General features: G+C 32.8%; 3 protein-coding genes across 9 annotated transcripts; 2 read left to right on the forward strand and 1 right to left on the reverse strand.

The window, feature by feature from the left end:
• Positions 1-16,322: 16,322 nt before the first annotated feature.
• On the forward strand, positions 16,323-20,295 carry LOC112284063 (chromatin remodeling protein EBS). 2 transcript variants are annotated; one of them, XM_024523573.3, is made up of 5 exons: positions 16,323-16,899; positions 18,084-18,426; positions 18,758-18,826; positions 19,215-19,362; positions 19,729-20,295. In XM_024523573.3, the coding sequence occupies exons 1-5, from the start codon at positions 16,827-16,829 to the stop codon at positions 19,753-19,755; spliced, it is 660 nt and encodes a 219-aa protein (XP_024379341.1). In that variant the 5' UTR covers positions 16,323-16,826; the 3' UTR covers positions 19,756-20,295. The 2 variants fall into 2 exon arrangements, with proteins under 2 accessions (XP_024379341.1, XP_073390985.1); XM_073534884.2 differs by lacking the exon at positions 16,323-16,899 and adding an exon at positions 17,407-17,581.
• Positions 20,296-32,182: 11,887 nt separating this feature from the next.
• Positions 32,183-35,897, forward strand: LOC112283455 (putative serine/threonine-protein kinase PBL7). 2 transcript variants are annotated; one of them, XM_024522111.3, is made up of 5 exons: positions 32,183-32,887; positions 33,528-33,724; positions 33,936-34,125; positions 34,225-34,616; positions 35,093-35,897. In XM_024522111.3, exons 1-5 carry the CDS (start codon positions 32,755-32,757, stop codon positions 35,717-35,719), a joined length of 1,539 nt encoding a protein of 512 aa, XP_024377879.1. In that variant the 5' UTR covers positions 32,183-32,754; the 3' UTR covers positions 35,720-35,897. The 2 variants fall into 2 exon arrangements, with proteins under 2 accessions (XP_024377879.1, XP_073390727.1); XM_073534626.2 differs by having other exon boundaries at positions 32,186-32,887; positions 33,936-34,616.
• Positions 35,898-42,759: 6,862 nt separating this feature from the next.
• On the reverse strand, positions 42,760-49,623 carry LOC112283453 (phosphatidylinositol/phosphatidylcholine transfer protein SFH12). 5 transcript variants are annotated; one of them, XM_090251254.1, is made up of 16 exons: positions 49,308-49,425; positions 48,455-48,533; positions 47,891-48,056; positions 47,395-47,704; positions 46,806-46,905; positions 46,078-46,344; positions 45,841-45,918; positions 45,637-45,738; positions 45,347-45,396; positions 45,028-45,127; positions 44,742-44,837; positions 44,345-44,449; positions 44,135-44,198; positions 43,695-44,011; positions 43,479-43,553; positions 42,760-43,310 (listed from the first exon to the last, which is right to left on the reverse strand). In XM_090251254.1, the coding sequence occupies exons 3-16, from the start codon at positions 47,907-47,909 to the stop codon at positions 43,281-43,283; spliced, it is 1,713 nt and encodes a 570-aa protein (XP_090107380.1). In that variant the 5' UTR covers positions 47,910-48,056; positions 48,455-48,533; positions 49,308-49,425; the 3' UTR covers positions 42,760-43,280. The 5 variants fall into 5 exon arrangements, with proteins under 5 accessions (XP_090107380.1, XP_024377878.1, XP_024377873.1 ...); XM_024522110.3 differs by lacking the exon at positions 48,455-48,533 and having other exon boundaries at positions 42,760-43,304; positions 49,308-49,623; XM_024522105.2 differs by lacking the exon at positions 48,455-48,533 and having other exon boundaries at positions 49,308-49,623.
• Positions 49,624-72,089: the final 22,466 nt, after the last annotated feature.

The following is a 72,089-nucleotide window of genomic DNA, read 5'->3' on the forward strand; positions in this document are numbered from 1 at the left end:
GTTTCCGACATGTTGTCTTCTTTGCCCGTCTTACCCCTCATTTTATAAATGTGTCATTTCTTTGGACAATGTTGAGTAGTGTGCTTAGGTTCTCTACAATATAAACATAATCCTTCTTGATGACGATGAATCTTTTCTTGCTCAGTTAGGGGTTTAAAACGTACCGCGTCAATTTGCATGTCTTCTACTTCCGAATGTACGTTTGGCAAAGATGTTGATGTTGCCATTGAGTAATAACGTTGAGGTTCCTGTGAATGTTTTTCGGATCGAAATTCGAAAAGTCGATTATCACATTTTACCGCAAAATCGATTGCTTGGCTCAAAGTTTGAGGATCAGGTAAGTTGAGCATCAATTTCTTTACTTCGTATTGCAATCCATAAAGAAATTGACTGATGAGTGCAGCATCATCCCACTTGATGTCAATTGCAAGTTGTCGAAATTGTGAAGCATACACTATTACAGAGCGATTTTCTTGTCGCAGAATTCGGATCTTATTTGTTGCAACACGAGTTGCATTTTGTTCACCATACACAGATCGAAACTCCGCCAAAAAAGCTTCCAAATTATCCAATATTGGATTTCGTTGTTTAAGAAAAGACGAAAACCACGATAATGCAGAACCAGAAAGTAGAGTGTCAATAAACCTGACTTGTGATCCTGGAGTTGGATAGCTTTGCAGTTGAAGTTCAATTGCCAATTGTACTTGATTGATGAACCCTCGAAACTTTGATCTCGTACCATCAAATTTCTCGGGTAAGGCAATTCTTGGTTCTCTAATGCTTACAGGGTGTTGTACAATTGGAAAAGGAACGTGATTTGTTGTAGATGTTGAAGCAGCTCCGATCATCTCTATATCCCCACTTTCTGCTATTCTTGTTCTTTCATGTGTTGGTGAATTGAGTTGATGCATTGCAAGCATTAACTCCCTCATTTGCTCTTGCATTTGTGCCATTGCACTCTTCATTTCAACAAGCTCTGCCATAATGACACTAAGAAGAAAGATTTGTTTGATACTGCTCAAGACAAAAGAAAAGAAAGACTTGATAACAAAGAAGATACTAAGAACAATATCAGTTTAGAAGTGGGTAATCCGTAAACTTCTAATACGCTTATGTCTTGTCAAGAGAAAGGGGTAATCCACTCTTACTCAAGAAAAACAAAGCTCTGATATTGTAAGTGTACTCCTGTCAATCTGTCAAGGACAAAGACTCGATGAGGGAAAATATACACAAAAAGGCTATCTCGATATAATAAGTCAAAATATAAACAAGTATGTATATTAAAAGGAAACTGGAATGGCTATTGCCACAAGACAAGAAACTAAAGACTCTTGAACCTGGACTAGGAGCAAGAAAGGAGTTGACAAAGGTGAAGAAGGCTTCACTCTTGTCTCTATATATACTATCTAACTAGGGGCTACGTGGCGACGTTCTATAGGACCTCCAATATGTGTTGACTTTGTAGGACACATGCCTTGACTTACAAGGCAAGTTTTTCTATGTGTGGGCCACATAGTTAGCTTGATCTTCAAGTTAACAACATGTGTGGCACATGGCGACCTTGTTGACCACGTTTCTAATCCAAAAAGTCAATTAAATACACCTATGAAGTCAAAGCAGCGTCTAAGAAGTTTCTAGAAAGCTTCCATATTAAATATTATAGAATTAACTTATTTTTATCTACTTTTACTTACTTCTACCTTTTTCTATATGTAATTATTAGCTTACATGATTATGGCCGTGACAATATCTTGAAAAGATATTTTTAAAACTTTGATATAAAATAAGATCCTCAATTAAAAATGATGTCATCAAATAGGCCATGATATCAATATATATTATTAAAAAAGAGCCTTATCATTTCTTTTTCAAAAATTATCTTTTTATATAGAATAAAATGTATCATCTTTATAAATCAATTTACAATAATGTAGATGGCATCAAATATAGCTCATGGTGGCAGATCAATGATGAAGTGCATTGATATTGAAGACCATTGTTGCTTTGAAATTGACAATAATTATAGAAGTTCATAACAATAATGTTAAAAATTATTGGAACTTGAACAAATGTTATACCAAAAGACAAAATCTTTTATGGTCTTTTACCTTTGAGGTTACTAGAAATCTCAAGAAATAAGCTCCAATGTTTTATTAAATCCAAAATGTCATGTAGTTGGAAAATAAAGATAAGATTGAAGAATACAAATTCTCATTAGTCCTTTTAGAATGTATCAATGATCTTCATAATACAAAAAATCTTCAAAAAACTTAAACTTCTTGTTAACAAGGCCATGCTTAATATTAAAAACTAATGAGTTTTTAACTGACATTGTACATATTTATTTAAGAAAACTTAAATTAATATATGTTATTATAGAAATATTACAAAGACAAAATTATTTTGGTTTCAAAAAAGTGGTATATTGCTAATTAAATATTATTTTTTTGATCTTTGGAATAAGATATGATCTTCTTAATAAAGTTTCTTATAGTCCTTACTATTCTTTTGATTAATATATAATAACAAAATCAAAACAAGATAATGACATATTCCAATAAACTTGGCAGCAATTCAAAATCCAAGCTGACATAAAATACTTTCAGTTTTATTTTATTTTATTTTATTTTTTTTTATTTTTTTTTTTCTCTCTCTCTCTCTCTATATATATATATATATATATATATATATATAAGATATGTAGTACCTTCTAACAAGTGATACCATTCTTAAAAAGAAATTATAATTATAAAAAAATATTTATTATAAATTTTATAATTGATCTCTATAACTAAATTTATTCTAAAATAGAATGTAATTGGGTAGAGATTTTTATCATTTTCCATCTATGATAGTACAATTCTTAATGTATAGTTGGAAGTATTAGTATCCAAATAGAAGGCCTTTGTAAAATCTGATGCATTAAGATTGGAGTTGTAATAAAAGTTGCTTTCAAATCTTAAAAAGCCCTTTGTGCTTGAGGTCCCTATTCCAATTTGTCTTTGGATGTCAATTGAGTAAAAAGATCAACAACTTGCAAATAATTTTTGATAAATATCCAACAAAAATTAACAAATTTAAAGAAACATTATATATCATATATTATCTCTGAAATTGTCGACTTCGTTACTACTCATATTTTCTTTGGATCCATCAATAGGCCTTTATTGGATATAATATATCTAAAAATTTCTACTTTTGATTGATGAAATACATATTTTTCTAATTTGGCATATAATCTTGCATTTCATATGTTTTGCAAGTCTAATCTCACATATTTTTTAGAAGTTTTAGAGTAGATTAAGATATCATCAAGATAGTAGACAAGAAACTTATTCAAGAATTTTTTTAAAATATCATTCATCAAATATTAGAATATAGCTAGAGCATTTGTCAATCTAAAAGGTATGACATTATATTCAAAATATTTGTATCTTGTCCAAAATATTGTCTTTTATTCATTCTATTTTTTAATCTATACCAAATTGTATACTTCATACATATCTATTTTGGTAATCTTTGCTTAATTGAGTTACTTCAAAAGCTTTGATATTAATGATAATAGATAACAATTCTTTGTCATTGTTTTATTGAGACTGCTATAATTAATATAAATTTGTAAAAATCCATCTTTTTTCTTAATGAAAAGTATTAATATATTTTTTAGAGATTTAGAATAAAGTTCTTTGTAAGATTTTTATTGATCTAACCTTTTAATATTGAAGGCTTATTCTATAATAAGTTGTAGATTGGATCAAATGGTGGTTGAACACCTTTTTGAAGATCAATAGCATAATCATATAGTTGATGCTCTGGTAATATGTCACCATTCTTTTTTTGAAGATATCTTAAAACTTTTTATTGTCATGGACATATATAGGTATTCTAGTAAACACCTATATGATTTGGTAGGAATAGATAAAAGTACATAAAAGTAGGTTAATTTCATAAGATCTTTTAGAGAAGCTCTTTAGAAGCTTCATAGAAGTTGCTTGGCTTTACATGTGTTTGTAATTGATTGGTAGGTTAGAAACTTGGTCAAAAAATAAACCACGTATTGATAGCTTGCAGAACAAGTTAATTATGTGGTACACATATAGAAAACTTGGGTTGCAAGTTAAGATATGTGTCTTGCAAATTCAACATGTTTTGGAGTTCTTATAGAATATTGCCACACAGCTCCTAGTTAAGAGTATATATGGAGGCAAGAATAAAGCCTTCTTTACTCTTGTTAATATCTTTCTAGTTCTTAATCTTATTTCAAGTCTTTTTAGTCTTCTTATTTTTGGCAATAGCCATTTTAGTTTAATATTTCATCATTTTTTGAGTAATTTTCTAGTTCTCTTCATTGACACAAGAGTATATTGAGGTTTTTGTTTTTTTTGAGATTCATGTCCTTGAAAATTTGACAAGAGTGCTAACATATTTTTTTTGTCTTGTTATAGAAGTGAATGGATTATTCTACTTATATTGTTATATTTTTAAGATTACAAACTATCTATCTTTAAACAAAAAATCTTATTTTTTAATACTGATTTTTTTCTTAAAGAGAGTAGATTATCTTTTTTTGTAGAAATTTTTATTAGAGGTTGCGGATTACCCTCCTCTAATTTAACTTTTTGAATTTATTTGAATTGTCTATGAAAGAGAAGAGTATGGATGCTATTCTTATTAGAAGTGAGAATAGATTTGCAACTATTGTAGATCTTCATGAGCTTGTCAACACTCTAAGAATAAAAATCTCTCATATTTCTATTGTGAATCATGAAAGTACTATACTTATGCATATGAAAGAAGTTCAAAGTCTGTAGCAAAAAATTGAACAGTTGAGGAGAGTAGGTAGATTGATGTCACAACCAAATCCAAAGAGTTTTGCTTCTATAAGTATGATGGAAATAAGGATTAGTATGCTTGAGAAATTTGATGGAACAAGATCAAAATTTCAAAGATTCTTACACCAAGTTAAGCTCTATCTAAGATTGCACTCTTTCCAATACCTTAATGGATTTACTCAAGTCAGATTCATATGGATATTTTTATAAAGAAGTGCTCTCTCTTGGTTTGTACCTTTAATAGAAAAAGATTTGAGAATCTTTTATGATTTGAATTCATTTTTAGATGTGTTTATGGCGACATTCGGAAGAAGTGATTGAGAAAGAATAGTAGAGACTAAGCTCTTATCTTTACAACAAGGATCATAGTCATCTACCATATATGCTACTGAATTCTAAAACCTCACTTGCAACATGGACTCGAATGACAAAGCCCTTATTAATCAATTTCAATATAACTTGAAGGATAATGTCAAAGGCTTGTTACTGACAATGTCAAAGATAAAATCTTTGAAATAATTTATTGCTCAAGCCATTATATAAGACAATTGATTATTTGAAAGATGTCAAGAAAAAAGATATGACTAGAGAAGAATAAATCAAATAATGATATCAACTCCTAAGTTTTCAAAAACTTATTTATCAAAGCTAGAAGTAATGCAAATTAATATGGTACATTTTGAATCCCTTTAAGAGTAAGAAAAGGATTGACGATATCAAGAAAGATTATATTTATATTGTAAAGAAGCTAAATATACCACTCAACATTGTTCGAAGAAATAATGTAATTATAAAATGAGAAGTACAATTGCCAAAGAAGACAATGTATCAAAACACAAGTTACTCTAGCTATAATAAGGACGGTGCAACTAGGATCGTATGCAACATCTAACAAAGGTCCTATTCTTTCTTTTGATCCTTCACCTTGTTTTAGAATAAAAGTCTATTTAGGACCAAAAAATCACAGAGTCTTAGCTTTGTTGGATTCATGAGCCTTAGCTTGTTTTATAGATGAAGACTTTGTCAAAAAAAACAAGATACATTTTTAATTAAAAAAATCAAACATGTCCATGTAGAAGTAATAGATGGACGTTTATTATCTTTTGAGGATATTACAGATGAAATTATTCCTATAGAAGTAACAACTAGTAGTTATAATAGTTTGATAATGTTTAATATATTTAAATCTCTTTTTAATCCAATCATTTTAAGATTATCATGATTAAAAAGATATAACCCTCAAATATAATGGATTTCTTGCAAGTTCAATTTTTTCCATAGTTTAGTCCAAGATCCTACTAGGCAAGTAGAAATCCATAAGTTTAGTATATCCAAACCCTTATTGGTATGTGTAAAAGTTTTTATGCATGCTGCAAATGAAGGGCCATCTTTTGCTATATATGTTACATCCATTGTTGATGGTGAGAAGATATTTAGAAGTATTTCTAGCTAGTATCAAGATTTTAAATATTTTTTTGAAAAAAAAATATAAATATTCTTTTAAAGCATTGTCTTTATAATTGTACCATCGATCTTCAAGAAAGAACTCACCCACCATTTGGACCAATTTATAGCCTATCACAAAATGAATTGATTGCATTCAAAGAATACATTAATAAAAACTTAGTTAAGAACTTTATATACTATTCTAAATCTCCAACTAATACTCCTAACTTATTTGTGAAGAAAAAGGAGTGATCTCTACAAATGTGTGTAGATTATTGAAGACTTAATAAGATCACCATCAATAATAGGTATCCTCTATTTTTAATTTTAGGACTTCTTGATCAACTAAATCAAGTAAAGATCTATATAAAATAGATCTATGAGGAGCACATAACTTGATCTGCATCAAAAGAGGAAATAAATGGAAAGTTATTTTTCAAAATAAGTATGGATATTTTGAATATAATGTCATGTCTTTCGGACTTAAAAATGCACCACCTACTTTCCAATATCTAATGAATGATGTCTTTTGTAAATTTCTTGATGATTTTATCATTTGTTATTTTAATGATATTATAATCTATTCTAAAAATATAAAAGATCATGAAGTTTATGTTCATTGTGTGTTACAAAAACTAAGAAATGTAAGATTATATGCAAAGATGGAAAAGTGTGTATTCTATGCTATTCAAGTTGATTTTTTGAGATACATCTTTTTCAATGAAGGCCTATGATAGATCCAAAGAAGGTCCAAACTATCATAGATTGAAAGATCCTAAGAACAATAAAAGATGTACAATGCTTTTTGAATTTTTTCAATTATTATCAAATCTTTATGAAGAACTTTTTTTAAGTTGTAACTTTACTTACATGTTTGACTTGTAAAGAAAAATTTGAATAGAATAAAGAAGCTAAAACATCATTTATTATTTTAAAGAAAGAATTTATTTCTATACCAACTTTGTATCATGTTGATTTTTTTAAGGCATTCTTTATGGAAATAAATGCATTAGTCTTTGCCTTAGATGCAATATTGTCACAAATAGGAATAGATGACAAACTCCATCTAGTAGCTTTCTATTCCAAAAAAATTTCAAGAGGCAAGATTAACTATGAGATCTACGATAAGAAATTTCTTTCAATTGTGGATTTATTTTAAAAATGGTATCATTATCTAGAAGGCGCTTCAAGTCCAGTCATAGTATATACAGATTACAAGAACCTTGAGTATTTCATGTGGGCACGTGTTTTGAATCATCACCAAGTCCATTGGAGCATGCCATTATCAAGATTTACTTTCAAGATCACATATTGATCTAAAAAATAACAAAGTTTATTAAATGCTCTTTCTAGACACTCTTCTCTTGCATCAAAAGAAAGAGATATATCTTTTGATTAGCAAAGAGTAATCTTTTTGAAGCCAAAGTATTTTCAACTTCAAGCAATGCAATCAACATTGATTGTTGATTCAACTTTTGTCAAATAAACTCAATCAAGTATGTCCTCTAATTTTCTTATTCATAATATTAAGAATCTTTCTTCTAAGTCTCATGATATTTCAAAGTTTGAATTCAAAAATAACCTTCTTTATTTTGAAGCATATTTATATGTTCCAGAAAGAGAAGTACTTTTATATGTTCTTCAAGCATATCATGACTTTTTAACAACACGATATTTTAGATACAATAAGACTTTAGAGCTTATATATAGAGATTTTAGATGGCTGCAAATGTGAAAGGCAGTAAAAGACTTTGTCTAATTATGTGACGTTTATTCAAGATAAAAAAAAAATCCTCCTTATTGATCCTATGGACTTCTCCAACTATTGCATATATCCAAACAACTATGGTCTTCCATTTTTATGGATTTTATCACAAATTGTTCAAATTCAAGTTTGTATGATTCTATATTCATAATTGTAGATCGCTTCACCAAAATGGCACATTTTGTATCATGTACAAAATCTATTTTAGATAAAAAAAAAAAAATAGTTAAGCTTTTCATTGACAATATCTATTGCTATCATGGATTGCCAAAGGATATTATATTAGATAGGAGGATTCAATTTGTATCAAGATTTTTAAAAATCTTATTTAATATTCTAAAAGTGAATATAAATATCTCTTTGGCTTTTCATCCTCCAACTAATAGACAAACGAAATGGATGAATTAAGTTTTGGAGTAATATTTGAGGTGTACCATCAACTATCATAAAGATGATTAAACAACTTTTTTGCCATTGGTAGAGTTTGCATATAATAATTTGGTACATTCTTATACTTAATAAATACCTTGCTTTGCCAATTATAGTTATTATCTATGACTTAATACTTTTGACTTTTGAAAAGATGATAATCCTTTAACAAAAGATTTAGCAAATTGTTTGTCAGAGCTACATGTAACAATAAAGATATAATTAAAAGAAGCTTAAGAACAACAAAAGACCAATGCCGATATCTATCACAAGCAGCAACCACAATTCAATATAGGTGAGAAGGTATGACTACTTTGTCACAATATTAAGACTACTTGTCTTATAGTAAGTTGGACTATCATAGGCTGGGACCTTTTTCTATTTGTAAACAAATCAATCCTGTTGCTTATTGGTTATATCTATTGGAGTCTATAAAGATCCATTCTATATTTTTTATATTCTTTCTTGATTCGTATATAATAGTGAATATCTTAAAAAGAAAACAAATGCCACCTCTTCTTATAAAAATGGATAATAATCAAGAATTCAAGGTAGAAGAAGTCTTAGAATCAAGGCTATGCCAAAATAGATTGAAATATCTTATTCATTGGCATAGATATGATATTAATGAATGTACATAGGAGCCATCAAAGAATCTTAAAAATCCAGCAAAAAAAGTTGAAGCCTTTCATCAATGACATCTATCAAAACCAAGATGAAGAATAATAAATCTTTGTTATAAAAGAAACAAGATCAAAAGAAGATAACACTCTATTTTCTATCCTTCTTTGTAGCTTATATGTAGTTAAAGAGATAGAAAATCAATAACTAGCAGATTTAACTCAAGAGCTTTCATTTGCACACTTATCAGATAAGAAATTACGATTGTCACAACCTTCAAGATGTCAAAATTGAGATAAAGATCCTCAAGAATGACATATTCTTCCTCAAATAGATGGCGAGATATAATGTATTTGGTATCACAACCTTAGAAGAGACTCTCAATGTTTGGTGATTTTATTAAAGGTAAGAACAACTTTTGACAATGTTCCAAATATTTTATTTAAAAAAAGTTATGAAGGCTCTAATAATGACCAAATAACAGGGTGGTTTTTTTGTCCTAGTATGAGACAATATCAATGGCTAAAAAGGCCTATAAACCATCTTCAAAGAGAACAAAGATCAAAGTGTTTTACAAATACAATTTGTCACATCTTATATTTCTTAAATATTTGAAGACCACTCCTTGTAGAACCTATACCTAGAAGGAGGGATAATATCACAGATATACATAAGTAGTCTAGTAAATAGCTATATAATTAAATAGAAGTAAATAAAAGTAAGTAAAAATAAGTTAATTTCATAAAATCTTCTAGAAAAGCTTCCTAGAAGCTTCATAGATGCTACTTTGGCTTTACATATATTTATAGTTGATTGATAGATTAGAAACTTGGTCAACAAGTTAACCACGTGGTAGAAGCTTGCAGAACAAGTTAACTATATAAAAAACTTGTACATATAGAAAACTTGCCTTACAAGTTAAGATATATATCTTACAAAGTCAATACATTTTGGAGGTCCTATAAGACATCACCACGTAACTCCTAGTTAAGAGTATATATAGAGGCAAGAGTGAAGCCTTCTTCACTCTTATCAACGTCTTTTTAGTCTTTAGTCTTGTTTTAAGACTTATTCATCTTTTTATTTTTAACAATAGTCATTCTAGTTTAATATTATATCATCTTTGACTGACTTTTAAGTTCCTTTCATTGATACAAGAGTGTGCTGAGGATTTTCTTTCTTTGAAATACATGTCCTTGAAACTTATTGTGCTTTGAAATAACTACTAGCAAGTTTGATTCTTTATAAGCTTGAGTTATATAAATGACAAATGACATTTTTTATTTAGTCGTCTTCATAAAAATCATTGCTTTAAATTAAAAAAACTTTATTATTTATGACTTTTTGATATGTTATGTACAAAAAAATTCTATAGAAAATTTAATTTTATGAAATTTTAGATTGATAGATGGATTCAATCTCAAGAAGTTTATATGTTGTTTGAAGACAAAACAACCTTACAAAACTTCTTAAGAATTTTTTATGTTCTTTGAAGATAAATCAATCCTAAAAAAATCATATAAAACCTCCTACTAAAATATTTTAAGAATCTTTTAAAATATTTACAAATTTAATAGAATATTTTTAAAATATTCTTAAAATCTTCTAATGAACATCTATAATATTAAAAAATGCCAAAAAATATTGAAATATCTTATTTATTGGTATAAATATAATATTAGTGAACACACATAAGAGCCAATATAATTATTCTTCTCTCTCTAATACTTCTATAAAACAATGCTTCTGACATTCAATTGTGAACTTAATCTATTTGCTTTACTTAATTGTACAACTTCTTAGCATAGAATTTAAACTTCATTGTTGATTTCTTTTGTAGGTATATAAATAGTATCTTTATAGTTTATATTAAAAATAAGTGAGATTTTAATCCTAAGAGTATTGACAAGTGTATGAAGATCTGCAATAGTTGCAAATCTATTCTTATTTTTATCATAAATAGCATCCATGATTATCCTTTCTACAAATCATTCAAATAAATTCACAAGTCAAATTAGGATAGAATAATCCACAACCTCTAATATCAAATAGAAATTTCTACAAAAAAAGATACTCTACTATCTTTAAAAAAAATAATTAATGTTTAAAAAAACAAAAGTTAGTTCAAAGATAAGTAGTCTATAATCTTTAAAATATAACTATATTAGTGGAGTAATCTATTCACTTTAAAAAAATAAAAAAATAAAACAATAAGTTAGCATTCTTATCAAATTATTTAAGATATGAATTTTAAATAATTAAAAGATCAATAAATTCTTGTTTTATTCAAATAGACTAAAAAATCACTCAAAGATGGTATTATGTTAAAATATAATGACTATTATAAATGATAAGATCATTAATAAGTCTTAAAACAAGACTAAAAACTATAAAGGCCTTGATAAAAGTAAAGAAGGCTTCATTCTTGCTTTTATATATACTATCTAACTGTGAGCTACGTGGTGACGTTTTATAGAACCTCCAACATGTGTCTGATTTCAAGAAATGTATCTTAACTTATAAGGCAAGTTTCTTATATGTGCGCCACATTGTTAGCATATACCATAAATTATTTATACATGTAACAAATGGCTAACTTGTTGGCTAAGTTTTTAACCTATCAATCAACTATAAATATGTATAAAATAAAATATATATCTTTGAAACTTCTAAAAAGCTTTGTTTTAAGATAATATTAAATCTATCTATATTTACCTTCTACCTAGCACTTCTTATTTACGTAAATATGTATATCCATGATATAATCTCACATGAATTACTATTTTATTAATAATTACCATATAAATTTTTTTACAAGAAATCTTTACTTTTCTTATTTATTTAATTACAACAATATCATCAAAAATCAAGATAAAAATAATAAAATTTACAAAAATAGTCAAGATCAATCATAGTTGTAGTCCTTAATTTTTGTAGCAATATTCTATAATTCAATTTTATCATCTATTTATTATTAGATAAAATCCTAAAAATACTTGCATCTATATAAGTTGATTTATTTTGGACAATATTTTTCAAGATAAAAATAAGTGTTGTTTTCTTTGTATATATAGTTGTGGGTGCAACAAAACTAAACTTTATAAATAATATTTTACTCAATTTATTTGTTATATATGTGTAGTATCTCACATCCATATTAATTTATAATACTTTTGATTACTTCTTTTAATATTAAAAATGTAAGGATATGGAGTGAGGCAACTACTCAATGTGTTTGAATAAGGCATCTATTTAGAAATGTAAGAAGCTTGTATTTTCAAACATATACCATGCTTAAACCCATATTATAATATCATTGTGTGTATGAAGCTAATATTATTGTATATATGCATAGGTGTGTGGCACAAGAGGATATCCATGTAAGAAAAAAGAGATAATTTTAATTTTGTCTATTTGGCAATTTTGTAAATTTATTTATAAATTCTAAATTTATAAATCTAAATATATTCAATTTAAATTATTTTATTTTTATTTCAGCTTAAAATATTCAAAATAAAAATCCATATATGTATATATACATAATTATGTATATTTTTTAATCTACTAACAATAAAAAAATCTAAATAATTGATATTAATAAAATATAAAAATTATTGATGGTTACAAAAGAAATCTATTGAATTTACCTAATTTAATTCATATACATAAAAAAAACTATATTTAAATTTAAACTTATGGTAGTCTAATAAAATTAAAAGTCTATTCTAATTTAAAGTATATTTTTAGGAATAAGTATGCTAATGAATTTAACTTCTAATAAAGTTTTAAATTAAGAAATTATATTCTTTTATAGTATTTATTGGATTTGCATACATTCACTTAAATCAATATTAAAAACTTTAAAAACTATATAAAATAGTAAAAATAAAATATTTAAATATCTATATATTATTTATTTATTTATTTATTTAAATGATATATTAAAATTTTATATATTCAACCTAATATTTTTTATTATCATAATTAAGATACTACTAAAGGTGTTAAGATACTAGATTTAAAGATAATTTTAAAAAAAATAGGAGAGTTAGTATCCAAAAATTATACAAATAAAGGTTTGATTATGAAGATTTCATTAAATAAAAAAATAAACAGAAGTTAAAAGAAGAATTTAGAAAAATACAAAATATAAATATCAAATAAAAAATATAAAAATAATATATTTATTTAAATATACTTCTTACAATATGCATCTTGATATTTTGAAAATTTATATGGAGACAAAAACAAAACAATGATGTTGAACTAGATAAGTAGTTTGTTAATATTGTTATTCTAAAAGTAATATTTTTTTTTTTCTAATTTGTATAGTTTTACAATAAATAAAATTATAAAATTTTATTATGAATTTCATAATAAAAATGAATAGAATTTAAAAAAATATTTATTACTTGTATGACAAAAGAATATAATAGTTTAAATAATATATATTTAATTTGAAAAACCTTAAAAATATTTATTGAAGAAAATATTATAAAAGAAGTTAGAAGTTAATGTCTAGATTTTATTTTTTGATACAATTTAGTAAGACGGTATCAAATGATAGTTAATTACAGAAATTTATCAAAAACATATATAATAATATTTTCTAATATTTATTTAAAATTAATAATGGCTGATTTTGTCGAAATTCAATTTAAACAAATGAAGGTGTAAAAAATGACTTTTAAAATTCTATAATGTTTTTTTAAACACAAGAAATTTAAAACTAAAAAGTCTATTTATTTAGTTTAATTTATTTGTACACAAATGTTACTAATTATTTTCTTAAATAGTATAAAATGTTTTAAGAATGTAAATCTCATTTTTTTTTTTCTTATATTCCTTCAGCTAAATAGTTACAAAATAAATATACTTAGAAATCCATATTTTTAATTATTTTTAATAATCTAATTAAAATTTTAATAAGTAATTTGAAATATAATTTTAATTTTTAAAAACTAAATTTATCTTCTAATATATATGTTAGAATATATATATATTTTTTAAAATATACATATATATATATATATATATATATATAACTATTATTTTATATATATATTAAAGAAAATACATAGTCATTTAGAAATTTAGAATTAGAAAATGCTTGACTAATTCACAACTATTGTGAATAAATTATGCATAATTCTTTGAAATATACTCTTATGAGCATAAAATTAAATTTATTTCTTCTTTGAAATAATTTGAATAAGTAGTTTTATAATAATAAATAAAATTCAAAAAGAAAACTTTACAAAGTCAGCTAAATTATCTTAATTTTAACTCTAATTTTTAACTTATTCACTATCTTTTAAATTACAATTATAGTATGTAAAATACACAAACTAATTCTTAAATCTACACATTAATTTCTTTCTTTTCAAATTTTAATATGTAGTTTTATTTTATGTTGTTTTAGTTTATATGATTGTTTATTTATTAAATTTTTAGATATATTATAATCCATATAACTTACTGTAATTATAAATAATAAAAAAAAACATATTCTTACACAACCTAATACAATATTCTAAACAAAAAAAACATCTACAATAATTTTAATTTTAATTTAATTATCACATTGAATTGTATATATCCTTTCTATTAAAATAATCATTTCAAATTTTTATAGTTATTGTATAATTATTATTTTTTTATCACTTTCTTTTATTTTTCCAAAAAACTTATCTTATATTATGAACATTTAGTTATTTTTTTAATAATTTAATTTTAAAAAACTAAAAATTTAATTTAATTTTAAGTCAAAATTAAATCATGTTAAATGAAATATTAGTTATATTAGATGGTCACCTCATTTTATTGTGCAAATGCCTCCTTTTTAGTATGTTGATGCCTCATCCTTCCTCTTTTAATCCAATTGTATACTACATATACAAGTTTTTCAACAAACTAGACACTAGTGAGGCCAAAAGGTATAAATACAACAATATGTAAATAACAACAATTTATAATATGTGAACATGATTAATACTCAAGCTAAATAAAGTAAAATAAATAAAAGATGGTATCTATCTAATAATTAAAGGAAGGTTGTTGCTAGGCTTATATATTAGAAAGGTAATTTTTAGAAATATAATAATTATTTATAGGATTTTAAGATGGTATTGTTATTATTTTTTATTACAAAATATATCTAACTATAAAGTTTTATTACAAATTACAATATAAAATAACTTTAGTTTTTGATTTTTTGAAAAATTTTTCATACTTTTATTTTTTTTTAGAAAAGTAAAACTTATAAAGAAAATTATAAGTAAATAAATAAAGAATTAAAATATAGATTTATGATAGCAAATTTAAAAAGGTATAATGTTGGAAGACTACTTAAGTATGAGGGAAACCATATTTAGACCACTAAGATAGGGTTTAATGTAAAAATTCTTGATGAAAAAGGTTAACAATATTAAATGCACATTGACCTCTCATGTTCTAATTGTTGACTCACTTGAATTTACAACATTTCAAACAACTCTTCGTTTATTTTCATGGTTCTATTGTGTGAACAAAAATACAATTTTCAAGCCAAAAATCACAGATTCCTACTGGTTTTACATGAAACCATGTTAGTCTTGTTGTAGGCACATATAAATGGACGGTTTGATGCCACTATAATACCTTTTTTTTTAATAACAACTTGGTGCAGTCGCCAAAACTCTACCCAACCACAGTCAAGAACTAATCATACAACTTTTAGTTTTAATTAAAACATTGAGAGCTGTGAAGGAAGTGACAGAGCTACTCCACCAATCACAAACCCATTGTCATATTGTTAGTGAACTCAGCGTTTATTGTTATTACTATTATTATTTTAACGTACTAATAGTAATAGTATTCAGTTTTTAATTTCCTTGCAACATTCTTACCATCTTCATATAATAGATTCTCTCGTGTTATTATTTGGTTCTTCGGTCCACTTGGAAATCTAGCTTTAGCGAGGATTGACAATTTTCCCCCAATGCTTAGATTTCAAATCTACCAAGTGTTTGACCCGCTCTACTGATACAAGCTTCTCGTGTGACCGAGCACAAGATCTACTAATTTTCCTGTTGGATAAAAATAACCGCGCGACGTCATAGAGTCTAGGAAAGCACTACAAATAGAAAGCAGAAACCTAGATGGGGGGTGCATGTACAGAGGGAGAAGAGATGAAAAAACGGGAGATGTCTTGGAGAGCGGGATTTGGCCCCCTTGGCACGATGGCACCTACCTGCCCTTGGAACAAGGCTCTTCTCCGTTCATCGCCATAGCGGAGGGAGAGGTGCGTGTTAGATTGCGAGGACCGGCTGCGGCGATTGTCCTCGCAGGGAAGTGTTATGCAGGTCTGGAATTGAGTGTAGAATTTCGAGAGCTTTGTAGAAGTGTTCTCTGTTTGGAATATAGTGGATTGTGGAGGTCAGCACGGAGTGGAGAGTGATTCGGGATGGTTGGATATGGAAGGCACAGTCATTAGAAGCAGGAAGCAGTGATGGATCGACATGAGAACACGTTGGTTGTGATCTCTCGGGGATGTTTCCCCGCCGGGTATGCGCGAGATATGAGACCTCGGCGGAGGATGTAAGGCCGTTGTGATTCGGAGGTTGTTACCAGAGATAATTTATACTTGACGACGCGTGGTTGTGTGGAGATTCCGGTTGTAGGCTTTGGAGTCGAATTTTAATTTTGCGCTTGTGCGAGGGAGGACGCTAGTAGAGACGCGTATTTCCCTTGTGATGGCGAAGTCGAAAGGTGCCAAGAAAGCTCTCGACTCGTACACCGTGAAAGGCACACAGAAGGTCGTGAAAGGTGAGTTTGGAAATGAATGAGGTTTTCCCGTGATTATCTCGACAAAGTCGCTTGACCTCCAGGTTGTTATGAGGAGACCTGCACGTAAAGAAGTGGAATGCTGTGCATTTTGTATGTGATCCTCACGAAGGCTGTGCGTCGGATATTTCTGATCACCAATTCACACTAAACTCAATCTCTGTTCCTTTGCCACTTTGTTGTTTGACGTAATCGTCGTGTTATCCCCCAAATTTTCCACTGTGTAGCATACAGTGTGGATTAATTTAAGGTTGATAGTAAAAGACCTCAGACAATCACGTTACTCAGGGGATGATGATTGACCTTGGTGATGCATTCTGACATACTTTGACATATTTGGAGGGATTGAATTTTATATTGATAATGTGAATCGTAATATTATGCAGACATATTTGCTGCTCCCCTAGAGTACATATTTCGTTAAGATTTCACATGAATCCTTACTAGTGAATATAAACATCCTAATGGATGGGCTTATTGACCTGGCAGAGGCTCCCTACAGTCCTTAAAGTCTTACCCTGAGAGCAATTTTAACAGTACCACTCTCAGGACATTATTGTTGTTTCGAGAATCGACAACAGCCTTTTCTGGATGTTTGACAAATTTTAAAAGCTTGAAGCTCCTCCACTTAAGAAAAATAGTAAATGGTAGTTGATACGTGTAGGTCCGTCTCTTAACTACTTTCTCTTTATGCCCTAATTTTAATAATTTTCAATCATGGATAAAATTCCTTTACAATATTGATTATATTCAAGACTTATGGAATTTGGGGGCTCCGAATCACATAGCTTTCAGCAGGTCGCAGAGCTTTGTGACAAGAATTTTCTGTTGTACTCGAATGTAACCTGCAAAACTTTTGATTGAGTGGACTGGAAACAAAAATAATATGTTAATAGTTGTAAGTATTTGCAAAGAAGGTCCGAATTCTTTTAACATCGGATAATCTCGGTATGTTATATTACTTATCAGTGCAGTTGGGGAAATTTAGCTAATGACCTGATTGATTTCTCTGTTACAGCGCGATGCCGAGGCCAACTAGATCAGACTTCCATTTGTTTGCAGATTTGTAATAGGATTCTACACGCTAGTGAATTGTCATACAAGAACAATTTCCAAAGATGTAAACGAAATATGTGATTTAACCACAACGGTTGTGGCCTTTACAGTGGGAGATTGTGTCTTGATGCGTGGGCAAGATCCTGATAAGCCACCTTACGTTGCCAAGATAGAGAAGATTGAGGCTGACAACAGAAACAATACTAAAGTACGGGTACGATGGTATTATCGGCCTGAAGAGTCAATGGGAGGGAGGCGACAATTTCATGGTTCAAAGGAGCTTTTCTTGTCAGATCACTACGATATTCAAAGTGCGGACACTATAGAGGGCAAGTGCATTGTTCATACGTTCAAAAATTACACTAAGCTTGACAGTGTCGGTACTGAAGATTACTTCTGTCGCTTTGAATACAAGGCTTCTACTGGCGGATTCACTCCTGATCGAGTGGCTGTGTACGTCATTTTTCACTCTACATGTTTCTTTTCCTTATATACGTTTGGTGAAGTAACAAGGAACTCATCTCTCGGCGGTCGCATAGTCGTAACGCTACATGGTTGTTACATAGAGGTTTAAGCACGGCATGTGTTTCAAATGCATGTCAGTGCAATTATGGCTAATTTCATTCTCCTGGTCAAGCTGGTAAATTTTTTGCATTTGAGTTGTAGTGTTTCACTAGCTTTACATATCCTAAGTCGAGTGTAAAACATTGAGTTAAGTAAGGTGTATTCCTTTCTTGTGATATAAAGGCTGACCCATTTGGTGTTCTCTGACTGTTCTGTATAGGTATTGTAAATGTGAGATGCCTTATAATCCAGATGATTTGATGGTTCAATGTGAGACTTGCAAAGATTGGTAAGTTCTCTTCATCTCATCCTTATTTAGTCAGTATATTGTGAGCAGCTTGTCTTGTACTTCAAGAGGCAAATTGTAGAGTCTGAATCACTGAAGCCTTTTAGAAGTATTGCCAGAAGGTCGAATTAGATTTGCTTGTACTCCTGCACAAGAAGCAGGACGACGTCTTACTTTCAATAGTCAAACCACACTCTGAATTGAATTACCCTTCTCCTGGAAGTTGTAGTATCTTTGCTTATGTTTATGGATATCACATGCAAAAATTGGGTACTTGGCTACGATTGCTTCCGTATGTTGCAAGTACGAAACTTCTTTCAGTCTGATGAGAACAATATCTGGGAAGTAGAAAGCATCTTACTCTGAACCCTGCTTCTATTTTTGAGTACAGGTTTCACCCTTCTTGCATGAGCTTCACACCAGATCAAGTGAAGCGTATGGAGAAATTTGTTTGTCCTGATTGTTCCTTGCCAGATGGGGACAGGAAGTTGCGCCAATCTTCTCCAGGATCGTCACCAACACCTGAACATGTTCATAAGGTATACTTCTATTGAAAGTTGAACCTAAAATGAATTCTATTTTTTCAGTTGGTGTCATAAGATGGTTTGAGGCCAAAGGATGTCATGAGCTTGAAGTTGGAGCACAAACTCTGAAGGTGGTTAAGCAGTATATGGTGCATTGAGCACACATCGTCCATTGAAAATCGGGTTTACTTTGAATTCTTTTAAATGTACCATCTGTAAATAGGAACTGTAATGGTTATGTAGCAAACGCATTCCTTGTAATATGATTATAGTTTATAAATGAGTTTCCCTGGAAAGCGCTCCTGTAGTTTTATAGATTTTCTATTTTAATTAGAAATTTTCTGTGGTTCCAATCAGTACATGTGGTTTCTTGAGCTGCAGCCGGAGGCAAAGCGGCGGAAGAGGTGATACACAACTTTACTTATTTGAACCCTGTGGTGCATGTACTGCTGCACAATTTTGTTTAAAAGGGTTGATTGTGAAGATACAACACGGAGGCTCTTTAGATCTGGTCCAGTGGAAAAGGTGATGCATAATACTAAGGACGTTAGATACCAGGAACTGAACATGGAAAGGTCCTGGTATTCCAAGCAAAGGATCTCAGTCAGGCTCTTGATGAATTCATGTTGGCAGTGCTGGAGAGTCGAGTATTTGTGGTGCAGCTTCTCTATCGTAAGATAAAACTACTCACAACCGTCCTCATGCATTAGCACCTCGTAAGTACAGGGTCCATATTAATTCTTCGAAAACTTGGCTTTGAAGGAGGAATGATGGATTTGGTTCAGTCCGGTATTATTCAGTATGGAGGGGTGACGGAGAGCGGCAAAGTTGTAATCACCGGCACAATTGGTTCTCCTCTTAATAGTCTATGTGGGCAGAAATGACCAAATTGTATACAGTTTTTGTCCTGTTTAAAGATCATGTTGCAGCCTGAAGCAACTTTGACCATTTAAGGTGCGCATCCTGAATGATTAGAACGATGTGGAATTGAGGGCTTTGGTCTAGTGCTTTTGGTGGAAATGTGCGGAAAATGTTCATGTAAGTAGAGCAGAACCAAAACATATGGGATAGATGACATTGACTCAGACGATCGGACACAAATTGTCAAAAATCATCGGTGTCTTCAACATGTTAGGTATCTATTGAACTGAAGCACCTATCTAACTGAAAGGGGGAATCAGTTACTTCCAAGGTGACGAAGCCACGGCACCACCCAGGTATATTCCTATGCCGAAGGCATCCTCAAGCCCTTGCAAAGAGTCATGAAGGGGTCTCCTGTAGCAATCAATAAATATCATGATATACGCCAGGTATTACATGGTCAGCAGCAATTCAAGAATTAGGTTTGAAGGTCATCAACGTTTACTGCATCAAGTTCAATGGGCGATGCTTGTTGAACGGACTGTCATCTGTCATCTGAGTACAGGGCTGCTTTGTGACTGTAGGACTGGAGGAATTGCCTTGTGACCTTATTCAAAACTGACTGAAGTCTCAACTTCTTACATCAAAGCATACAGCTCTGATCTGTAATGTTGTTATTACAGCAATCCTCTCAGTTGAATTACATGTGACAAAAGTATATGTCATGTCAGAGAAGGCCTCAAGGGATTTTGTGTTTTGTTGAAGTGGTTATTGGGTTTAGGGGTCTATATATTTAGTAGAAAAGTATCTTCAATTTTTTTTAATTTTTTAATTGGTTGAAATTGAGAAGCCTCACGTAGTTGGTTTTATACTTTGAAAAAGTATTTCAAAGATAAAAATGAAGTGGAATGGATTTTCTTTCTTACATATTATGAATAGTATTGTCCTCTACAATTTGTGGTAGGCCCTTTTAATGAAGTGGATTTTACAAAAATTGAAAAGCTATGTATACAATTATTAAAAATAAACTTTAAGTACTATTCTTATTATTATTTTTATTATTATTTGTATTTCTCATAATTATTAGAATGAAGATATAAGCTAACATATTTAGACTAGTCATAAAATAATTATTTTGGACCATCTCTTTTTAAAAGGCCAAGGCATTAAAAAGAAAGAATTTCTTAGTTAAGAAGGAGTCATTGGAAAGCTTTTGTACCATGGCTTTCCAAAAAGAACTAAGTACAAAAATCCTCTTAATTTAAAAATTGGATATGGCTAATTTTTTTATGTATTACTGTTATACAATTCTTTTTGGTTTCAACTTGTGATATAATAATTTAATTTCTTTTCCTCTTACTATAGTGAAAATATTGTTGTAATAATATTCACTCTATACACATGCTATATATAATCTATTAAATTTAAAATTATACATTATTAAATTTGATGACATAATCTATGATTATTTGACTTTTTATACAAAAAATTAAAATACATGTACTAAGAAATAATAATAAAAATTATCACTAATGTGGTAAAAAAAGACAAAAATATTAGATGTAAAAGATAAAAATATTAGTTGTTATCTTCATATTACTATCATAATAAGATTTATTTAGCATTAAAAAAATCAAGAGTATTTTATTATATTTAATAAATAACTAAAAATAGATAGTATATATTAAATTAGAATTCAAAAGAATGCAAGATTATTATTTAATAGGAGTTGATAGGAGTGAATTGCAAGAGAGATTAGATCATCAATTAATACAATATTTTGAAAAAAAAATGGACGTCCGAGCAAACTAGTAGAACAAGTAGATTGGAGAATAGAAGAAGCACCAACAAAGTGATAATGTTCCTTTAGCTCTTCACAAACAAGAAAGAATTGAGCTAAAACATAAGTTGCAAAACTCATAGATGGAAATAAGATACATTGAAAAGTACTTCAAGATTTTTGATAACTCAGCAATATATGAAATGATATATATTGATAGAGGATTCTTATTGGAGAAGGCATCTTGGCTTGTAGATAAGATAGATTAAGCAATTAATATGGAGAAAAATATAGAAACTGTCTTTAGAGGTGAGGAATATGAATTGACAAACAATGACTTAGCATAGATATTTGATATCAGAATGCTCAAAAGTCTAGAGTTAGAATTGATGGTAGGAGTAATTCTATAGGCAAAAACAAAGAAATGGTGTAGAGTAAAGGATGGGTTTGATGAAATATGAAAGAAGAGCCACATCAACTATGGTACAATGGAAAACAAAAAAATAAAAAATAAAAAATAAAAAATAAGTTTTTGATTAAGTAATTATTATTCAAGATTCGGTATTATTACAAAACTATCCATCAACTTATTGAAGAAATGAAGTCTAAAAGCTACAAACACTTAGCATCAATAAGGATTGTAGTCTAAGAGAAGTGTGGAGAAAGATGATTCTTACTTCCAACACTCTTTACTTATAGGTAGTGGTTTGCTCACCAACGAGGCAACTTCCATCATTTTGATATTACATCCATTTCTACCTCATCGAACAAAATCCTTGGTGCCACTATAATAACTTACTTTAACTCTTTAATGCCTTTTACTGTTAGCAACATACTATGCTTAATCTCTATGTGGTTGTAACTAAGCAAGTACTTGCTGATCTTCAACACTCCCACTTTGCTAATATTCAAAAGGCTTTTAATCCTAATCTCTGAATCAAGTCATGATGTCTATCCTTTACTAATGCCTTTGTAAGTACATCAACAAGCATATTATTTATAGTACAATACTTCATACCTATTATTCCATCTTCAATCTTTTCTCATATGAAATGATATTGAACATCAATGTGTTCTAAGAGTTGTCTTATCCAACATGCCTCCATTGTACAATAACTTATTGCCATGTACTCTGCTTCCACCGTTGATCTTGCAATGGTAGATTGTCTCTTGTAATCCCATGAAATGGCTCCCACTCCAATGAAGAAGACATATCATGTTGTGGATCTTCTATCATTTGCATCTCCAGCCCAATCCGCATCACAATAACTTTGTAAATCAATGTTCTTACCACCAAAGCACAATTTGAAGTCTTTTGTACCTTTTAAGTACTTCAATATCCTCTTTACTGTTTTCTAATGCATTGGTCCAGCCTTAGACATGTGTTGGCTTACAATACTCACCGCATATACAAGATCCACTCTTATCGCCACCATTGCATACATGAATGAGCCTATTGCTGCTTTGTATAGAACACTTTGCATCTCACCTTCAACTTGTGCAAACTCCTCATCCGTGAGCTTCATCAACTTCAAATTTTCCTCCAAGGATGTTTCAATGGGCTTATATTCTTCCATGTTGAATCGTTTCAACACTTCTTCAATGTACTTGATTTGGCTCATTATAATGATCTTCTTACCACGATCTCTTACAAATTCTTCTCCTAAGCAATAGTACAACTCTCCCAAATCACTCATCTCATATTCCTTCTCTAATTTGATCTTCATCCAATCCATCTTTTCCATATTGTTAGCCAAGATGATCAAATCATCAACATAAAGGATTATAATCAGCAAGAACTCTCTAGATTGCATCACATATAATGAATGATCAGCTTCACTCCTCACAAACCCTTCATTGACAAAGAAGGTGTCAATTCGTTGGTACCATGCCCTTAGTGATTGTTTCAATCCATATAAAGATTTCTTCAATTTACACACAAGATGTTCTTTGCCTTATTGTACAAATCCTTGAGGTTGGTCCATGTACATGTCTTCTTACAATTCTCCATTCAAAAAGGCCGTCTTCACATCTATTTGATGTATTTCCAAATCCATTGCTGCCCCAATTGCTACAATGGTCCTAATAGTGGTGAATTTGGCAACGGGTGCATAAGTCTCATTGAAATCAATTTCAGCAACTTGTGAGTATCTTTTCACAACTAATCTTGCCTTGTGCCTCACCACCACACCCATTGCATCTTTTTTAGTTTTAAACACCCACTTACAACCAACTCTAGATCAATTTGTTGGAAGAGGTGCCAATTTCCATGTACCATTGTCTATAAGAGATTGGTACTCTTCTTCCATAGCCTTCTTCCACTTGATTGCATCTTCACACTTCATAGCATCACACAAAGACAGTGGATCAACAAGAAGAGTAACATTTGTATGTTCTTTACTTACTTGAGAGAAGATGTGATCCTTCTATCATTTGCCACGTTGCCTTCTTTCTCTCAAACGATATCTCCTTTTACTTGTAGAAGAACATTCACCTTGTTGCACTACTTGTTCTTTTCCAACTTTTAAACCTTATTGTTCTTCACTCAATGGTTGATACTCTTCATCATTATCATCATCCCAATCTTCAACATCTTCATTTCTTTCTTTGCTAGTCCTATCAATTATAGGAGTCTTCATCTTTTCAACATTCTTTGGCTTTTCATCTTTATTGTCTTCATCTTCTTGTTTCTTTGCTGAATTCAAAGATGTGTCCACAAATACACCATTACTTCTATTTAGACACATTTCTAAGTGCTCATAAGCACTCTTGTGTTCTAAAAACTCAACATCACGATTTTTGATGATCTTCTTGGTTTCCAAGCACATTAGCCTATATGCCTTATTACCTTCTTAATAACTAAGAAACACACACTTTGTACCTTTTGCATCAAGTTTGGACCTCATACAATCTGGTGTTTTTGCATATGCAATGCAACCAAAAGTTATCATATGGAAAATGCAACGTTGTCTCCCACTCCAAGCTTCTTGTGGTGTCATTGATGCAAAAGCACTTGTTGAACACCTATTTCTTGTATACATTGCATTCACCAAAGCTCCTGCCTAAAACTCATAGCCAAGGTTTTAAACATGAAACATGCTCCTTGCCATCTCTACAATGGTTCGATTTGCCCTTTTAACAACACCACTTTGTTGTGGAGTATATGGAGTTGTGGTTTGTCTAACAATTCCTTCATTCTTCAAATAAACATCAAATTACTTAGACATGTACTCACCTCCATTGTCCATATATAGCACCTTGATCTTACATTCACTTTGTTTCTCAACAAGTACTTTAAACTCCTTAAACCTCCAAAAGCATTCACTCTTGGCTTTAAGAATGTTGATCCAAATCTTTCTTGAATAATCATCAATAAAAGTGAGAAAATACCTTGATCCTCCAATACTTGTGTTCTTCATAGGTCCACATACATCTGAATGGACAATCTCTAGCAACTTGGTAGCACATGTTGCTACACTCCTTGGAAATGAGGCCTTTTGTTGTTTGCCTTGTATGCATCCTTCACATGCAAGTTGTTTCGTATTATGGCTTGTATTGCCAAGATTTGAGCGACTTACCATAGTCTTGAGCTCATTCATGCTCTTTACATTCAAATGGCCAAGGCGACGATGCCATATATTCAACTTATCTTGGATTGATGTAAACTCAGCAAATGCAGCTACCTCCACTCCATTCATCTTCTTATAAATGAGGTAGTACAAATTTCCTTCTTTCAAGCCTTTGAAGACCTTATCTCCACTCAATATTCTTACAAAACATCCATTCATGTTAAATTGAACTTTAAAACCTTCCATTACAAGTTTATTCATCGAAAGTAGGTTTTGCTTCATTTTAGGTGCATGAAGGACGTTTTTGAATCTGATCCTATTGGTTTGTCTATTCACAACCACCTCTACCATAATAGAGCCAATTCCAATGGCTTCACATGTACTACTATTCGCCAACACCACCTTTGATGCTGAAATAGCCTCATAAGTGTCAAATGAACACTTATAAGGTGTCATATGCTTGGAACAACTTGAATCTACAATCCATCTTGACATGGCAGCCATAGAGGTCCCATTTGTTGCCGTGAATGCATAATCTTATCTTCCAAACTCATCTTGTACACTATTTGTATTCTCCTTCTTCATCTTTTTGCCTTTGTAGCAATTTCGAGCAAAATGACCTACTTTGCCACAAATGAAGTAAGATTTGACATTATCTTATTGATTTGGATAGTTGCCCTTGCCTTGATGTAAATAGAGTGCTAAATCTTCACTTTGAGGCTCCTTTTCTTTCTTCTTGGTTACTTCATGGACAAGTCTTGCCGTCACATAATCCATTGTAAGCTCTTTTAGCTTGATGGACTCCAATGCCACAATAAAGTAGTTGTAGGATTCGGGAAGGCTCATTAGCAAGGTCATGACAATATCACTTTCTTCTAAAGGCTTGTCAACAATTACTAGTTGGTTTGCAAGAGCCTTTACCTTATTGACATGAGACATGACGTCTTCACCTTCTTCCATCTTGTAAGTAAAGAACTTCCTCCTTATATAGATGATGTTGGATAAGTTTTTGCTCTTATAGATGTTGCAAAGAGTCTTCCATGCTTCCGCTGGTCCTTTGCAAGAGATAATGTGGGAGAAGTTGGCTTCATCAACATTGGTTGCAATCAATCTAAAAGCCTTCTTTTCACAACATTTGAACTCCTTCTTCTCCTTCATATCAGCATCTTTGCTTGGAGCCTCTTCACTTTCATCTACAATATCTCAAAGATCCAAAGATGCCAACAAAAGCTCCATTTTTATCTTCCAATGGTAGAAATTGTCACCTCTAAATTTCTCAATAACTCTCAATCTTTCACCTTCACTTGAAGCCATGTCTTAGGAAGAGTTGTATCAAAAAAAGATTGTAAGAAGAAGTCCTAATGCTCTCAAAAATCAGCAAGAAGTTTTTGCTGCCTTAGAATCACAGAATCCTTCTTTGTGAACAAACTAGTGTTTTAACTCTAAAAAATACTCTCAACTTCATTGCTAAGACTTGTCACAAGTTTGATGACTTATCTAAGTGTCTCAAATCTGATTTTCCACTCTAATATCTCTCTTATGTTCACAAATCACCTCTATACACCATAAGAAGCCTTTTAAGCATAATCAGCAACTTTAGGACATGAAATCGTAAAGTTAGATTACCAAGGATCTATCTCAGCAAAAGTACAATGTAAATTTTGTCTAAAGGTGAAAAACAAGACACTAACATCAAAATGCTCTTAACCACAAGTAAGAACAAACCATGATCTAGATCTAGATCTGAATCTGAAAGTTAGGTTCTTTCAAAGCCTAACATCAACAACAACAACTTGATCTACTCCACACTTATAAAACCACTTCAAGAACTTCAAAAAACACTCAAGCAAATGTGAGTGGATCCATAACCTATTGAAGAAAAGAAGTCTAAAAGCTACAAACACTTAGCATCAGCAAGGATTGTAGTCTAAGAGAAGTATGGAAAAAGATGATTCTTACTTCCAAAACTCTTTACTTATAGGTGGTGGTTTGCTCACCAACGAGGCAACTTCCATCCTTTTGATATTACATCCATTTCTACCTCATCCAACTAAACCCTTGGTGCCACCACAATAACTTACTTTAATTCTTTAATGCCTTTTTACTATTAGCAACATACTATGTTTAATCTCTATGTAGTTGTAACTAAGCAAGTACTTGCTGATCTTCAACACAACTCTCATTTTTTTATATGGTATTCTTATTTACTTTCTATCTTATCCAAATATAAAAATATTAATTATTAAAAGCCATAGTTGTCAAGAAAATTATTGCATATTTGTTATTAATATCTTATGTATTAGAAAGCATGTTAGTCTCATGGTATCAATTAAAAGAAGATGAAAGAAGAAACAAACATCTAAAAACAAAAGAAAAAGCCAACAAAGTTTGATCATTGATATCATTTTTGCCAATTTATAAGCCATTAATAAATAGATCAAAGATTCCAATAAGAGCCTCACCACAAGATGCATAGAGAACAAGGAGTAGTAGAAATAGATTTACATCAAAGAAACCATCACCAATGCCACCAACATAAGGTATTTCAAGGCACATATTGAAAATAATATCACTAAAGAAAAATCAAAGACCTTGGAGTAACGTCAAATAAACACCAATTCAAACAAGGTTTAGACATACTAAGATAATACCACGATCAACATCAAGCAAGTATATTGAAAGGGCACTAGAAAATAGAGATAGTAGAAGAGAAGTTTGAATAGATATAACAAACACAAATAGACCTTTTACAAGTAGAGACTTAATAAGAGTATATGAAGTTATAACATCAAGAGCAGATATAACAAAATTAATAACAAAACTAATTATAAAAACCTTAACAATAGCAATGTAAGCAATAACAATAGCAACATTGATAAATACAATGAATACAACATGAAACAAAGATGTGGCATTACTAGAGACAATACAACATGCCAACTCTATAGAAATATTTTGAAGGTTCTAAAATTTTTTGTAGTCATCCACTATTGAAATCTACAAGAGAGAAGTTGGACCAAAATTTTTTGGAGATGAAATTTAGAGAGAAGTTAAAGAAAAAAGAAAAAAGAGAGAAGAGAATGAAAAAGAAGTATACAAAGTGGTGGATATTATGTCGAGATCCAACTCAAAGAAAGACTTAGATATCTTGCTAGTACAAATAGAGAAGCTGAGTGTGAGTCTTAAAAAGAGTAATATTAAGATTGAGACAATCTTCTTTGAATAAAAATCCTTGATTGAGGAAGAATAAGATGAATACATCTACTTGCCACTAATAGAAGACAAACCTTATATAGATCTTATTGCTATTTAAATGGACCAAGATATAATGGCTTTTGTCTCAAGGTCCTACCTAGATAAGATCAATAAGTCAATATAGCTCCATGAGTTAAAATTAGCTAAAGAATTATTTGGATAGTGACATCAATTTAAAATGATATTAGAAAGAAATAAGATACTATAAAAAGAACTCAAGAAAAAAAAACAAGAGAAAAGAGGAAGAAAATTTTAAAAATAAAGAAAAAAATATAACAAGATATAACAAATTATTGAAGCTTATTAGGAAGATTTAACAACATACATAGAAAAGATTAAATTAAAAGGTAGCAAAGAAATGATAGCCACAAAAATGCTTAGTTAATTACAATCAAGACTTTTGTCATCTTAGGTACTAATGAGAACAACATAAAAAGAACATACCAAAAGATTTTAAAATAATATAGCACATTATAAATAGAAGGTCAAAGAAAGCTTCATAGACTTGGCTTTGCTTTTATATATGTTTATAGATGATTAGTATGTTGAAAATTAGACCAACAAGTTGGCTACTTGTGGTAGAAATCAGACATGTGGCACATATATAGAATGCTAGTTTTGCAAATTAAACACATGTCCTATAAGTTGGATAGATGTTGGAGGTTCCATAGAATGTTGTTACATAGCTCTTAGTTAAATAATATATATAGAAGTAAGAGTAAAGCCTTCTTCACTCTTCTCAACTTCTTTTTTTAAGTTCTAATCTAGTTTCAAGGATTTTTAGTTTCTTTGTCTTTAGCAATATCTATTCTAATTTCTTCTTGAATATCCATTATTTTTTATCATCTTATTTTTAAAAATATTTTATTTATTTATTTACATTCTTTAAGTTCTTATATTAGATAATATTCGATAAGATGGTATTGTGACAACTTTTTCCAATCTCAATTTGATATAAAAAAATAAATACAAGTATAATTGTTTCATAGCCTACAGCATTCAAAATAAGTAGTCAATACTTCATTAATAGCAGTAACACCATAAGGATGAAGATTAGATTGACACCAAAGAATATTCTTATCTCAAATTATGAAGAGTAAGTTGTGCTTAAAGTTAATATAAGTTTATTAGCAATGTTTGATAAGGAAGGAGGTACTATCCATGTCTTCCTAGGACAATATAAGGATCAAAATTGTGACAGTAAGAATCTACGATTTTGATTTTGATTTTTGGTGATTTGGTATTGATGATTACTAGAATTGATTTTGTTTTTTTGAATTTTTGTATGAATTTTCAAAAAATACCAAAGTCCATGTTTAATACATTGTATAAAATAATTCTTATCAAGATATAGTATGGAGTGATGACTATAAATCTAAGCACAAAGTACTAAAAGACTAAATTATTTGCTTTTAGAAAGTTCTAGATTTTTAATAGCTATTGAGAATACATATGTACACAATAAGTCACCAAATCACCAAAAATCAAGATACAAAAATATTCATTCATATTAATCAATTGTAAAACTCTAAATGAATTTATGCCATCTTTTAAAGTTTTCTATTTATTCATGCATTTATAGTTATTTTGAGGTATATCCTTTCCTATATATGCTTGTGAACCTTACAATTCTTTTCAACTTCTATTGTAAAGTAAGATGGTTGTGTTTGAATGTATAATCTTCATTCTTTTTGTATGTACGTATGCATAGATCACCTTATGTGTTTCTGGAATTTTCTTTATTGATTATTTAGTGCCAAAAGTTTCTGAAAGAACTTCCTTCACTGCACACAGAAGTTTACTTTTTGAAATAATTAAGTTCATCTATTGGTCTATATAATTTGAACAAATATTGCAAACAATTATGCCTAACTTGTAATTTGGAATCTTTAGAAAAATTATTCTAAATCTATTGTTTAAATCCTCATTATATAAATATAAATATAAATATGCATATATATATATATATATATATCATATCTCAAATGTTATTCAAAAATTTGTAAAAAGCTTATAGAATGTATTTTTATTTCCAGTAATAAATAAATATAAATATATATATAAATCAATTCAACATGTATGAGTAATTTTTGTTAAGCATACAGTTAAAGTCTTTTCTTTTCTACAATGATCATAATGGTCAAATTCAAAACCAATGTACATGTTTCATAGTATGTAATGACATTATACTGTAGTAATAATTGACTACAAAAATTATCACCAGATTTATTAAGTTCCAAAATTAACTACATGTTTCAAAATTCAAAAAAGCTATAGCAATGTATGTAAAAATCAATAGCTTTCCTTCAAAGATCAAATATCTATAATAGAAACTTCCATGATAGCATCATATATTCTTTTACGCACAAGCAAGGTCATGATTAACACAGCAGTAGCCTTCAATATGTTTCCATAGTCTCATGCATAAATAAATAAATAAATCTTTATTTATTTTGAACTGTATATAAACAAACTACAAAATCCTCACTCATACAAGCACTCATTAAAAAGTAAAGACTATTTCATAATTAGTACCATACAACACAAGCACCCCAATCCTCATTACTTAATGACACCAGAAGGTTTTGCTGCCATGAACGAAGCTTCACGAGTAAAGACCCCCCCCTCAATAATGTCGGGTGGAATGGATGAATTGATGAATGGATGAGACCATGGATGGATGGATGTGGGTGTGACGAAGGGGCAGCCCTCCCTCTTCCCCAACAAAGAAGCGGAAGACATGTGCCATTATGCCAGTCAAGCAAGCAAGCAAGCAAGCAAGCAAGCCCTACTGTGACAGGGTGGCCAGGTGTGTACACACACTCACTACTACTCACTACTTACTACTACATACTACTAGTACTCACTACATACTACTGACCACTACTACATATCCATCCACAGCCAGCAGCATCATCATCCCTTGCCCTGCCGTCACCCGATCACGCACACTCCCGCGCCACCTCTCTCTCGCTCTCTCTCCCTCTCTCTGCTGGCCCTGGCCTAGTCACAAGCTGGAGCTTCACCGCGTGAAACACACACACCCACATCCACTTGCTTGCTTGCACACAGCAACAGTAGGATGATGTGTTAGAAAGGGACAAGGCAAGAGGGCTGTGCACGCACACTGAGAAGGAGAGCGAGAGAGAGAGAGAGAGAGAGAGAGAGAGAGACAGATTGGAGTTGCTGTGCTACTTTGTAAGTTTTTTGTTTTGTTTTTTTTTTTTTTTTTTTTTTTTTCTCTCTCTCTCTCAGTTTCAGCACGGCTAAGCACGCAGGCACTGTGGGAGGACCCCACTCTCCTATGAATTTCATTGGTACCGCTCGTACCAGAGTAGCGGCAGTGTTGGTGTAGTGGGTCTGGTCGTTCGGTTGCAGCGGCATTAGTCTCGATTATTGCGTGTGCGCGTGGATGTAGAGTTGGGAGATAGGATCGGGTTTTGTGAGATCGGGGGAGAGGTGGGTGATACTGGTGGGGAGTGGAGGTGGCGATCAAATCGTGGGCTGTGTGGGTGTGTCACGGGCGGGAGCGGGAACCACTTCTTCGATGTTCGCGTGTCGTAGGGCATCGGTGATTTGAGTTTGGTCGTGGGGAGGGAGCGAATGAGGAAGAGGCGGAGGGCAGCTGGATCTGGCCATGGTTTTTGGGAATTATAGTAGGAGCCGAGGATTGCTCTGACTGAAATAGCTGCGACGGCACAGCAATTGCCGGTGAGGTGGAGGGCGAGGTCGAAGTAGGCGTGGAGGAGGAGGAGGAGGAGGAGCACACTTGAGGTGCGGGTGCAGGAGAGGCATGTGAGGAGGAGGCGGGCCACAGTCTCTGGGGCAAGTGGCGTAGGCATCCAGATGCGGCAGGCGCCCACGCGGGTGACAGAGTAGGGCCAGGGCCGTGCGGTAGCGAGACGCTGTGATTAGTCTTCGAGACATAGGACGTGTATAGAGATGGGCTGTTTTCCATGCTTGGATTCTAAACCAAAGGAGGGGAAGTCGCTGAAAAAGGAAGACAACAACAGCAGCCGTAATGGGCAATCGCCTGCTGATAACCCCGTCGCGCAAATCCCCAAGCTTTCCTCCGGTACGTGTGTGTGCATTTGGAATGTGAGTGGTAAGAGTTTGGTTGTAAAGTCGGTAAGATGATTGCTTAGTCGGTATGTCGCATGTTGGTCCGGTGAAGCACGACCCCAGTGATTAAGGTCAGGGTTATGGCGGATCAAGGGACGGTTGGATAGGGACTGATGGACTGCGGCATTGAGGGGGGTGGCGCTAGTAATCGTCACTGCAAAGTTCGGATGCAGCTGCGTGTGGAGGCCCCGGTGGGCACACTAGAGTGGCGGAGGGCCTTAAGTGATGGGAGTGAATGGTGAGGGGTTTGAGAGCGAATGCGGGGCCTGGGGGAATGAAAGTTTGAGCTTTCGAGGCGGGTGAGGAGCAGGAAAGGCAAGTGTACATCTGGCTAGGGCGACGGAATGGGTGGAGAGGGAGAGTGGGGAGGCAATACCGTAGGGCTTGCCAGCTCCCTTGCGAGCTGCGAGGCAGGGAAGGAAAGGAGCGGTAGTTCAATGTGCGTGTTCGTGTTTGGTAAGCTGATGGGTCTGCGGATGAGGAGGAGATGGTCTAATTCCGGTTGCGTGCGTGCGTGGGGTATTGCAATTAAGCTACTGTTGGGCGTAATGCTGATTCATTTTAGGTTATTGTGGCGTCGCTGAAAATTCCAGGTAATTCGAAGAGGGGCGTCACGAAGGAGTCAGTAGACAAGAAGGAGCCGGTGCGCGAGGGGAACACACACATCAACGCGCAGACTTTCACGTTTCGGGAGCTAGTTGCGGCAACGAAGAATTTCAGAGCAGATTGTCTGCTGGGCGAGGGGGGCTTCGGTCGCGTGTACAAGGGACGGCTGGAGAGTACGGGGCAGGCAAGTGAGGGGAAGTGGTTTTGTGATTGGAGTGGAATGGGATGCAATTGATTGGGAGGGAATGGTGGGCGAGATAAGCGGGCGTGATGGTTTTGGAGGTGCAATATCTAGTGAGACGGAACGGGTATGAGGTGGGGAATTCGTATGCAGGTAGCAAAGCTAAAGAGATGCGGAGGATTTTGGCTGAGGGGGTCGGAGTTGGTGGGTGCAGGTGGTGGCCGTAAAGCAGCTGGATCGGAGCGGGCTGCAAGGAAACCGAGAGTTTCTGGTAGAAGTGTTGATGCTGAGTCTATTGCATCATACGAATCTTGTAAATCTGATTGGTTACTGCGCCGAGGGCGATCAGCGGCTGCTGGTGTACGAGTTCATGCCGTTGGGGTGCTTGGAAGACCATCTGCATGGTAAGTGCAACGGAGTGGATTGTGGGATTGTGATAGGGGTTGGCAGGTTCTTGAATTGGTTGTTGATGCGGTTTGCTGGGACGATTGTGGGTTTTGCAGATCTGCCTCAGGACAAGGAATGTCTGGACTGGAATACTCGGATGAAGATCGCGGCTGGAGCAGCTCGGGGTCTGGAATACCTACACGACAAGGCCCAACCATCTGTAATTTATCGGGACTTTAAGAGTTCGAACATATTGCTGGACGAGAAGTTCCACCCGAAGCTGTCGGACTTCGGGCTGGCGAAGCTAGGTCCTGTGGGGGACAAGACGCATGTGTCGACACGGGTGATGGGAACCTACGGGTATTGCGCTCCGGAGTACGCGATGACGGGGCAGCTGACGTTGAAGTCGGACGTGTACAGTTTTGGCGTGGTGCTGCTGGAGCTGATCACGGGGCGGAAAGCGATTGACAATGCCCGGGCGGTCGGGGAGCAAAACCTGGTGGCATGGGTAAGTGGGCTGCGGTGGATGAGTGGGAGGCTGATTGGAGCGTGGTACTAGTTTCCCTGTGTGTGTGTGCGTGTGATGTGGGTGAATTAGGAGGTTTTGTGAGGCGTAGAGCTTGGGGTGGGTTTTGAGTATTTGCATGGAGGCACTGCGGATGTGGGGTGGAGATAATGGCAATGCTATGATTGTTTTGCGTACACGTAATTGTGGGTGTGATTGAAGGTGTGGGATGAGTAGAGTGTAGGGGCTTTTGAGATGGTGTGCTAAGTTGAGTAGTGATAGTGTGAAGAGGTAGTGATGAAGAATGTGGTCTTGGTGATACGGGTGTCGGCGTGGATGCGGTTTGAGTGGGCACGTGAAGTAGAGTTAGGGTTGTGTGGGGGTTGGCATGATCCAAGAGTGATCGGGGAGTTGTCGATCGCCGTGTGCTAGAGTTGGAAACGTGACGCTTGGCTGGTTTGGGATGGGTGGTGGTGCAGGCCCGGCCTTTGTTCAAGGACAGGAGGAAGTTTCCCTTTATGGCGGATCCATTGTTGCAGGGGCGATATCCAATGCGAGGGTTATACCAAGCCTTGGCGGTGGCTGCAATGTGCTTGCAAGAGCAAGCGGCAACGCGGCCTTTGATAGGGGATGTAGTGACGGCATTGAGCTATTTAGCTTCGCAAACTTACGATCCGGGGGTTCAACCACAAGGATCGTCACGGTTTGCACCAGCAACACCATCCGGAGAGAAGCGGGAGAAGGAGAAGAAAGTCCCACTGGGTCCAAATGGAGCTGAGGAGCGGATGGTGAAGGAGCAGAAGGTGGGTAAGGTAGCAATGCAGTCACCAGACTTGCGGGTGAAGAGGGGAGGGGCTCGAGCTCGGGTGGCAAACGGGGTGTTGGAGGAATCACAAGGGTCAGAATTAGGGAAGATGCGAGAATCAGAGGAGTCCGTGAGGCGCGAGGAGGGAGGGCGAGACAGTCCTAGAGCTGTGAGGAGGACAGGAACAGCAAGAGATGGGGTGAAGCCACATATTCCTACGCGTGAACGTGAACGGGCAGTGGCAGAAGCTCGGGTCTGGGGGGAGAACTGGCGAGAGAAGCAAAGAGGACCAACAACTTAAACAGCGAGCGAGCGAGAGCGAGAGAGACAGAGATCGGTAGGTATAAGCAGGTGTTAGGATTGGAGGCCACTGGTGGGGGGTAGATGTGAGACAATACTGGTATTTAAATTGGATTATCAAGTGTGTCACTGTTTGTATGTAAATTTGGTCCTTCTTCGGGAGGAATTGGCATGGTTGAGTATGGTGTATCAACAAACATTTAGAGTTGCAAGTGGAGAAAATAAAAATAAAAATAAAAATAAAAACAAACAAAACAAAACAAAACAATATTAAAGAAAAATAAAGAAAAAAGAAAAAAAAGGAAATAAATTGCTAAACTTCTCTCTGAAGAGATGGTGATGATGTTGCACTGATGGGGTTGATGGTGGATGTTGGGTCATTGTGGTGACTATTATTTGGGCAGAGGAACGTTGTGGTGATTGAGATGGTGTGACGTTGATCCCATGTCATGCTGATAAGTGTATGTTTTGTTACCTTGTTGTTGGTATTGGCTTTGCCTTCTGCTGATTGTACAAGCATGTATATATATATATATGAATGTGTGTATTATTAATACATATGACACAACGTTATCCTTGTAAGCTTGTCCCAGGTAAGCAGCAAAGAGGATGTAGTGTGAATTGGGAGTAGCGACTATGTTTATGGTGTAGATGGGAATTATCGCAAGCACGGGCGGAGGGATCAATAATACAGAAGGAGAGAGCAATATTAAGGGGGTTGCAACAATGAGTTGGCAGCTTTACTTAAGAAGTAAGAATCCTCAACAAACATGAGGAATTTGATGAGAATAAGGATCAAGTAAGAGCAGGCTCATTGTCTTCGTTAATTATAAAGACGCCTGAATGGTTACATATCCCTTAACTAAGATTGGATTGATTGCTACATGGACGGTAATAAATTTACATAATATGGATAGGGAGGAAGAGAGTGGATGAGGAGTAGGTTTTGAGTTTCATTGTGGATGGAATCATTTAATGAAGTTTTAATCTGCAATCTGATGATTGACAAGTTTTTAAACAAATAAGTGAGACAGTGTTGGTAGGACTTTTAACTGTAAGCACCTCATATTTCACATATAGTTATCCAAAGAATGCAGTTGCTAATCTTTTGTAGTCCTTGCATGTTGAAATTCTGAAGAATACATCAATTTTTTTGGATGGAATTTGTTTCAATAAACACTTATGGATTAATGGCCATTGTAAATCTCATGAACTTTTTGGGAAATGACTTCAGCAAGGATGATTTCAACAAGGTACATGATGCAAAGTTGAGAACTATTGAAGAATAACTTTAAACCATCCAACACATTCATGTTAACACTTTCAAGGAAGCAGAGTAACCTCACTAGTCTACTTAGATATTTTGCCCCAAGTTAGCGAACTTATTTTGCAAGCACCTTGCTCTCAACTTACCAGATCCGCCATACAAATCCCATACAACCCACACCACCCATACAGATTGCGCCATCCTGATGGCTACTTACGCAATGTTCAAATGTATAAATCCAAAATGCACTGCACGAAGATTATCGTCAGTCCACGAGCAAAGAATGAGCCAACGATCATAGCCGGCAATCCTACATTTACCAGCCCCCTTATTTGCCATTAAAATCTTTCAGATATGCCGAGGAATGAGCAAACCTCGATACTGGGCTGCTCTCCGATCAAGTAATGGAAGGCATGCCAGACAAAATCAATTTTTGTCATGCTGGTAATGAACCCCAGAAATAAATTTGTCATAAGTTGGAGAACATTATTTATTTATTTTTCACTTCGTGGTTTTAATTGTTATAGCTGAGGGGTCTCATGCGCATCCTCAACCTCTTATTTCTTCCTTTCTTAGGACTTTGATATTAGAGAACAAAAATTTCTAGTTTCCTCAATCAGCTCTATTTCAGTGCAGTAGGGAGACAAACGTGACTCCGACGCACTCTCTGCCATGATTTTGCATGGTCAAAGTATCTGAATATAGATTTCCTCACATTGGTGTCTTGAGCAATCAAATATTAACACAGTGGGAGGATGAATTCGAGATGTATATCATGTTGGAAGTATGCTGAAAGCATAGGTACTCAGCAGCAGTCAACTCGGAGAAAAGTGGTACCCGCTTCAGCTCTTTGAAAATCCACAAATAAACCTATAGTCAACAGACTTAAGTTTATACAAAGTTTCAGCAACACAAGGCATCGATAGTATGATTCATACACAAAAGTTTGTACTTTAAATAATCATCTAGATGTTTCATGACAGAAAAATTCTTCTTCTGCGTATTGAAAGCAAGGCACATTAAACTGTTCTCAAATCGAGTTTCTTCACTGTGAGAGCATGTGTCCGAACAATCCAACGCGAGATTGAAATCTCAAAGAACTTGCACGCAGTTGGCAGACTAAACCCTTCATACAAAAAAATTCCACACGACATGCAGTGGGTAGAATCTTGAATCATCCATTGTAAGTCAAGACCCTGCGGCTATCAAAGAGAAATCCTAGCCTGAATCCTAGAGCCCCGAGCCTCAACCACATTTTTATCTACGTTCTCAAATTGCACCACGACACAAAATTGCGCACTGAGACTGCCGAAGAAAGAGAAAGAACCCAAATTTCCAAAGAACATGGATGATACGAGCTGGACAGATTCAGATTTCAAACCCTAAGTACACACACTGTGTGTTTTGGCTAAAATGGGAATAATATTAACATCTTGTATGTAATATAACTTTTATAGATATGTTTAAAACCTTTAATTCTACTCTAAATTGAAAACATATTAGTCTTAACTTTATTAACTTATTAGGTTCCAATCATTGGTCAAAGTGAGGTTGTTGATAGAGTAAGAGATTGCTTATTGATTCTAGGTTCCAATCATTGGTCAAAGTGAGGTTGTTGATAGAGTAAGAGACTGCTTATTGATTCTAAGGCTTATACTAGAGAGAATTTGAAAACTTCAATACTAATAGTGGATTCAATAAATTTTGAGTTGCCTCAAATTCATATTTCTTGTAATAAATTGGCGCACCATTGGTATTGTTTCAATAAAGATAGAATTTTTCCTTAAAACCCTCTATTTTGTTTAGAGACTATTGTAAGCATATTGATGATAATTATTTCTTAAAATCCTCTATTATGAGTAGAGACTATTGTAAACATATTGATGACAATTATTTCTAACGAAAATTATCACACATACTCCTAAAATATGTTGAAATATTAAGAATATCCTTGTATTCTTAATAATAGCAAATATATCCTTTACTTTTATGAAAATTACAAATTTGTCCTTAAGCTTGTCATATTACATATAAGATGTTAATTGGAGAGATTAGAACTTAAAGTGCACAAATAGAAATGGTGCAAGGATATATTGATTAATATTTTGTCAATAAAATTATAGTAGTAAGCAACTAATATATGGTTTTTGACATATGTCTAACAATAGTTTAGATGCATATTGGCATAAGTTTATTCAATGTAGATTATTTATACAAGTAAGGACTACTAATGAAGTAATTCTTATAAAAAACTGCAAAGACATTGTATCTTTGGAGAGGTTGGAAGACATTGTAGAATATTTGTTTTAAGAATGGGCTCAAGTTTGTCAAAGAGTGTGAGTGATTTTAGTTTAAATTTTAAAAAAGTTGAAGTTGATTGATTAATACAATATGGAGATCTTTATAAAGAAATTCTTTCAAATCAAGTGAGGCTAATCTTTTTATGCAAGCAATTAGAAGATGTATGTCTATTGACCAACTACAATATGTGGAAGGAATCTACCTTACACTTTGTGCTCTAATTGAGAGGTGGTATACAATTTTTTATAAAGATGCTAAAGAAGAAGATTATTCTTAATGTTAAGGGCTTTGATACTATTGATAATATGGAGACAAAGATTTAAGACAAGAAAGATATTTTTTCAAACAAACAAAGATAGATCTTAGTAGACAAGAAATTAAAGAATTGTTATATATTTAATGGTAATAATATTCAAAAAGAATTCATGCTCTACTTTGTTTTGTAATTAAAGAGTGATCTTTAGATTTCTTTTTAAATTTCTAGAGTATATTCATCTAACACATCTTTGAAACTGTATAATAATATTTCTTGTCATATTTAATTAAATATTATTGCAACCTGAGTATATTAGGTGATTAATGAGTAGATGTTATATTATAGTATTGTTTGCAATACTTTAAACATATCAAATATAAATGTCTAAGTTGTTTTTTATGTCACAGTCATTGTTTTTTAAAACTACTAGTTAACAATATATTAGTATCTTTATTAGTTAACAATATATTAGTTAACAATATATTAATTAACAATATATTATAGAATTAAAGGTAAATAGAGAAATTGTGACAAAACTAAGAGTTGCCACAAGAGTGCCAAACTTCTCTATAGTACTTGATTAAGAGTGAGCTTGCACAAAGCAAAGAAGCCTTCTACTTGCCTATCTTTCCATCATGAGAAATTTGCTACAAAGCTATCTCTAGGTTGCCATGAGCCTATGATCCCATATACTATACAAACTTATACATTATGCAAAGAGATAACACTAGAAAATATATCTATATCTATATATATATATATGGTATCAATTATATTCACAACATAATTGGTGTTTAATCAATGATAACTTGAATTAAGGTCTTTGATATGTATATGTAATTTTTTTATTCATGTTCATTTAGTAGGTGGTTATTGATTAAGTTTGGTGAAGTATAGATGATGGAGGTTATGAAAAACAAGAATGATTGAGAAATATTAACTATACTTAATTTTTTTAGAGATATTTTTATAGTTTGTTATATTTTTATTCTATTTTATTTTTAAGATAATCCAAATTAGAAGTTTTAAAATATTTTGTGAAAGTTTTATTTATTTTTATCAAATATAGATGGTGAATTTTTTATTAGCTTTATATTGAATAGAATTTCAAATAGTCATTAATAAAAAAATTAAAATAATATAAAAAATTATTAAATTGTCTAAAAATAAAATAACTCATTTAGTATTATATTTTATTATAATTTAAATATTAGAAAGTATTTGTCAATAATATATAAGGTAATTTTTTGAAGATGGCTTTAGTCTTGCTTTAAAAGACAATATATTTAGTAGTGTTTAGTTGAATTGCATAGAAGGGATAAGATGGCTTTTTGTTACAATATAATTTTTATGTTTTTAATTTGTGAAAAGTACAATTTTACAAAGAAAGATAAGAAACCTATATAAATATTATCTAAAAAGATTTTTTTTTTGTTTTCTTAGTTCTTACCATTCTATAACACAAATAATTTTTTTTTTTTATATATATATATATATATATATATATATAGTTTTATGTAACTATTTTAAAAACATCTTTGTGATTGTTATATTTATGTAAGTTAAGACCACTATATTTCATTAAAAATAAGAAACATGATTGGAAACAATTAATCAAATCTTGATCATATAATAATTGAATCTAATGCAATTTTTTTAAAAAAAACTTAAAGTCTGATATTAAAAATGATAAGATAATATAAAATTTGTGCAATTACTAAGAATATATTGTGTGAAAATAAATTATTATAATAGTAAAACTTTATTCCAAAAAAATTAGTCATCTTGAAATAAAATGTTTTTGAAAAACATTTTCCAAATAATTATTCTATTAAAACAATAGTCTTTATATAAGCATGGTTTTTTAGTCAACATAAAAATTATATACGTAAATTAATATAAGAAATTCTATATTTCAGGAATTTTTGTTAGGTACTATAGTTATTACTAAGTGACTTCGAAGATACTTCTTAGTTCTTTGGTAGCATCATAAGGAAATTATCACTTTGTGTAAGATATCATCAAGCTTTTAAAGACCATTGAGAGAACATTTATTCTTTTTTTTTTTTTTTTTTCAATACTATTCATCAGATTCATCAAGCTTTGTTTACTTGTAACACTAAATAAAGTTGTAAAGAGTATTATAGTTCTATGAAATAATATATAATTGAAATATAATATATATTACTACAAACAACAATAAAGATGCACAAGATTGACATATTTTGCGGTTTAATGTCCAAAAATATTAAGACATTTATTCAAAACCAAAATATGCATTGAACAGATTACATCTTAAATGGTTTCATTATAGTTGGTAAGGTCAAAAAATTACATTTGTAAAGTTTCCTGGCTGTAACTATTAAATCTTGTGACAAGAATAGAATTTATTTGTACATGATTTAACATTTTTTTAACAAAACATTGATGTATACTTGTTTTGTTGTAAATTTTGTTGATAATTGTAAATTTTTGATGGAAATGTGCAAAACAAAAGGGTTGCACATATATTTCATATATCGTTTCCCTTTCAGTAACAACCTAATTATTACTGTTGACATTTTGATTAATAAATTAAAGTGTTATTATTTTATTGCAGAATTGCATTATAGTAATATTAAGCGTTGCGTTTAATAACAAGAGTAAATTATAAAAAGTAGATACTGCACTCTTTGTTTTCGATTTTGTCAACAATAATTAGCCAAAAGAACGTAGCAATGATGATTAATCAAGCTGCTAGTGGATGGATATAGCCAATGACATGCATATCTGGTGAAACATGTTTTACAGCCAACATACCTAAATACATACCACTGAATTTAGTTAGATTAGACCCTTGTCAATATCAAGTGATGTGCAATGCATCAACTTTATTAGCTTCTTGATTGTTAGTACAAATTGCTTACTAACCCTGCATGCACAACCGCAATCAAGAAATAGATTTGCAAGCTACCGATTAAGTTCAGTGATTCGCGTTGGGCATTGCCTATTTACGTACATTCGACATTGGAGGTGGGCCCAAATTTCACAAAGTAATTAATACCTTAAATACTACAGAATTAGCACTCTTGCAGGCATCATGAATATATATATATATATATATATATATATATTCATACTCACCTGTAAAGTGATGGTTAAATTTACAGAAATGATATAAGTGCTGTGAAATGCGTGTGCACTAATTTCTACGAAATCACGAGCTGAGTCAAGAGAATGGAGTAATACCCCCTGTTAAAGCAAGGGCTATTGGTTGTAAATCAAGAGCCACATTGGGAACTTCCAAAGAGTCACGTACTAGTGTAAATTATTTCTATTCTGCTCGATGCAGATAATTCACTTTCACCTGCCCAGTATCAGGCTACTTTAAAAATATTTTCAGTAAACCCAGGAGTCTATGCGAGTCCACATAGACCAGTGGATAAAGCCATGGTAGTGGAACTGAATGCGGTAGCCCATCGACGCAGCCATGTGATCGACAGTTCTTCAAAGCATATAACTGCTGTGGCTACTTCATTACCTGAAACAGCAACAATATTCTCTTCTATAGTGCTGATTGAGTCTACTGTCAGACTCTTACTGTATTCGAGCAGTTGGCTGCTTCTTCAAATCAACAACGAACAACTTGTGGTTGCTCCAGGTTGGCTGCAAACGATTGAAAGGACACATGCAATCCGCAACATCGTATGCTCATAGTAGATAAAACCGTTGTATTGTAGGTGCAGAAGAGTTGCGAAATCACCAACAATAGAAGATTGGCTTCTGTTTCTAAAAGGCACCCAGTAAATGTAAGTTAGTGTACACATATCACCGGCCTGGCCATGGTCGTTAAAATCTTATAGACACATGAAAGTAGGATGATTGTTGGTCAAGCCTTTTGAAATCAGAACTTGTGAATAAAGGACAAAGAAATCTGCTGTATTACAAAATCCTTACCATCTTCCGGTACTCTCCCATTTGTTCAATTGCTACTATAAGGTCCTGTTGCTTCGCAATTATCTCCTTGATGTCCTGAATGGGCATTCATGAAGTACCGGGATTTACTTAAAAAATTGCCAACCACATATTAATTGCTTCGTGCACAAAAATTGGAGCCTCATTAAGAAGAAAGAACACTCTAACAAGTACAATCAACATGTAAACAAATCTAACCTTTTTTGTTTCTGCAAGCTCTGCTTCAAGACATTTGATCCTCTCTGCAGAGGGATCCACAGTATGTTTCTTACTGGCCAAACTACACGTTGAGGATAACATGGTGACTTCACCCTCAAGCCGTGCCACACGATTGGAAATAAGACAGGATAATCTCGCAAACTCGTCTGCCTTCATCCAGTCCTGTGAATCCTTCACTTGTGACTTGCTTGATACTAGGCGGTAAGGTAGACTCAAACAATCCAGGACGGCCAAGAACAGAGACCACAACGTTGACCAAGCGCTTGTGCCTGTCGTCCATACAAGTCCAGAAGTTCCTGCATCCCGATCAAACTCAAACAACAATCCGGGTTACTACCGCCAACTTCACATCCAAAGATTCTTTTTCAAAAATCAAGTCAACAATCCTAACTCGGAATAAACAGGAGCAAAGATGATACCGTTAAAAGTTGGACTCTCATCCTTTCTACTAAATCCACCGGTGGGTTCTCCATTCCCTAATCTCTGCAAACAACAATCAACAAATTGTTTCACTTTGCCACACACACACACACACACAAACTTATATACAGAAGAAAAAGAAAGCGATAGTGCAAACCTATGTCTCAAACATTGAGTTCCCAAGACTTCAAAGTGGAATGTAGGCATACCTGTTCTTTCACAGGTGACACTTTAAGATTAGGATGAGTCACACTCTTCTCCCCTACATCTGCGAAAAAATCTTCATGTGCTTCGTCAACTTCATGCCCAACTTCCTAAACATCAACAAGCAACCTCAAACTTCGCGACCAAGTAACATAGAGAATCTATGACTCGAGAAGCAGCTCACTCTAAATCACCACATTATTAACATCAATGCAATTCTTGGAAGTAAGATCAACCGAGAAATAGCAGGATATTGAGCAAGATCTTCATCGACCTAAATCCATTTCTTACACTGGCCATATCCTTTCATGTATATCATGTCCTGCCTCAATACGTGCTGAAATAATCATAAAGCAAACTACCAACGAAGAGACAGATTACATGCTTTGAGTGTGGTAATACCCTCTTTATGTCCTCAAATCGACAAGAATCAGCAAAATCTGTTGCAGAAGAGACGCTATCTCGTGCACCTTTTCCTTGAGCTGCCGCTAATACAACCTGCAGATTACAACATAGTTGTGCGGCGACAATGAGTTGTGTGTGCTTGGATTGCGCTAAGTACACAAGATCCATAGATTCTGAAAACCCATGCAATGGAAACTTGTTAGAGTTTCTCATTACCATAATGTCATACCAAGGAATGTCGAAGCCTGAACTATAATAGCAAATAAGCGTAGTGCCAATTTACCTTCAATATATCCGGATCCTTCCAAGGACCCATATCAGACTGCATACATCCACCTTCTGCTGGGCATGTGCAGGTTCCACCCAGAAAATCAGGCAAATTACTGTTGCAAGCAGACACTTCCAACGGTCAGTGAAACGTCAATAAAATGTCAACTTTAAGGTAGCAAATGCTCAAAAGCAGGTATACAGCGATTAAAACAAAAAGATAATAGATTTTGTGAAAAGTCAAACCATTGCACACAGATTAATAACTTAAATCTCATACTACACACCTTCCTAAAGAAACTACCAAGAACATCAACACTGCTGAGGTTTGCTACCTTTCATCAACAATCTCCAGCAGTTTCTTCTGGTAGTTATTGCCAATGACCTGCCAAAACAAGGACTCACACAACTAAAAACTCAGTTCATCAAAAGTCCATTGATGTTCAAAGTACAACATATACAGAGCTTGCTCGCCAGATGCAAAATAAATCCAATCTAGATAGGTGCATCACTCAGCCAAATCGAACAAACGCGTGGGAGTTCAAATATTAAACTTTCCAATACAATTCTCAAGATTCACCTAAGATGAGGAAAGTCTCGAGGTAACAAATGATAGACACTATACATGTATTTTTGCTGCTGTATGAGGATCCAGGAAGCCCTTTATAGTGCCCCAAAGCATTTTGAAGCCCGGTCCGGCATTCACAATGAATAACTGCGCCAACGTCTGCATTGCAACAAACTCATTAAAAAAAAATTAGTGTCGTTCATTTGTCTTCTGGTTCGCCACGTAAGACACTCAAATTCCAGATCAGGGATGCACACGTACCTCGGGATAATTTTCGCTATCAACTTTCTGAATGGCAACGATCAAGTCTCGGGCAGGTTTACAGAAATTCTTCAGACCCTGCATTACGAAAACTGTTTCATTAAAATAAACTAAAAAATGACGGATACAAATTATAGGCAACAAGATATTTTTATCATTATGTTTCTATTTTGACATGAGTAATCAATGGAACGAGAGATCACATTGCATTCTTATGTCGACAGGTGAACGATTTACCACTCCAGCTACATCGAGAATGGTAGTGGTGGTGTCAATGTGGCGGTTGGCTGCAACAGAGCATGCTGGAAACTTCAAGTTTAGTAGCTTTTCAAACTCCTGTACGTGGTATTTCAGATACCTATCAAGTGTAGTAACTTCCATCAAATTCTGTGCATGGATTTTTCCAATTCTTTCAATGTACACAGGCCTGCCTTCTTTATCCACCCCATGATACCCTTGAGGATAGTAATTCCTCACTTTGTCAATTTCTGTAAATTTGAAGTCCTGAACGAACGAATCACAACTTGCGAATAAGAATCGTGATATAAAGAGACAATATATGCCCCCTCACATAAATCAGTATGTACTGGTGTCGAAGCACGTATCACCGAAGAACGGATGAACAAGTATTACAGAATTGTCCAAAACCTTGAAAGAGCAGTAGTACTTGTACCCTACCAACTACACTCTTTCAGCAAATACACGTTCCTGATAGATTTGACCATGATGATTTTAGATGACCACTCGCACTGACTAGATGCGGAGTGCCTTGCCAATCGCCATTGCAGTATAACCAGACCATCCCTATAAATTACATCTAAACTAACATGTCGCAGTTATATTCGCTAGATCAGAGTTAGGTAACAACTTACGAAGTCGTTGCTACAAACAATTCAAATGAGCTTACAACGAATACAAGTTTCATACAAACCCTCCAAGTCAATAGAAAAGCATTTAATACAAACCTCATCAATTGTATCTGTCCCAAACTCCATGCGCCAAGCTAACATGTTTTTCCACATCTCTGCTGCTTTCTTGACATCATATTTTCTTGCCTTGATAAACCTGAAAATATGAAACGAGTTTAATAATGCTTCATGATAAGACAACAGTACAAGTGCATTGAGCGTAGACAGTAAGCCACCTGTAACACCCGATCCTTCGGGGTTCCAAGACAGAAATGGATGGAATCGTAATATTTAAGCTTTTTTGAACAGCAACCCTTCCAATTGTAAAAGGACAATACTAAATGGGTAGATCAAAAGCTTCACAACACCTCGTCACTATGACTCACACCTATGCCGAAGAGAAACAGTTCTTGCCAGAATCTATATGGCCTCAAATTATACACATATTAATGAAACGGTTTCAATCAAGTTCGAATTTAGATGTGTATTTTCACTAACGAGAATCAAAAACCCTTTTCATTGACCTTGTTTGACATTTTCCACAGTAATTAGGAACATACCTGCCAACTCAGACGCAATTTGCGTGGTTTCTAGCCTCGATTCAAGTGAGAGCAGGCTATCAAGAAGTGAATATTGGAGCACTCACCTCAAAAGAACGTGGTAATCATCATGGAGCTCAGGTAGTAGATTTCGGGTAATAAGATCCCTGCGAAATTCTTCGACAGCTTGCTGGTCCTTCACATCACGTACATCTTCGATCGGCAGAGATAAGTTTTTCGATCTATGAAAACCACCTCCGCGCCGCCTTTTGAGAGAATTACGTAATTTGGAGGTACCAATAATGGCACGAATGGCTCCAAATTTTGCTTTGCTCCCGCTGCCTCGCGGCGTTTCACAATCAACATTATTGGCCGATGCCGTGAGCTCCGAATGCGTGCACCGACTCCCATTCAATTCTAGATACGCACGGAATAGACCATGAATAAAGAAGACGCGTTTTCTTATTTTTCTTTACATGCATGCTGGAGAAGCTAACAGAAAATCACGAACACTTGATAGTAATTCTCATCAGATACGCTATGAGTTTCCCACGCCAACCACCTATTTGCGTGTAGGTAAACAGGAATAGACACGATACTAACCTTGACTGTAAGCCCCCATGATGACCTGTTATATATAAACTACAGAACCCCACATCCCAGACTCCCAATTACTTCCGCAAAGATATTTGTCCAGGAAATTGATGTCATGACGGAGACACCCCAGCGCTGCCACGAATACTTCGACCTGGTGTGCGAAGCAAGTGCCCTGATCACACCAAAACAATTTAAATGATAGTTAAGATAGATTTCATATTGATACGTATCGTGTTCACGAAGTCTTAGAAAGATCAAACGCATCTGTACACAGGTAAATTCCTGTGAAGGGAAAAGTGGTTGGGTCTCACATTGCCATTACGACAAATTCAGATATGGATAAGTTATCTATTCCACATTTTTTAAATTCCGAAAACTCAAGTCTCATGACCAAGTTTCTCCAACAACGCAATCATGACCATGTTCCTAAATTATTTTCCAAATGAAGCTCACGAGGTTTGAGATCTACACAACAACTTCAGAAGAACCTTTTATTTTAACATACGTCAGCGCTAATGTGGAGGCGAAGCAGTAGGTAAAGAATGAGTCAAGTGAGCAAAAAGCACGTACATTGCGAAATGCTCCCATCCGTAGAATTGGACAATCCTAACTGAATTACTTTTCATAATGGTTTTTGTAAATATCCTACCTATCCAAATTTCAAAACAAAAAAAGTTAAACATACGATATTATATTTCACTATCACAAATTCCAGCCAGATTCTGACAATCCTCACCTAGTTTCCCATCTCGTAAACAAAACAAAAGCTCAAGAAAACACTACAAGCAGCCCACTGCCTTCCTCATTCAATTCAAGGCGACAATAATCTTTAACCCGCTCCCTTACATCCTCAAACCCTGGAATCCCGCATGTCCAGCGCATTGCCTTCACTAACACTTCCAACCACGACCCTCACCCTTCCACCACCGCTGCCCCCTTTCATAACTTCATTCTACAAAAATGCTCGCCCTCAATTAAATTACCTTAAAGTCATCACCACCGCACCATGCCAATAATGCCACTGACATCCTCTCGTCACCACAGATCGCACCCTCATCTCTACACCACTCTACTCTCCTCTCCTTTTCCTTCCCACCCTCCGGAAACGTTACAACCAACTCCACACCCTGAGATCACGATCGCTCCCTCAAGGCGGAGGACTACAAAAACGAATCGTCGCAATGCGCAGAGATCCGGTTCCGAATCCAAAGTGTCTGCCACAAAGAAGAAGAAGAAGAAGAAGAAGAAGAAGAAGAAAAGCATCACAATAAAACTTGCTACCACACAAACTCACCCTGACACACCCTCGAGGTGATAACGAACGCGAGGGAGGGCGCCCCAGAAACCTCAAAACAGCAACAACAACAACAACAACAACATCATCCGATCTGTGTGTAGAGCAACAGCGAGGGAGGCAGCCAACCTGACAGCCTTCGCCACATATCGAATCCAAGCCCAAGCCCAAGCCCAAGCCAAGCCCGCAACGAGACACACTGGTCAATCGAAGGCTAACGGGACACGCTGCGCCTCGCAATCGCTTTTAAGGACAAAAGGACGGGACAGACAGCGACCGACTCATTTTCGTCCGTCCTTCCGTCAGTCTGTCCTACTCCGCGAGGAGGACGAGGAGGTTCCTAATTGGATTCGAATCCCAGTTCTCTCTCTCTCTCTCGCTCGCTCTCTCTGTCTCGCATGTTTTCTGGCAAATATGGTAAAAACACAACGCCGTTGCGACGAATAAAACCAAATCTTGCAGGCGCCTCTTCTTCTCCTTCTCCCTCTCAGTCTGCTTCTTCTTTGTCGCGACTTCCCCTCCCTCCACCTCATGGGCCTGGTGGTGGTGGTGGGTGGTGGTTCCGGCAGTGGCAGCGTAGCAACCAGGTGGACGCGCATGGCTCTCCACTTGGCATCATCCCCTCCTCGGGGTGCTGAGGTGGCAGAGTCACTGGAAATGTGCTGGCACCCCCCTGTTGCGAGGAGGAGGGGATGGGAGGGGGGGGGTTGTGCTTTTGGTGGGGTGTAGGATAATATTGTCACTTGAATGGTGCCTGCTTGCTTGCTTGAATGCATGAATAAGGAGGGGGAGGAGAGGCCTGGAGGAGGGGGTTTGTTTGTTTGTGTTGTTTGATTGATTGTTTGTCTATTGGTTAGTTTGTTTGGTTGGTTGGGTTGGTTCACCACCTCTTTATTGCCTATGTGTGTCCCTCCCCCCCCCCCAACCTCTTTCCCTCTCCCTTCCACCCCCATTCATTCATTCATTCATTCATTCCCTTTCTTGTTCCAGTGTGAGCCCACTGCTAGTTGTGGGTAAATTGGGCACCCAATAATTAATGCACATACATGCATACATAAAACTTGTAGAACATCTAATCATCATCAACATGCACTACTACTTTGCATGAGAACCATGGTACTCACTCAGTCATCTATCTACTAACACTACCACCACCACCACCACTCATCTTTCCTTCTTGCATGTTTGTAAATGTGAACAAGGGCTCTTCTTCCTCTTCATCATGCAGTTAGTTGCCTTCAACGCATGCAACATGGCAAGTAGTAAAAACCCTCACATTATGCCCAAAGGTATGTATGTATGTATGTATGTATGTATAACCAAGGGGAAAAAAAAGCATTGCTTGGTCTTGAAAAAGTGCTTAAGAGAGTGAGAGTGAGTGAGTTGAGTCAGTTGAGTGAGTGAGCAATTCAATAGTGTGCGCCAGGATTGACTGGCATGGGAACAGAGTGGGGAACTACTTGTTCCCCTCCTTGCTTGTTCTCCTCCCCTTTCCTTTTTCTTTTTCCTTTTTCCTTTCTGTGTGATTTCACTGTGTGTTTCTGTTTGGGAGATTGTTTCAATCATGGAGCCAGCAGTGCCCCTCTTGTGTGCCATGGAGGGTGTTCCCATTGACTACCCTTTTTTTAATTTTTAATTTATTTTTGTTTCTGTTACTATTGTTTTTTTATAACAAAAAAATGGCAATATGGAAAATCATTTGGTGTGCAGCCATGATGTTGGGTCCATTCAGGGACCTGAGCCCTGTCCCTGTTCAAGAAATAAAATAATAATAATAATAATAATAAAAGTCTTCTAGTGTTGCTTGGGCTGTTGCCACTTGCCACATTGGATCTCATTCAGACCACACCAATAGTGTTGGAAAAAATTCAGAAAGTGACTTTAACTGGGCATTCTCAGCTTTGGTTGCAAGCACCCAGTAACACTTGGATGTTTTTAACTCACCTGTTAAATCTTACACTTATTTATTTATTATGCCTTATTTCTGTACACATCTCTTTGTTTAAATCAATAAATATATAAATATAATATAAAATTACAAAAAATAAACCATCTTTGTGGGAAATTGGTGAAATGTGTGCTTGGGGATGATGCTATGATAAAGGAAACACTTTCTCTATCTACTTTTTTCCTTTTCCATGTTGTTCTATTGTTCATGATGTTTTGAATGTTGAACAAAATTGCACAGGTGGTGTGAACAATTCATTGATAATGAGTAAATGGTTTGAATAGATGCTGTTGTGGACATTTGTTAATATTGCACCACTCTTTCTGTACAAAAAGAAATCCAAACTTGTTCTGATTACATGCTAAATCAAATATGTTTGCTACCTTGAATTAGTGGTGTTGGATTTGACAGGAAGAAGTGATGGTTCTTGAGGTATTTTAGGACTGTAAAAGTCTCAAAAAAAGAAGCAGAGAATCTCTGTTGACAAAACTATATATTGTTGAAATCCAGCCAATTTGATGTGGTTTTTGGTGGAAATGATCTAACCATTTCATAGTCAAAGTTGTAGTATGAAATGATTGAACTTTATGCTTTGAAAATACAACCACATTTTAGTTTCAGTTTAAACACACAAATACGAGTCTATATATAGACTTTTTTTTTTTAAGTAATTCCTGTATCACAAGATCATTGTGGTACAACATATTTACAGTTACTTTTTTAAAACTCAAACAACCAAAGTGCAGAATTCAAATAAAATAAAGTGTTTAAAAATTATTAATTATATTTTTACTTAAAACTTTTGAAAAATTATTCTCAGATATCTGCTAACAATTGTGCATATATATATATATATATATATATAATTCTTAATGAACTCTTGCCAATATTATTCCTATATTCTATCAATGTATTATGTTTTTTTTAATTCTTTTGGAAATTGAAACTAAATGAATATTCAAATGAACTAGGTCATCCTCTAATTATATTTTTCCTAAAGAATTTTTTCATACAAATTTCGATAACGAAATTGAACAATATTTATGGTATGAATTTCAAGTTTGCTTTTGAAATCCTAAACCTGAATACCTCTAAATGAAACACATAATATTCAATTGAATTGATGTCATGAAAATCATTAAACCAACCAACAACTAAGCTAGCAATAATTTCTTAAAATAACAAGATATTAAGGTGGGATGTTTGCAAGTTTCTAAAAACCACATATAAGTTTCTACTAGGTTTTAAGTTTTTTCATATTATTTTAAATATTTTTTTTTTCTATTTCTAGGTTGAAAAGATTGTCTCAATGTGAACCATTAATTTCAAAATTTGTAAAATTAAGTTTGGGTTTCTTTTTTCTTTTTTTCTTTTATTTAAAAATCAATCGAGAAAAATATTTTTTTGTATCTACAGATACATTTTTATAGCCTGCATTTTTTATACATAGAATTATTTGACATACTAGTAATGTAAATTCATCTGTCTCATTATTTATATTTTATCCTTATTGCTGTAAGTTTTAGGCTTAAATGTTTTTAAAACAAATCCTACATGTATGAATTAGATTAGACTTATATATATATTGAAATTTATGATTCTTCAAATCAAGATATCAAATTTAAATATTTTAGTTCATATTAGAATTTTATACATTAAGATTGTTGCTCATTCCATAATTGAACCTTTATTTTTCTAGATTCATTTAAGATCAACATATACATATATATATATATATATATATATATATTTAATAGTTTTAAGTAAAAATACTTAATGTAAATTTTATTATGAACAAAATATTATATATATATATTTGATAATATTTTTTATTTAATTTTTGATAATATTTTTTATTAGTTTAAACATATCAATTTGCATCTTAATCCTAATAATTATGAAAAATATAAATTTATTTTTTATATATGAAAATATTTTTAGTAATATTTGACATGACTTCTTAATTCTTTTTGTTACATCACTTCTTAAGATTAGACCTATTGCAAATTTTGAGAAACAAATTTATTCATGCTATATGATAAATAATTGTATTTTCTCTTATCTTTTTACTTTAAGACCTATGACTTAATTTTTTAAATGTAAAGACAACCAAATAAGATTTTTTATTTTTTAATTTTAATAAAATTAATCAAAGAAAAGAATTTGTGATTACTTATCTTTTTTTAACATTCATAAAGATCATATAAGAATTCAAAAAAATAGATTGTAATTTTTGGTTTAATTTTCTAAATATAATATTACTTTAAAATATAATATAAAAATCTTAGGTATATGAATAATTTAAAAATAAGAATTTAAATTAGAAATTAAATATTTTTAATTTTTAAAATAGCTTATCTTGTATTATTATTATTATTATTATTATTATATAAATGCAGTATAACAAATATTTTAATGTATTTATATAAAAAATAAATAAAAATAACCTTTTTATATTAAAGATATATTTGATTTTTTTGAGTATATATGTATATATATATATATATATATACTCACACACACATATATTTATATTAGAGCCCTCTTTTCTCATCAGATAAAAAAATAATAAAAAAATAAATTTTAATATCTTATAATTATAAAAATATTAATATTTAACTATTTTATTATAAACAATATTTGTAGTATATTTCAAGAATTCAATATTGTTAAAAATTATTATAATGCTGTATTTGGATTTTATATTTAATAATGTAAAATATAATTTTTCATGAAAGAATACAATCTTTGGCAAATAGAGTCCTAAGATAGAGATTGATTGACCTTGAGATTTCTCAATTGTCATGGAAAAAAGGAGGTTGACTTAAAAAATATCTTTCCTATAATTTGAAAAAAAGTTTGGCATCAATTAGTTTCAAAGTTATTTGGAGAATAAAGACTTTTTTTCTTCCTTGAACATTAATTATAACTTTAAAAATAATAATACATAGGATAAAAGGATCTACAATAAGTTATTTTTTATTGCATATTCTTCTTGCCATATTTTGTAACACAATTATTAGAGCTCTAATCTTCAACATTAATGAATGAATTGGCATGTTTTTTTATGAAAAAATTATTAAGACACTCGATTGGATAAATTACATTATTTATATTATCATTATAGAAAATTGAATCTGCAAAAAGAAACTGTATTTTTTCATTAAAAAAATTTGTAAGCTTTGAAGATTAAGCGTATTAATACATAGATTCATAGTAAATAAAATTGTGTAATCTATAATGTATTTCTAATCATTGGCATGGTTGGCAATATTGCCATAGATTTTTTTAATTAACTAACCAAAAATTTTGTAAGTAACAATTCTTTAAAGAATATAGATTGTATTTTTTTTTCCTATATCTTAATAAATAACTTCTTTTTCTTTGCCAATGCAAAGCAAATATTCTGCAAAGGATCTCTTTTCTTCTCTTTTTTGTCTATTAGCTTCGTGCAATCTTACATTAGTTGTAAGTTACATTTTTATATATAAATAGTTATAAAAAAGAAAACTTCAATCTCATATTATCAATTTATGTTTTTGTTCTATAATAGAGAATTAACAATATTTCTTAAAGATTCTAGCCAAATACAAATAGCTTTATATCAAATGGCTGAACAATAGCAATTATGTCATGTAACAAACTATTCACAACTTCATAGACTTTTTTAGTTAATGGAGCTTCATCTTATATTAGCATCTTAGCAAAGTTAATCAATCTTTTTAGTTTTGATTCTTTTGTAATGCTATAATTTGCATGGTCATTGAGATTGAATAAGATTTTAAAAGTAGAATGAGATATTTTTTTACTTAAGAGTAATAATTTTGTAATATAAAAAAAAACAAGAAGTATGGCAATTTTTTTTGTTTTATTCTAAAATAGATTTTTTTTTGAAAAAAAATATTTTTATATTATTAGAGATATTAATAAAAAACTTCTTTTTTTATAATTGATTTTTTAAATAATAATAACTATATTATACACAATTTATTGCTTATCATTTAATAATAAAATACTATATACAACAATCTTCACTTCAATCGGATTATATGACTTATGGCTTGTAAATAATTGGCCATCTTGAGTAAGTATAAATGATTAGCAATCTCTCCATCTAAATAAATTATAATTTTAAATTTAATTAAAAAATTCTATTATTATAAAAATTATGACTAAATATTTAAGGCAACTTTGACAATGGCAATAAAAAAAATTGTAATAATAATTCCTTATTACAAACACAAATGACAAATAAAGTCTTTAATTTTAAGAGAAACATATGTATCTTTTAAGATTTGTAATATTTAAAGGATTTAAAAAATAAAATATAGAAAAAATTCTTATTTTAATATAATTTATAATTATTTTTTATTAATATTATTTATTATACAAAGCCACTTTTTATTATCTTTTACATAGCTACAAGCATTGATTATGTCTTGAAATAAAAGGTAGAGCATATGAATAAATATTTGTAGATATTGACAAGCATAAGGACCTTGAATGTAGAGTAATAGCAAGTACAAGTAGTATTGTTTCTTTTAACATAGTTGCAATTATACATTTTTTGTACAACTATGTTTCTACCATGATTTCTTTTGTTATAGTATTTTTCCTTCTATGTGTAGTGCTTTAGAATTTTTTTAGTATAAAAGGATTTTGGTTATGTGTCACAGACATACATATTTATTTACATAAGAAATATTAGATAGAAAATAAATGTAGGTAGATTTGATATTATCTTGTGGCAAAGCTTCTTAAAAGCTTCAAAGATGCGTATTAGACTTTATATGTGTTTGTAGTTGATTCGTAGGTTAGAAACTTGGCCAACAAATTAGTCACATGTTGCACATATTAATAGCTTCTAGAACAAGTTAACTATGTAGTACACATATAGGAAACTTATCTTATAAGTTAGATACATGTCTTGCAAGTTAGATACATATAAGTGGTTCTATAGAATGTTGTGATCTAGCTTCTAATTAAATAATATATATAAGAGCAAGAATGAAGCTTTCTTCACTCTTATTAACATACTTTTTAAATTTTTAGCCTTATTTTAAGTCTTTTTAGTCTTTTTATCTTTGGTAATAGCCATTCTAATTTAATATTATATCATCCTTGAGTAATTCTTTAGTCTTTTAGAGTGATACAAAAGTATATTGATCTTTTAGATCTTTGAGATTTATATTTTTGATAATTTGGCAAGAGTGCTAAGTTATTATTCTTGTTTATTTTTTAAAAAAAGAGAATAGATTATCGCACTTCTATTTTTGTATTCCAAAGGTTCTGGACTATCTACCTTTGAACTAATATTTATTTTTTTATTATTGATTTTTCTCTTAAAGAGAGTAAATTATCTCTTTTTGTGGAAATTTTGATTGAATATTAGAGGTTGTAGATTACTTTCTTTTAATTTTATTTTTAGATTTGTTTGAATTGTTTACGGAAGAAAAAATTATAGATGCTACTTTCAATAGAAGTAAAAATAGATTTGTAATTCTTATAGATTTTCACAAGCTTATCAATATTTTAAAAATAAAAATTTCATGTATTCCTAATGTGAATTATAGAAGCACTATTTCTATGCCTGTAGAAAAAGTCAATAATAGAATTCAAAGACTATTAAAAAATTAAATAATTGAGTGAAGCAAGTTGATCAAGTTCACAATTAAATCCAAAAAGCCTTGCCACTAGTAATATGAGGTAGGCAAAGATAAGTATGCTGGAGAAGTTTGATGGAATAAGATCAAAGTTTTGAAGGTTTCTACAATATGTGAAGCTGTCACGGATATACAAATTATTACCTACAAGACTCGATAAAAGTATGTAAAAGTAGATAAAAGTAGGTTAATTGTATAATATCTTCTAGAAAAGCTTCCTAGAAGCTTCATAGACGCTGCTTTGACCTTATAGGAGTCCATAGTTGACTTTTAGGTTAGAAACTTGGTCAACAAGTTAGCCATGTGCGACACATGTTGGTAGCTTGAAGGACAAGCTAACTACGTAGTCCACTCATAGAAAACTTGCCTTACAATCAAAGACATGTGGCCTAGAAAGTCAACACATATTGGAGGTCTTATAGAATATCGCCACGTGGCTTCTAGTTAGATAGTATATATAGAGACAAGAGTGAAGCTCTCTTCACTCTTGTCAACTTCTTTCTTACTCCTAGACTAGTTTCAAGAGTCTTTAGTTTCTTGTCTTGTGGCAATAGCCATTCCAGTTTCCTTTTAATATACATACTTGTTTATATTTTGACTTATTATATCGAGATAGCCTTTTTGTGTATATTTTCTCTCATCGAGTCTTTGTTCTTCACAGATTGATAAGAGTACACTTACAATATTAGAGCTTTGTTTTTCTTGAGTAAGAGTGGATTACCCCTTTCTCTTGACAAGACATAAGCGTATTAGAAGTTTGCGGATTACCCACTTCTAAACTGATATTGTTCTTAGTATCTTCTTTGTTATCAAGTCTTTCTTTTCTTTTGTCTTGAGCAGTATCAAACAAATCTTTCTTCTTAGTGTCATTATGGCAGAGCTTGTTGAAATGAAGAGTGCAATGGCACAAATGCAAGAGCAAATGAGGGAGTTAATGCTTGCGATGCATCAACTCAATTCACCAACACAGGAAAGAACAAGAATAGCAGAAAGTGGGGATATAGAGATGATCGGAGCTGCTTCAACATCTACAACAAATCACGTTCCTTCTCCAATTGTACAACACCCTGTAAGCACTAGAGAACCTAGAATTGCCTTACCCGAGAAATTTGATGGTACGAGATCAAAGTTTCGAGGGTTCATCAATCAAGTACAATTGGTAATTGAACTTCAACTGCAAAGCTATCCAACTCCAGGATCACAAGTCAGGTTTATTGGCACTCTACTTTCTGGTTCTGCATTATCGTGGTTTTCGTCTTTTCTTGAACAATGAAATCCAATATTTGACAATTTGGAAGCTTTTTTGGCGGAGTTTCGATCTATGTATGGTGAACACGATGCAACTCGTGTTGCAACAAATAAGATCCGAATTCTGCGACAAGAAAATCGCTTTGTAATAGTGTATGCTTCACAATTTCGACAACTTGCAATTGACATCAAGTGGGATGATGCTGCACTCATCAGTCAATTTTTTTATGGATTGCAATACGAAGTAAAGAAATTGATGCTCAACTTACTTGATCCTCAAACTTTGAGTCAAATAATCGATTTTGCGGTAAAATGTGATAATCGACTTTTCGAATTTCGATCCGAGAATCATTCACGGGAACCTCAACGTTGTTACTCAATGGCAACATCAACATCTTTGCCAAACGTACATTCGGAAGTAGAAGACATGCAAATTGACGCAGTACGTTTTAAACCCCTAACTGAGCAAGAAAAGATTCGTCGTCGTCAAGAAGGATTATGTTTATATTGCGGAGAACCTAAGCACACTGCTCAACATTGTCCAAAGAAACGACGCAACTATAAAATGAGGGGTACGGCAGTCAAAGAAGACAACATGTCGGAAACCGGATTCGTCTAGCTACAATAGGGACCGTGCAGCTGGAACCTTGTACAATTCCTAATGAAGGTCCTATCCTCTCCTCAGAACCCTCTCCTTGTTTTATAATAGTCTTATATTTAGGACCTAAGAATTACAAAGCCTCTGCTTTATTAGATTCGGGAGCCTCAGCATATTTTTTAGATGAACAATTTGTTAAAAGTCGTAAAATACCTTTTATACAGAAACCTAAACCAGTACATATAGAAGTCATAGATGGTCGTCCCTTGTCTTCTAGAGATGTCACTCATGAAACTCATCCTATAAAAGTAATAATAGACGGTCATGATAGCTACATAGCTTTTAACATAATTAAATCCCCGTCCAATCCAGTTATTTTAGGTTTATCCTGGCTAGAAAAATATAACCCTCGAATAGATTGGAATTCGCGTAAACTTGACTTTTCCCAGAGCGTTATTAATAGTTCTACCAACCAAGTAAAAAATTATAAGTCTAGTATAGTAAAACTCGTACTGATAGGTGCAAAAGCATTTATACACGCAGCAAAAGAAGGATCAACTTTTGCTATTTATGTTGCACCTATTTCTGAAAACGTAAAGACTTCAAGTGGCATTCCAAGTCGATATCAAGAGTATCAAGACGTTTTTGAGAAAAAGAATGCAGATATTCTTCCTGAGCATCGCCCATATGATTGTTCAATCGACCTCAAGGAAGGAACTCAGCCACCATTTGGACCAATTTACAATTTATCGCAAGATGAGTTGGCTGAACTCAAGACATATATTGACGAGAATTTAGCGAAGAATTTCATAGGCCATTCAAAATCTCGAGCAGGAGCTCCAATTCTATTCGTAAAGAAAAAAGATGGATCTTTATGAATGTGTGTTGATTATCGAGGACTCAATAAGATCACAATCAAGAACATGTATCCATTACCTTTGATATCAGGACTCCTTGACCAGTTGAATCAAGCTAAGATCTATACAAAAATAGATCTAAGAGGAGCATATAATCTAGTACGGATCAAAGAAGGAGATGAATGGAAGACTGCGTTTTGAACCAGGTATGGACATTTCGAATATAATGCCATGCCCTTTGGACTCACGAATGCACCATTTGCTTTTCAACATCTCATGAATGATGTATTTCATGAATTCTTAGACAATTTTGTCGTCTGCTATCTAGATGATATCCTGATCTATTCTAAGAACGTTGAAGAACATGAAATACATGTTCGTCAAGTATTACAAAATCTTAGAGATGCAAGATTGTACGCCAAGATGGAAAAGTATGTATTTCACACTACTCAAGTTGACTTTTTAAGATACATCATTTCAAATGATGGTCTCATGATGGATTCTAAGAAAGTCCAAATAATCATGGATTGGAAGATTCCAAGGACAATAAGAGATGTCCAATGTTTCTTGGGATTTGCCAATTACTATCGGATCTTCATCAAAGATTTCTCACGAGTTGCAGCTCCACTTATACGCTTGACTAGTAAAGATAAATTCCAATGGAATCAAGAAGCGGAAGCAACATTTGAAGCCTTGAAGACATCGTTTGTCTCTGCACCAGTCTTATATCGTGTTGACTTTTCCAAGGCATTTTTTATGGAAACAGATGCATCAGATTTTGCCTTGGGTGCAGTTTTATCACAAATGGGATCAGATAACAAACTTCATCCGATAGCTTTTCATTCAAGAAAATTCTCAGCAGCCGAGATCAATTATGAGATCTACGATAAAGAACTTCTTGCGATCGTGGATTCCTTTCAAGAATGGCGTCATTATCTAGAAGGCGCTTCTAGTCCAGTCACTATATATACAGATCACAAGAACCTCGAGTATTTTATGTCAGCACGCGTATTGAATTGTCGTCAAGCTCGTTGGAGTATGTCTTTGTCAAGATTCGAGTTCATTATCACTTATCGGCCAGGAAAACAACAAGGTTTGTCCGATGTCCTATCTAGACGTTCTTCTTTTGTACCAAAAGAAGGAGATGCAGCTTTTGAGCAACAAAGAATGGTCCTCTTGAAATCGGAGCAATTTCATCTTCGAGCAATGAAATCAACATTGACTGTTGATTCAACTTTGCTCAAGCAAATCCAGTCCAGTATATCCTTAGACCTTCTTGTTCATGATATCGAGAATAATTCTTTCAAGTCTCATGATCCTTCTAAGTTCGAGTTCAAGAATAATCTATTATATTTTGAAGGACGCCTATATATTCCAGAAGAAGAAGCACGTTTACGTGTTCTTCAAGCACGTCATGACTTTCCAACAGCAGGGTACTTTGGATATAATAAGACTTTGGAACTCATATCAAGAGATTTTTGGTGGCCACAAATGTGAAAGTCAGTCAAAGACTTTGTACAATCATGTGATATTTGTTCAAGATCAAAAATTCCTCGTCATCGACCTTACGGACTTCTTCAGCCATTACCTATACCAGAACAACCATGGTCTTCTGTTTCTATAAATTTCATCACAGATCTTCCAAGCTCAAGATCTTATGATTCTATATTTGTGATAGTAGATCGTTTCACCAAGATGGCACACTTTGTGCTATGTACAAAATCTATCACAAGTGAAGAAACAGCTAAGCTTTTCATTGATAATATCTATCGCTATCATGGATTACCTAAAGATATCATATCGGATAGGGGAACTCAATTTGTGTCAAGATTCTAGAGGACCCTTTTCAAGTTTTTAAAAGTGGACATAAAGCTATCTTCGGCTTTCCATCCTCAAACTGATGGACAAACAGAGCACGTAAACCAAGTCTTGGAGCAATATTTAAGGTGTACTATCAACTACCAACAAGATGATTGGACAACCCTTCTGCCATTGGCAGAGTTTGCTTATAATAATACGGTACATTCTTCCACGCAACAAACACCTTTCTTTGCCAATTATGGCTATCATCCATGACTTGATACTTTTGATTTTTCAAAAGTTGATAATCCTGCAGTAGAAGATATGGCAAATCGGTTGTCAGAGTTACATGCAATAATGAAGACACAATTGAAGGAAGCTCAAGAACGACAAAAGATAAACGTACATCTATATCGTAAGGAGCAACCACAACTCAACGTGGGTGATAAGGTATGGCTACTTCGTCGCAATATCAAGACTACTCGACCTTGTGACAAGTTGGACTATCGTAGGCTTGGCCCCTTTTATGTTTCTAAACAGAGCAACCCAGTTGCATATCGGTTACATCTACCGGAGTCAATGAAGATCCATCCTATATTCCACGTGTCTCTTCTTGAACCATATAAGACAGTGGATATACAAGGAAGAAGACAAATGCCACCGCCTCCTACAAAAGTAGATAATAATGAAGAATTTGAGGTGGAAGAGATATTAGACTCAAAGCGGCACTGAAATAAGCTTGAATATCGTGTTCATTGGCGCGGATATGATATTAGTGAATGCACATGGGAGCCATCCAAGAATCTAACAAATGCATCAGCTAAAGTCAAAGTTTTTCATCAACGACATCCATCAAAACCAAGATGAAAATCTCTCTTATAAAAGAGACAAGATTGAGGCAAGATAACATTCAATTTCCTATCCTTGTTTGTAACTTCTTTGCATTTGTGACGCTAATTAGATGGAGAGCCAACAACCAGCGGATTCAACTCAAGAACCTTCATTTGCTGACCTATCAAACGAGACATTACGATTTTCACAACCTTCAAGACGACGCAATCGAGATGAAGATCTTCAAGAACGACATGTTCTTCCTCGAATAGATGGTGAGATACAACGCGTTTGGTATCACGACCTTGGAAGAGATTCTCGATGTTTGGTGATATTACTGGAGATAGGAACGACTGCTGATGGTGTTTCAAATGTATTATTTGAAGGAAGTTATGAAGGCCTCAATAATGATCAAATAACAGGGTGGTCTTCTCGCCCTGGAATGGGACATTATCGATGGCTAAGAAGATCCATCAACTACCTTCGAAGAGAACAGAGATCAGAGTATGTAGCAAATACAATTCGCCGCATATTAGACTTTCTCAACATATAATCACCGCTCCTCGTGAAACTCGTGCCTAGAAGGGGGGGTAATGTCACGGATATACATATAATTACCTACAAGAGTCGATAAAAGTATGTAAAAGTAGATAAAAGTAGGTTAATTGTGTAATATTTTCTAGAAAAGCTTCCTAGAAGCTTCATAGACGCTGCTTTGACCTTATAGGAGTCCATAGTTGACTTTTAGGTTAGAAACTTGGTCAACAAGTTAGCCATGTGCCACACATGTTGGTAGCTTGAAGGACAAGCTAACTACGTAGTCCACTCATAGAAAACTTGCCTTACAAGCAAAGACATGTGGCCTAGAAAGTCAACACATATTGGAGGTCTTATAGAATATCGCCACATGGCTTCTAGTTAGATAGTATATATAGAGGCAAGAGTGAAGCTCTCTTCACTCTTCTCAACTTCTTTCTTGCTCCTAGACCAGGTTCAAGAGTCTTTAGTTTCTTGTCTTGTGGCAATAGCCATTCCAGTTTCCTTTTAATATACATACTTGTTTATATTTTGACTTATTATATCGAGATAGCCTTTTTGTGTATATTTTCCCTCATCGAGTCTTTGTTCTTGACAGAAGCTCTATCTAAGGTTGCATCTTTTCTAATACTTTGACGAATTTACTCAAATTGGATACATAGGCACACTTCTATTTAGGAGTATTCTCTTATAGTTTGCCTCTTTGATAGAAAATAATTCATGACTATTCTATGATTTAAATTCATTTTTGAAAGTCTTTATGGCATTATTTGGAGAAAGTGATTGAAAAAGAATAATAGAGACCAAAATTTTATCTTTACAATAAAAATCATATTCAACTATTATATATGCTATTGAATTTTAAAACCTTACTTGTAATATAGATTGGAGTAATAATACCTTTATCAATCAATTTTGGTATGAGTTAAAAGATAATATCAAAGATTTATTGTTGACAATATCAAAAGTAAATTCATTGGAGCAATTTATTACTCAATTTATTATGTGCTTCAATCAATTCTTTGAAAAATACCAAAAATAAAGATTTGGTTGAAGAAGTACAAGTCAAGTCATAAAAAAATCTTCTAAGTTTATAAAAGCTTATTCATCAAGATCAAAATCTATGCAAATTGATATGATATATTTTTAACTTCTTTTTGAGTAAGAAAAATCTTTATATTATCAATGAGGTTTATGCCTATATTGTGGGAAATCCAAGCACAATACTTAAGATTTTCCACAAAAGTAATATAATCACAAAATGAGAAGCATGGTTGCCAAAAAAGATAATATCTCAAAAAACAAATATCTCTAGTTACAATAGGAACTATGCACATGAAATCTTGTGCAACACTAAGTAAAGGTCTTATTTTTTTTTCACATCTTTTATCTTATTTTACAATAGAATTTTATTTAGAACCAAAAAATCATAAAATCTTTGCATTATTAGATTGAGAAGCCTCAATATGTTTTACAAATAATTTTTTTGTAAAATAATTAAAATTATCTAAGTGAAGAAAATAAAATCTGTGCATGTAGAAGTCATAGATGGTTGTTTATTGTCTTTTGAAGATGTTATTTATAAAATAATTCTTTTAGATGTAATAACTAATATTTATAATAGCTTGGTAATATTTAATATCATTAGATCTTCATTCAATGCAATCTTTTTAGAATTATTATGATTAAAGAAGTATGACCTTCAAACATGTTAGATTTTTTGTAACCTTGATATTTTTTGTAGTTTAAAATAATATTTTATTAATCAAATAGAAACTCATAAGTCCAATATAACCAAATCCTTATTGATAGGTGTAAGAACTTTAATGTATGTTGCAAAAGAAGAATCATCTTTTATAATATATGCCACACCTATTTTTGATAGTAAAAAAACTAAAATCAATATTTTAAGTTAATATCAAGATATTTTCAAGAAAAAAAATATCAATATTCTTTTAGAGCATTATCATTATGACAGTTCCATTGATCTTCAAGAAAGAGCTTAATCACCATTTAGACCAATCTATAGCTTATTGCAAAACAAGTTGATTGCACTCAAGGAATATGTTAACAAAAATTTGGTTAAAAACTTCATATGCCATTCAAAATTTTCAACAAATACTTCTATTTTATTTGTAAAGAAGAAAGACAGATCCCTACTAATGTGTGTGGACTATCAAAGATTCAACAAGATTACGATTAAGAATAGATATCATCTACATTTGATTTCAAGACTTTTTGATTGACTCAATCAAGCAAAAATTTATACAAAGATAGATCTATAAAGAACATATAATCTGATATACATCAAAGAAAGAAATAAATAGAAAATTATATTTTAAATCAAATATGGATATTTTAAATATAATATCATATCTTTTTGATTCATAAATGCTCTTCCTGCTTTTTAACATCTAATAAATGATGTCTTTTGTCAATTTATTGATGATTTTATTATCTATTAATTAAAAAATATTTTAATCTATTCTAAGAATTTAAAAAAGTATAAATTTTATGTTTGTCATATATTATAAAAATTAAAAAATGTAAGATTATATGCCAAGATGAAAAAGTGTCTATTTTACACAACTCAAGTTGACTTCTTAAGATACATCATTTGAAATGATAGCTTCACGATGGATCCTAAAAAAGTTTAAACTATTGTAAATTGAAAGATCTCAAAATAGTCAAAGTTGTACAATATTTTTTAAGTTTGGCCAATTATTATTGAATCTTCATCAATTTTTTTTAAAAATTGAGGGTCATCTTACATGTCTAACAAGTAAAGTCAAACTTAAGTAAAGCAAAGAAGTTGAAGCAATTTTCAAAGTTGCAAAGATAACTTTTATTTTTGCATTAGTCTTATTTTGCATTGACTTCTCAAAGATTATCTTTGTAAAAAAAAATGCATTAGGCTTTGCTTTAGAAGCCATATTAATAAAAATAGAAACAAATAAAAAACTCCATTTAGTAGTTTTTTATTCCAATTTTTTTTAATAGCTCAAATCAATTATGAAATCTACAACAAAGAAGTTCTTGTAATCATGGATTCATTTTAAGAATGGCATCATTATCTAGAAGGCATTCAATGTCTAGTCATTATATATACAAATCATAAGGATCTTAAGTATTTCATGTCAACACATATTTTGAATACTTGTCAAGCATGTTGGAGCATGTTTTTATCAAGATTTGATTTCAAGATCACTTATTAATCCAAAAAATAACAATATTGTTAAACGCCCTTTTTTGACGTTCTTATCTTATACTAAAAGAAAAATGTAGCTTTTAATTAATAAAGAACAATCTTTTGTTTTTATGGATTTTATCAAGAATCTTATAATTTTAAGTTTTTGTGATTATACACTTTTGATATTAGAACATTTTATCAAAATGGTGCATTTTGAACCATGTATAAAATTTATTAGAGGTGAAGAAAGATATAAAATTATTCTTGACAACATCTATTGCTATCATGGATAGTTTAAGGATATTATATCAAATAAGGAGATTTAATTCATATCAAGATTTTAGAAAATTCTTTTTAAGATTTTAAAAGTGGATATAAAGTTATCTTTGGTTTTTTTATCTTCAAATTAATAAACAAACAAAGTATTGTTGTAATATATATATTCTTGCTTAAGAATGCATTCGATACATAGTTGTAGAAGATAAATAAAAATACAACAACAATCCTACCAAGTCTAATAGAGTCTAAAATAAACTTTAAGTAATCCATACTAATTATAATCAAACTTTAACTAATCTAAAATAAATTTAAAAGAAGTTATAAAAGAAATACAAAAAAATCACAAATTAATCTAAAAAATAAAAAATAAAAAACTTAAAAAAATATAAAAATAAACCTTTCATAAAATAAAAATAATCTTAAAAAAATATAAGAAATATTTTTTTTATAAAAATAAAAATAATCTTCTTAAAATACTAAAAATAAAAATTTAAAAATAAATTTTAAATAAAATTTAATCAAATCCTAAGTCAATTTTAAGTAAAATCCTAATTGCGATCCTGTCACGGACACACTCATGTAAGCCAGTAATTACATATATAAATAAGTAGAATCAAGTAAAAATAGATAAAAGCAAGTTAATTTTATAGTATTTAGTAGAGAAGCTTCCTAGAAGCTTCATAGATACTGCTTTAACTTTATAGGTGTCTTAAATTGACTTTTTGGATTAGAAACATGGTCAACAAGTTGGCCATGTGCCACACATATTGTTAGCTTGAAAACCAAGCTAACTATGTGGCCCACATGTAGAAAAACTTGCCTTGTAAGTCAAGGCATGTGTCATACAAACTCAACACATATTGGAGGTCGTATAGAACATCGCCACGTAGTCCTTAGTTAGATAGTATATATAGAGACAAGAGTGAAGCCTTCTTCACTCTTATCAACTCCTTTTTTGGTTCCAGTTTAGTTTCAAGGGTCTCTAGTTTTCTTGGCTTTTGGTAATAGCCATTCCAATTTCTTTCTTAATATATATGTTAAGTTATTTCTATTTTTTCATCTTTCTTTGAAAGAAGTCTCACTTATTTATTTGTCTTTATCATGTTTTTGTCCTTGACAGATTGATAAGATTACACTTATAATATCAAAGTTTTATCTAATCTTGATTAAGAGTGGATTACCCATTTTTCTTGATAAGACATAAGCATATTAGAAGTTGCGGATTATCTTCTTCTAAACTAATATTGTCCTTAGTATTTTTTTATTCTCAAGTCCTCTTATGTATTTGTTTTAAGTAATATTAGACATCCTCTCTTTTTTAAGTGTTATTATGGTAAAACTTGCTAAAATGAAGAGTGCAATAGCACAAATGTAAAAACAATTGAGAGAGTTAATGCTTATGATGCATCAACTCAATTTACCACTACAAGAAACAATAAAATTGGCAGGAAGTGAAGATATAGAAATGATTGGAGCTACTTCAACATTTGTACCAAATTATGTTCCTTCTCCTATGGTGGAATGCCCTTCCATTGTTAGGGAACTAAGAATTACCCTAACCAAGAAGTTTGATGGTACCAGACCAAAGTTTAGAAGATTTATCAATTAAGTACAACTTGTGATTGAACTTTAACTCCAAAGCTATACAACTCCAAGATCACAAGTTAGATTCATTAGTACGCTTCTTTCAGGTTCAGCATTATCATAATTTTCATCTTTTCTTGAACAAAGAGATCCAATATTGGATAATCTACAGGCTTTTTTGGCGAAGTTTTGGTCCATGTATGGAAAACATGATGCAATTCGTATAGCACCAATAAGATCCATATTTTATGACAAGGCAATCGATCAGTAATATTTTATGCTTCACAATTTTGACAACTTGCAACTGATATCAAGTGGGATGTTGCTGCACTTATTAGCCAATTTCTCTACGGATTATAATATGAGATAAAAAAATTAATACTCGACTTACCTGATCCTCAAACATTAAGTCAAGCAATTGACTTTGTTGTGAAGTGTGACAATCACCTTTCTGAATTTTAATCTGAGAATCATACAAGTGGACCTCAACGTTACTATAATTCAATAGCAACACCAACATCTCTTCAACACATACATTAGGAAGTAGGGGATATGCAAATTGATGCAATATGTTTCAAACCTCTTACTAAGCAAGAAAAGAATCGTCATTGTCATGAAGGATTGTGCTTATATTGAGGAGAACCTAAACACACTGCTTAACATTGTCCAAAGAAGCAACGCAACCAAAAAATGAGGAGTACGGCAATCAAAGGAGATAACATGTGGAAAAATAATTTTGTCTAGCTACAATGTAGACCGTGAAGTTGGAACCTTGTACAATGCCTAATCAAGGTCATATCCTCTACTTAGAACCGTTTCCATGTTTTACGATAAATATTATTCTACAACCTAAACATCTCAAAGCCTCTGCCATGTATCAAGGAGAAGAACTCGATCAAAAACTAAATCAAACAAATGAGCCATCACTAAAAAAAGGTAACAAAATATAAATAAATAAGTATGTATATTGAAAGAGAAACTGGAACGACTATTGCCAAAAGACAAGAAAAACTAGAAACCCTTGATACTAAACAAGAAGTAAGAAAGGAATTGACAAGAGTGAAGAAGGCTTTACTCTTGTCTCTATATATACTATCTAACTAGGGACTACGTGGGGACGTTCTATAGGACCTCCAATATATATTGACTTTGTAGGACACATGCCTTAACTTACAAGGCAAGTTTTTCTACATGTGGGCCACATAGTTAGCTTGATCTTCAAGCTAACAACATGTATGGTACATGGCCAACTTGTTGACCATGTTTCTAATCCAAAAAATCAATTAAAGACACCTATAAAGTCAAAGCAACATCTATGAAGCTTCTAGTAAGCTTATATATGAAATACTATAGAATTAACTTACTTTTATCTACTTTTACTTGATTCTACCTATTTATACATGTAATTACTGGCTTACATGAGTATGTCCGTGATATTACCCTCTCTTTTAGGGACGAGTTTTACGCAGAGCAGTCATCATTTGTTGAAGAAATCTATGATTTGACGAATTATATTCATCACAAACTGTGATCTTTATTCTCTTTGAAGATGATTGATAGGGCCTCTCAACCATCGATAGTGTCCCATACCATGGCGGGAAGACCACCTAGTTATTTGATCATTGTTGAGGCCTTCATAACTTCCTTCGAATAAAATATTTGAAACACCATCAAGAGTTGTTCCTACCTCTAGCAAAATCATAAAACATCGGGAGTCCTTTCCCAAGTCATGATACCAAACGTGTTGTATCTCACCATCTATTTGAGGAAGAACATGTCATTCTTGAAGATCTTCATCTCGATTGCATCATCTTGAAGGTTGTGACAATCGTAATGTCTCTTCTAACAGGTCAGCAAATAAAGGCTCTTGAGTCGAATCCGTTGGTTGTTGGTTCTCCATCTCTTGAGCATTACAACTACAAAGAAGTTACAAACAAGGATTGAAAGTAGAATGTTATCTTGCCTAGATCTTGTTTTTTTTATAAAGAAGGTTTTCATCTTATTTTTGATGGATGTCGTCAATAAAAATCCTCCATCGCCTTTATTATATTTGTAAGATTCTTTATTGGCTTCCATGTGCGTTCACTAATATCATATCCATGCCAATAGACAAGATATTCTAATTTATTTTGGTACCACCTTGAATCTAAGACTTCTTCTACTTCAAACTCTTGATTATTGCTCACTTTTATAAGAGGAAGTGGAGCTAGTCTTTTTCTTGATATGTCAATTGTCTTCTATGATTCAAGAAGAGATACATGGAGTACTGGATGGATTTTTATTGACTCCGATGGATATAAACGATATGCAACTGGATTGATTTGTGCAAAAATAGAAAATGGTCCAAGCCTTTGATAGTCCAACTTATCACAAAGACTAATGGTCTTGATATTAGAATGAAGTAGCCATACCTTATCACCCAAGAGGAATAGTAGTTATTCCTTTCGATAGACATTCGCATGGTTCTTTTGTTGTTCTTAAGCTTCTTTTAACTACGCCTTCATCGTTGCATGTAGCTCTGATAAATGAATTGCCAAATCTTTCATAGGAGGATTATCAACTTTTGAAAAGTCAAAAGTATCAAGTCGTGGATGATAACCATAATTAACAAAGAAAGGTGTTTATTTTGTAGAAAAATGTACTGTATTATTATAAGTAAATTCTTCCAATGGCAAAAGAATTGTCCAATCATCTTGTTGGTAATTAATGGTACATCTTAAATATTGCTCCAAAACTTGATTAACACGTTCGGTTTGTCCATCAGTTTGAGGATGGAATACCGAAGATAGTTTTATATCCACTTTTAGAATCTTAAAAAGAGTCTACTAAAATCTTGATACAAATTGAGTTTTGCAATCTGATATAATATCCTTGGGTAATCCATGATAGCGATAGATATTGTCAAGAAAGAGCTTAGTTGTTTCTTCACCTGTGATAGATTTTGTACATGGTACAAAATGTGCCATGTTGATAAAATGATCTACTATCACAAATATAGAGTCATAAGAACCTAAGATTGGAAGATCTGTGATGAAATCCATAGAAATAGAAGACCATGGTTGTTTTGAAATGGGTAATGGCTGAAGGAGTCTGTAAGGTCGAAGACGAGGAGTTTTTGGTCTCGAGCAAACATCACAAGATTGTACAAAATCTTTGACTATTTTTCACATTTGTGGCCACTAAAAGTCCCTCGATATTAGTTCCAAAGTTTTAATGTACCCAAAATGTCCTGCTAATAGAAAGTCATGAAGAGCTTGAAGAACACATAATCGAGCTTCACCTTCTGGATCATATAGGCATTCTTCGAAATAGAGTAGGTTGTTCTTGAACTCGAATTTAGAGACGTCATGAGATTTAAAAGAATTATTCTTGATATCATGAATAAGAGGGTCTGAAGACATACTTAATTGGACTTGCTTGAAAAAAGTTAAATCAACAGTCAATGTTGATTTTATTGCTCGAAGATGAAATTGCTCCAACTTCAAGAGAATCATTGTTTGTTGCTAAAAAGTTGCATCTTCTTCTTTTGGTGTAAGATAAGATCGTCTAAAGAGTGCATCGGACAAACCTTGTTGTTTTCTTAGTCGATAAGTGATGATGAACTCGAATCTTCATAAAGACATGCTCCAACGAGCTTGACAATGATTTAATATGCATATTGACATGAAATACTCGAGGTTCTTGTGATCCATATACATGGTGATTGGAGTAGAAGTGCCTTCTAGATAATGATGCCATTCTTGAAAAGAATCTTCAATTACAAGAAGTTGTTTATCATGGATCTCATAATTGATTTCTGCTGATGAGAATTTTCTTAAATGAAAGGCTACTAGATGAAGTTTATCATCTGTTCCCATTTGTGACAAAACCACAGCCAGAGTAAAGTCTGATGGATCTGTTTCCATAAAGAATGCTTTGAAAAAATCAACACGATACAAGATTGGTGCAAAAACAAACGCTATCTTCAAAGATTCAAATGCAACTTGCACTTCTTGATTCCATTGGAGTTTGTCTTTAAAAGTCAAACGTGTAAGTGGAGCTGCAACTCGAGAGAAGACTTTGATGAAGATCCAATAATAGTTGGCAAATCCCAAAAAGCATTGGACATCTCTTATTATTTTTGGGATCTTCCAATCCATAATAGTTTGAACTTTCTTAGGATCCATCATTAGTCCATCATTTGAAATGATGTAACCTAAGAAATCGACTTGAGTAGTATGAAATACACACTTTTCTATCTTGGCATAGAATCTTGCATCTTTTAATTTTTGTAACACATGACGAACATGAAGTTCATGTTTTTTTGGATTCTTAGAATAGATCAAAATGTCATCTAGATAACAGACTACAAAATCGTCCAATAACTCTCAAAAAAC

The sequence above is a fragment of the Physcomitrium patens genome, chromosome 6, assembly GCF_059467195.1.
Source record: "Physcomitrium patens ecotype Gransden chromosome 6, ASM5946719v1, whole genome shotgun sequence".
Taxonomy (NCBI): Eukaryota; Viridiplantae; Streptophyta; class Bryopsida; order Funariales; family Funariaceae; genus Physcomitrium; species Physcomitrium patens.

Coding starts and splice junctions, on each gene's coding strand:
- LOC112284063 (XM_024523573.3), top strand. CDS start 16,827: ATGGCGAAGTCGAAAGGTGCCAAGAAAGCTCTCGACTCGTACACCGTG. Junction 16,900..18,083: donor CACACAGAAGGTCGTGAAAG/GTGAGTTTGGAA, acceptor TGGCCTTTACAG/TGGGAGATTGTGTCTTGATG. Junction 18,427..18,757: donor ACTCCTGATCGAGTGGCTGT/GTACGTCATTTT, acceptor TGTTCTGTATAG/GTATTGTAAATGTGAGATGC.
- LOC112283455 (XM_073534626.2), top strand. CDS start 32,755: ATGGGCTGTTTTCCATGCTTGGATTCTAAACCAAAGGAGGGGAAGTCG. Junction 32,888..33,527: donor AATCCCCAAGCTTTCCTCCG/GTACGTGTGTGT, acceptor TGAAAATTCCAG/GTAATTCGAAGAGGGGCGTC. Junction 33,725..33,935: donor GGCTGGAGAGTACGGGGCAG/GCAAGTGAGGGG, acceptor TGGTGGGTGCAG/GTGGTGGCCGTAAAGCAGCT.
- LOC112283453 (XM_024522105.2), bottom strand. Junction 45,128..45,346: donor CTGGAGATTGTTGATGAAAG/GTAGCAAACCTC, acceptor TGCTTGCAACAG/TAATTTGCCTGATTTTCTGG. Junction 43,311..43,478: donor TGGGAGAGTACCGGAAGATG/GTAAGGATTTTG, acceptor GGTGCCTTTTAG/AAACAGAAGCCAATCTTCTA.